Below are 72,089 nucleotides of genomic sequence, written 5' to 3'. Positions count from 1 at the left end.
TCATGTCACTATTGGGGGTTGGGGCCCCCTATGGACCTGGGCCAGCAGTTTCCCGTTAGGATTCTAAGGGCTGTAGTACAGACTGGTAATAGCCTATCTGTAGCTTATAGGACAACCACTTAAATTTCTTCTTTGGAAAATAATTTCTGAATTGGGGATTGAAAACATGAAGAGATGAGGAACAAAGGAAGAGAGAGACATTCATTTTTTTAGCCAACACTCATCAGAAGCCCCAACCCTGGCTAGTGAAAAAGTGTTGTCTTGGTCTGAGAGACTCAGGCTTTAGCAGAACATTTGAATTGGCATACTGTGTAGCTCTTGAATGAAAATGTTCTATATTTGGTTAATTGGCCTGTGCACCCCTTATAATTACATCTAGCCCAAAATAATGGATTGATGCTCTCAGGTGGCCCTTAAAAAAATGTCATTCACCAGAAAGAGGCTTAGAGAGGACTCTACCCCATTATTTTAGTGGTGCTTGAAATAACTGCAAATGGTCACACGTCATGAAGATAGGCACTGAGGAACATTGCTTGAATAAACAGGGAGCCTACTGCTCTGGGATGGTAGGCTCTCTGGAGGGCAATGGAGCCAGGACACTGGTATTAATATGGTGACCCCTAGTGTTTCGTGGTGGTAGCACGACTTGGAATCACACCAGCACCCTGACCTACGTAGGGCTTTTCCACAATCTTCTGATTGAAGGAGTTATTGCCCATCATAATTGTTTACGTCTTTAAAACCATCATGTTAAACAAAACCCTCGTCAACTTTAATGCATTTTCCTGCACAATATCCATTTCTAACCCCTGCTGAAGAGAGTTGTCATGACATTGTTTTTTCTTATAATGTGTGGCCTCCTGTCTGAGCATTTCAAAGATCAAGACATATCAATTCATTACTGCGGTTGCAATGTCATAAACAATGGATAATGGCATCAACGGATGAATTGTTGGAGGGGATGGGTATTGCTATGTCCATGATATGGGAGCATGACTAGCAGGGATTTACTAGGAGTACATCAAGTAGAGGACAGGCAAGCAAAAATGGTTATGGTGATACAAATACTTGTCTACTGTCTGTTGGATTTGTCATCGTGCTACCCTCATCTAGAAGTGGTAGTGTATGATGGATACAAGGAATGCAATTTGATTCTCTATGTTCCTGTAAGGAGAAGGGGAAAGTCAAATTACCAAATAACTCAAGCTACTCAAACCACTTACTCACTATCTGGCTATTTCAGAGAGAAAGTGTTTTTCTGGGACCTGAATCGTACGTATTTCTATTAAATGCGATCTAGGTCTTCATTTCCAATGCTACATAATAAAGGTAGACACAGCCTTAGAATAAAAAATAATAATTAAAACCAGTTCATTACTTACTAGGAAATATACTCGACATATCATAAAAGGGACAGGAATAGGCTGGCAGTTGGCTCACATCTCACTGCTTTTCACTTTATAGTTATTACCCTGTTTTATCAGACATAAAAGATTCTGCTTGTCAGTGGTCAGATATATTTGGGTGTTGGTAAAGGGAAAATAGATAAGTAGAATATTTTATTTGGTGTTTTAAGACTATAGTCACAGTATTATTATCAAGACTACAAGTTTTTTAATTATTCAAACACCAGTGGTTATTTTCTTCTCTTCCATCCTGGTATCTTTTTTTTTTTTTTTTTTTTTTTTTTTTTTTTTTTTTTTTTTTTTTTAAGTTTCAACTCCTGTTGCTGGAGTGACACCAACTGACCCAAATGAGAGCTTAAAGACATTTTCCAGTTTTCATTGGTCTATTGATAAACAAAGGCCAGAGGCTATATGTGTATAAAAAGACAGATAAACAACATGTGTAATCCCATTGTTTCAATCAGTTCTTGGGTGGCATCTTTATGGTTACCTTTTCCTTGATCTATACCTCCAGATTCAACTGATGGCTGGCTGGTCCTTTTCTGTAGATAGTTTCGTTTATATACCTGATGGACATGTAAGGAGTGAAGGACATTATCACCATTGGGAAGGGCAGAGATGAAGGAGACTTGCATCCAGAAGCATAAGAGAAGCAGGTTCTCCCAAACAAATTTGACTGAATTAGACCTCTCTCTCTCTCTTTCTCTCTCCCACCTACTTTTTCTTTTCTTTTTCAAAAAAAATGTTTCATTTATTTTTGAGAGAGCACAAGTCGGGGAGGGGCAGAGAGAGAGGGACAGAGGATCTGAAGCAGGCTGTGTGCTCACAGGGTCAGCGAGCCCAATGTGGGGCTTGAACTCATGAACCACAAGATCATGACCTGAGCCGAAGTTGGATGCTCAACTGACTGAGCCACCCAGGTGCCCCGCACCTACTTTTTCTTATATTCAAATACCCCATGATCTTCTTTTTATAAAAATCAGCTCTACTATCTCAAAACAGACCATCAAGATAAAAACACGGATACATGTCATTTCAAATAATAATGATAATAAAAAAGAAACCAGGAGATTTAAATATCAGTTCAGGGATTCTCAACCATACAAATGTTTCATTCAAAACAAAGCCCTTCAGCTACTAGGCTTAGAAGAGCTTTTCAGCCTCCAGACTGTATCTATCTAGAGCCATCTGTGAATGAGTGGGCAACCACACTATCACGTTCTTGGGGAACATTGCTAATGCAGGATCAGAAACGATGAAAATGATTTATGAAGGCAATATGGATGGTCTCTTGTAGAAGAGAAGAAATGGGGTACACTTGAGTATCCAGGGGACAGAAAACTTGGGACAGAGCAAACATCCAAACTGATGAAGAAAATGCCATATTTATTGCTTTACTAGAATAAAATTCATGGTTGCCTAAATCAAACTGTTGTACCAAGAAGTCCATAGTCCATTGTGTTTTGTGGCACATTGGAATGATTCTCCTGCATTCTATGCCAATAGCGTCTCATTTCCAAGGAAGCCTGTTTTATAGAAACACATCAGAACATCTTCTTTTACCTTTTGACAAAATGAAACTGCATCCTCGGGAGTTTCCCACCCATTGCTCTCTTGGCTACTTCACTCCAGTACTATTTCATTACTTATTGATTTTTCAACACCTCTCTGCATGGCTGTAATTTACACAAGTCCTTCTAGCCCTTAGCGATTCTTAACACCTCAAGGTAAGATCACCAAGTCCACTAGAGAGATACAGTCGGCTACTATCTTTTCTGGAATAATGAAAGATTGGTGAGTCTCATCGCTGAAACAAGTACCTTTGGGAGGTCATAGTAGATGGAAACATAGCCTCACAATAATTCAGATGCTACAATGAGAGGATGAATAATGCTAATTCCAAACTGACTGTTGTTGCCTTCTTGATGAGCCACTGGATTCCATGCAACTTTTATTTCAGAAATGAAATAGTGTTTTGTAGATCGGCAGTACTTAGTTTTTTTTTTTTTTTTTTAAAGGCTTTGGAAATAACCCTAAAGCTGATGAAGCTGGGTTTATTATGATCCTTTAAAAAAAAAAAATCACCACTCTTGTCAATTTGTGAAATATATTTTTGCCTTTTGTTGTGATTGAAGTTCCACATGGGAAAAAATGCAACTAAAAGAAAACATGAGCATGCTGGAAAATATAGAATAAAATGATAAGTATTTTCTGGAGAGTTTTTGTTTGGGTAAAACACACCAGTGTTATAGAGGGGGTAATAAAGTAAAAGTTCTTTTTTTTTTTTTTTTTTTTTTTTCAGGAAAGCATAATTTTGATCCAGAGGAGTAAATCACATCAAATTGACAGAATTTCTAGTCTCAAAGTTGGACTTTATTATTTTGCTTTTAAAAATCTATAATTGGGGCGCCTGGGTGGCGCAGTCGGTTAAGCGTCCGACTTCAGCCAGGTCACGATCTCGCGGTCCGTGAGTTCGAGCCCCGCGTCGGGCTCTGGGCTGATGGCTCGGGAGCCTGGAGCCTGTTTCCAATTCTGTGTCTCCCTCTCTCTCTGCCCCTCCCCCGTTCATGCTCTGTCTCTCTCTGTCCCAAAAATAAATAAACGTTGAAAAAAAAATTAAAAAAAAAAGAAAAAAAAATAAAAATCTATAATTAAAAAATTATTCAACTATATTATTATATATTTCTAGGGAATACTTTCCATTTTACCCATAAAATTCCTTCATGAATTTCTATTTTATGTATTTAGAGTCATGGTGAGAATGTGCTTATCCACTTGAAGGAAATTATATTATTATTTAATAATCATATAAAAATGGCAGTGTCATCCAAATACAGGGCTGAATTCTGCCTTTGCTTCATCTACAAAATTATATTAAATAAAGAATCCCCTGAAGGAGTGTATCATAGATTGGCCTTGTGAGGAAACCACAGCCTGAAAAAACCTGGTGTCAGAATGTTTACACAGTATCATGTAGTTTACCTAACTGTATGACCCAAAAGCCTTCCCTAGATGGTTCCAAAACAGTGAACTAATCAACCTAACCAATTCATAGAATTATGTATTTAAAAAAAAAATTTTTTTTTTCAACGTTTATTTATTTTTGGGACAGAGAGAGACAGAGCATGAACGGGGGAGGAGCAGAGAGAGAGGGAGACACAGAATCGGAAACAGGCTCCAGGCTCTGAGCCATCAACCCAGAGCCTGACGCGCGGCTCGAACTCACAGACCACGAGACCGCGACCTGGCTGAAGTCGGACGCCCAACCGACTGCGCCACCCAGGCGCCCCAATGTATTTTTTTAAACAATTTTAAGTAATCCCTACACCCAAGGTGGGACTCACAATCCTAAGATCAAGAGTCATATGCTCTTCTGAGCCAGCCGCTCCCCCTCCCCGCATTTTTTTTTTTTAACTTAAAGTGCATTTAGGAATCATCTGGGCCACTTGTAGTTTAAATCAGTGGGGATAATACAATCATATAATTAAATAAAAGGTATTTGAAGAAAAACCCCAAATCTTTGAGGACATATTTTCATTTTTAATTGTCTTCACCAATTATGTTGTTGTTGTTGTTATTATTTTTAGATTTAGTTTTATGTCCTTCACCTGACTTTTACCACCTGATTTTCCAATATGCTAGGGTGTACTGAGGTGATTGCTAGGTATACTGAGGGTGTATTGAAGTGGTTACTGCTTGCTCTGTCTCTCTTCCTTTTCTTTTGGAGCATTCACTCTAAATTTCCTTGTTGAGGAGGGACCTTACTCTGCTCTCAGTCTATTTGGTTGGGTAGGACTGACCCATCCCCCTGACTTCAGGCTGACCCAAAGCTGACCTGCTGGATGCCACACCACCCTGTCCATGGGTCAAGGACCCATGCTGAGACAGTGAGAGCCAAAACCAGGACTTTTGCTAGAGCTTTTGCCCTTGGGGTGGTTATATGAGTAGGATGTGAGACTGGAGCTGCAAGGGGCTACCACATTCAAATAGCCCAGTGGGAAATAAGGCAAGCAGAACCAAAGCAGATGTGAATAGAGTGGGGCAGTAAGACAGATGTTACTGGTTGAGCCCTTGAATTCAGCTAAGCCTGAAGCCCCCTATCCCAGTTAGTTTCAACTCAAAGAGCTTGATTAATCAGGGCAATTTTGTCTATGAAAGACCTTCATGTTCCAAAATGGATTTCCTTTTGCTCTGAAATAAACCTGGAATGTTCAGGCAGGTTCACTGAATTCAAAGGAATTTAATGATTTCATTGTCCAGCTGAGAAGAAAATGCTACTAAAGCATCTAGACTTGATCCTGAAACTTGGTCTGGGAAAGGCTCTTCTAGATCAAGAAAAGAGATGTTGAAAGATCCTTAAAAATAATAAAGAAGAGGAAGATTTAATATTTTTGTTTTGTTTTGTTTTGTTTTAGGTAATCCTGAATTATACGAAATCTCGTGCAGGAAAGGCACTGGGTTTCACCGACATCTACAATACCAAACAAAGACCTGGGGGCACAGTATGCATTTACTGGGCTAAATTTATTAGGAAAAAAATTGCCATCAGCTATTAACACTGACTCTATAATAAAAAAAAGGAAAGGCACATAGGGTATACCAGTAGTTTTGAGGAATTCAGTGCAATCTAAAAATGATCAGCCTCTTCTCTACAGATTGACAAAACTCCAAGAAAACACCAAGAACATAAATCAGTGGGAAGAACCTTCTTTTTCTGTGGCTCACATAATCATATTCTAAAAAAAGATATGTGAATGCAAAGATTTACATTCACAATTATTCACTTTACAGCTGCTGCAGCCCAACACCCACTCTTTACCTAAGGATGGTGTGTAAGAATGCCAGCCTTGTTAGAATTCATAGATGTGGCCAAAATCTGGGCTAGACCCAACACTGCTGAGCCCTAGAGATTTTCTAGCATGAACACTATTAAAAGAACACCTTCATTTTGAACCAACTATCTCTTAGGTATTTATTTCCTAACCATTTTTTTCTGATGCTAACTCTTGGCCAAAATGTGAAGCCAATCAAAAGCCACATGGAAAAGAAATCTGAAGCCTGAGAAGAAAATATGAACGGTACCCAGGGCAAATGGCTGAAAGGGTTTCTGTACTAAGGCAGCTCAGCCATATGGCCAGTTTGGCCCAGAATCAAAATCCAACTCATAAAACCATCAGTAAGGCAGGGGAAGATGTTAGAGTTGCCGGAGGCAGAATGGCTATACTGTGTCACTGAGAACTGGGTCGACCAGATGGTGCTGAGGGAGCCAGATAGGAATTCCACAGGAGGAAGATGGACTTTGCCCCATTTTACCTTTCCAGACTCCTCTCTCTTCCAGCCACACTACACCACTTGTTGCCTTTCATGTAACTTGCTCTTACATCTTTGTGCCTTTGATTATGCTGGTCCCTCTGCCTGGAGTGGTTATCTTCTTTGCTCTCCTCTGGCCCCATCAGAGTCCCAGCCATCCCACCTACCTTACTGTGCTTTTATTCCCAACTCTCTTGTGCATTCTGAACTATCTGGGGTGCCATAAAGCTCCATCCTTTTTCTTGCCTCCATGCCTTGACCTAGCCTGTTTTTTTTTTTTCTTTTTCTTTCCCATCTTTTACCCTTTTCTTGATCTCCCCAAGCTATTCCAAATTTGGCTCAAGCATCACCTCCTCCTGAAAGCCTTCTCTGATCTCTCATTCAATTTAGAAGACCCTTCTCTGGGTTCCTATAGGCCCTTTGTAGCTACTTTATGAGCAACTATCCCACTGTCCAGTTGCCACTGACCTATGAGTGGCAACCTTATGCCTAGAATGGCCTTGACATTGGAGATCATATGTGCATTGATCGTGTATTCCTATCACTTAGTGCCTGGCTTTTGGTAGGAAGAGTGGATAGATGGCCGAAAGGAAAGAAGGGTGACTTAATCCCTCAGGGTTCTACTCTCATACTACTTCTTTATATGATCCTTCTCATTCTATTGCACTTTATATACATTATTTGTAAACAATCCCACAGTTTGACTTGCTTTATGAGTAGGCTCCCCACCTCTCCTTCAACAGAATGTAAGCTCTTTGAGGTCAAGATTCACGTCTTCTTCATTTTTCTATCTCTAAAGATGCCTTGCTCATAGTGTGTGCACATGTGTTTCTGTCCCATAAATATCTATGGAAAGGCTTATGGTATCATTAGGCCATAAAAAAGTAAACATCAGTCAAACAAATCTCAAAGTGGATAGGACAATCTTCCTAGCTTTGGATACTAAACAATCTGATCCATCAAACATAATTGATGGGATGGGTTAGGGGTAGGGGAATTCTCACAGTCATAATACTAGCTAACACTAACTGAGCTCTTACTGTAGGACACATGCTGTTCTAAGAGCCTTGTGTGTATAAAACCACCATTCAACACTGCTCCATAGTTATGAGCTTGACTCGCACTGGAGGCAGTGACAACTGTGAGTCTGTAACTGGGGAGAGAGCTGGATATGCTGAGTCTCATGCTTGTATATGAAAGCTGAGATTATATGGATTTGTTCTGAGAGTTACCAGAGTGTTTCATCAATTGCTCTCTGCCCGCACTTGAGTATTTTAAGCCAAAATTATTTTAAATTCCATTAACCTGTGATTTTGCAACTTGAATCAAAAAAATTCCTTTCTGGATTCTAAGATGTTTTCAGTAAATAAACAGCAGGTTTTCAGACAGGAAAGAAAGACAACCAAGGTGGTGTTCTTTACCATATGGTATCCTAACAATAATGAGTATAGATCCTGTATCAGGAGCTCTATACAGAGATACCCCTGCACCCCTTACAAGGCAGCAGTGCAGATTAAACACAGTAGGAAGTATAAATAGCTTAGCCCAGAAACACTTAGACGGGGAGCTGTTATTACTTCAACATTCCCAATAACGCCTACAGGGTAGGCATTGCTTTCCTCATTTTAAGGAAGCCGACAGTGTTGCAAGAGAAGCTAGGCAACCTGCCCAAAGTCACACTATTAGTAAGTGGCTGAGTCAGGATTCGCATCCAGATCTGAGTCTGTGTTCATCATTAACTTACAAGGGAACCTAATCTTACTACTACTAAATTGTTTTATGACCCTGGGAAAGTGATTTTCTCTCTGGGTTGTAGAATTTATTGTGGAGGAAGAAATGAATAAGCAGAAGAATGAGTTTCAGCCTGGCAGAGACTCTGAGTCTTAGGTCTCATGGTTACCCTAAACTATGGTCTGGACCATACTCCTGTCTTGAGGGCTGAGTCTTGAGATGTGGGCATCTAATGCAATTTCAGGGGCCTCTTAAGATAGGTTGTATCTAACCTACCTTGTGATCTCACTGGATTGTTACCAGGAATAACTAATAAAAAAAAGGCTAAGATGTGTCCAAGTGCCACAGTGACAGATGTGACTATACATAAATTAGTCTTGCAGAAAGCTACTTGCCTGGGGTCATCATAAATTTCCAATGGTGCAACACAAGAGGGATTGTATTTACTTTTGCTCTCTGTCGGGTAGAGAAGTGTGATAGGCCAGTAAAACGATTTAGTTGGCTGGTAAATTATCTGCAAGATTGATTAGAAATAGGAAGCATGCAATTGGCAAATTGTCAATGCACAGAAAAGAATACTCAATAACTAGACCCAGAGATTAAATTAATTTAACACAGGGGCATCATTTGAGGAGGCTGTTTCATTGAACTCTTGTGATATTATTTGGACTGAAATTACTGTGTGTGTGTGTGTGTGTGTGTGTGTGTGTGTGTGTGTGTGTGAATGAAGCAGACATGTAACATGGTGCTCATCTTGGCTCTCAATTCAAGATTAGAAAAGCAGTAAAGATAATACACAAGGGACAGCCATCCTTAGTGCTCATCATTCTAGAAGAGATCATTTGGTGGAAATTAGAAAGAAAACATCAGCCATGTAATAAATTACTCTGAGTATCCCAAGAATTGGAAGCTGGCTGCTATTGTTCCCTCTTCCCGTAAATGATGTGCCTAGATTATACCATCACTCTAACGTGATTATGTATGCAAATGATGCAGACAGTTATACAATTTACAATTTGGCTGAAATTGTTAAAGAACTGGCAAATGGACTTTGACAAATTGCAATTTGGGGTTTTAAAAATGGACTTTTATCACAGAGCAAGAAAACAACTGATATTCAGCTGTGCTCATGTAAATTCCTTGAGCAATGTACAATAGAGATGCAATTGATTCGTGCTCAACTCCATCTTGAAAACTAACATCAACTCTTCACTGTTGTGGGGAAATGGATTACTCAAATATTGCTCTGGTTAACTAAAACATTGGGTTAATATGGAATTATCATATACACCACACAGGGATTGCCAATTTTGAATTAGACTACAAAAAATACATTTAATTTAGTAGTTCTTTGGTAAGTCAGAGGTTACTTCAAGATCTTGCTCTGCCCCCGCCCCCTCGCCCCCAGGTTATCATTATGAACCACTATTCATACTGGTCAGGGCTGGGGGATAATTAATAAAGAGATCTGGTCCACAGTACTCAGGAAAACAGGGAATCTTCTGTTTCTAGACATTTATTTTAGGGTGTTTCCCCTTCTATTTTGATTCCTTTATATTCCTAGGGAAGCTTATAGTTCACAATTGCCTTTCCTATCTAGATCATAGTTTGGTTACACCTTAGTAGGATTTCTCAAGGTTTACCATTCAAAAATTCTTACTGGAATCTGAAGTCCTCTCCCATATTATTATGTATTTGGTATTTTTTCTATTAAATATATTTAGAACGATTCTCCCACCTTGCTTTTTTCCGTCTACACATGGCCACCATCTCAATATACAACCAACCAGAATGCTTAGAAAGGATCTATTTGTGCAAAATTGTAAAAAGAGAATTAGACATACTTCTGTCTTGTCACACTTACTACCTCAAAAATGTTGATACACAGATACAGAGAAAGCCAGTTGAGATCATTTAAGAACCTTTAACCTGAAAGAAAGAGATAGGGAGGTATTAGATGATATGCAGACCTTTCTAAACACTTGTTTCCCAGTTAAATAAGGCCAGTTTCAAGTTTATTCTTCTGTTACTGCTCTTTTTTGAAGTATAAGTTATTCACTTTCCTCTTAAATTATAGGGCCCTAAATTAGACTGCAAGGGATATTGACCAGTGTAGGGTATAATGAGAAGGTTACTTGTGGTTTCAACATTTTGTATTTCTAGCCAGGAATATTTCCAACAGTGGCTGGTTAGTTCATTTGGTTAGCAACTAGGTAGTAATGAAGCCAAAAGAATGAGTTCAGTGTCCTGTGGACCAGTTGGCTTCACTCATTTTATAACTATAGACTAGAACTATTAAGGTTTGACTCTGGTGCTAGTTAGCCACCTTGAAAATGAAAGTGACTCACAGTGGAGAGCAAATAATATTTGGAAAACAATTTCTGCATCACTAAAGATCAGAGTCATGCAAACTAAGAGAGCATTTTTTTCCTGTTTATTTCCTTTGGAAGACAGAGGAGAGGGGAGGGGAGAAAAGTAAAGGGGAGGGGATGAGAGGGGTGGGCAGGGGAAAGGGACACAGAGAAAACCTAGTTCTGGCATGACTAAGTAACACAGCCACTCCAACATGGCAGATGGACATGTAAATTGGGACAACTTTTTAGAAAAAAATTTGGCAAGAAAAGAGCCAAATGTATATTCTCGTCTTCTGGCTCAATAGTTCAATTTCTAGGAATCTGTCCCACAGAGTTGGAGAACCTGCCCTTTTTCTCTAGAACACTATCTCCACTATGTCCTGTGCTTTAACACCACCAGTGACATGTTTGTGCGACAGAAACCTCTGAGTTGGGCTGATTCCATTTTTGAGAAACAAAGTGAAAAAGTCTCCAGTAGAAAGAAGATTTATGTCTGCCCAAAAGTGTTCACAGAGGCCTTATTTCTGTTTGTGAAAAAGTGCCAACATTATAAAAAAAAAAGTGGGATAGTTAGTAGATAATGTTACATCATATGATAGAATTTATTCCATAAAGAAACTTTACGACAAGTTTTCTGCTGACACAAAAAAACCATTCATTGTATGAAAAACAGAATATAAAACCATGTAAACAATATGATAGAGTGAAAAACAATATGTGCAAACAGAGAAAAATACACCAAAATCATAAGTGTGATTATTCTGGATGGTGTTACGTAGAATGATTTAATTCCTCACAATTTTCTACGTTTTTCAAAAATGAAAAAGATTAGCATGTTAATTTTTTATAATCAGAAAAAATAATACATTTTTAGTGATGAGATTTAAACTAAACAGGGAATGTCAGTGTAACAGTGTTAAATGATAAACATAGGACTCACGACTGAAAGAATACCACATGCTCTTATTTCAGTGAAACATACCTTGATAACTGAGTGGAAGAAATATATTGGGAAGATAGCTCCCCAGGAAGCTATTTCTGGATGGTGGATTAGGGTTGTCCTTTCCACTACTTTTCTGTACTTTTCCTAAGTCGTATGTTACTTTCATAATGAAAATTTGAAGAAAGTACTTAGAAAAAAAAAAAAACATTAGCTTACAAAAGGAACCTGGATAAAGGTGTGCAGATAAATGTTGCCCAGACAAATCTGCAAAGCCGAAGTGACAATAAAATAAAAATATCCCCTTTTTCTTAGATTTACCAAATGAAATTACCATTTTTTTTTTTTTTGTGAGCATATAATGGTCAAACATTGGTTCAACCTAACACGCAAGGAATAGCACAAACTGTCCACTTGTAAAATTAACTATCAGACTGTAGGGTTATTTTTACTTTTGCTGGCTGGTGTTGCATGGAGAAAGCCCCCAATCTTCAAAAGCAGCGATCCTCAAACTTTTTTGGTCTCAGGCCCTATTTACAATCTTAAAAATTAGTAAGGATGTCAAAGAACTTTTGTTTGCCTGGAATGGATATGTGAAAGATGGAAATGGAAACATTTTTTAAAAATGGACTCATTTTGGGGCTCCTGGGTGGCTTAGTCAGTTAAGCGTCCCACTTTGGCTCAGATCATTATCTTCCCATTCCCGAGTTAGAGTCCCACAACAGACAATTAGAGTCCTACGACAGACAGCTCGGCGGAGGCTGCTTTGGATTCTATGTCTCCCTCTCTCTCTGCCCCTCCCCTGCTCACACTCTGTCTCTCTCAAGAATGATTCACATTAAAAAAATTTGTTTAGGGGCGCCTGGGTGGCGCAGTCGGTTAAGCGTCCGACTTCAGCCAGGTCACGATCTCGCGGTCCGTGAGTTCGAGCCCCGCGTCAGGCTCTGGGCTGATGGCTCAGAGCCTGGAGCCTGTTTCCCATTCTGTGTCTCCCTCTCTCTCTCTGCCCCTCCCCCGTTCATGCTCTGTCTCTCTATCCCAAAAATAAATAAACGTTGAAAAAAAATTTGTTTAAAGTAGACTCATTTAAAAATAAAATAATACACCCATTACATGTTAACACACATCACGTACCGTTATAAAAATAACTATATTTCCCAAACCAAAATAATTTGGTGAGAGGAGTGTCATTGTATCACATTTTGTAAATCTCTAGTGTCTAGTCTTAAGAGAAGACAGCTAGATTCTCAGATCTGCTTCTGAGTTCAATCGGTTGCAATATACTATATGATGGTGATGTAGCTTTTGGAAAGCTCCACTGCACATTTGTGAGAGAATGAGCATGAAAAAGACAAACAATGTCTTTCTATTCATATGTAAATAATTTGACCTCAGAGACCACAGGAAACCCAGGGGTTCTCAGACCACACTTTGAGAATTGCTGCTCTAGAGCAATGACTCATGACCATTTCAGGGTCATGGTTCCTCCAGGACCCATGTGCATGTTCTCCCTTCTCCAAGAAAGGAGTATGCAGACGCACATACATACACACACACTCACACACACACAGGTTTGTAAATAGCTTTGTGAGTTACTAACACCCTGATGTCTATGGACATCCTGGATTAAGAATACTCAGCCTGGAAGGAAGGAAAGAATTGTTCTGGCTACATCTGCTTTTTGAAGTGCCCCAGGTCAAGACCATGCCTGGTTAAGCTGCTTGATAAATACTGGTGCATGAGAAGAAATAAAATTTCCTCAGCAAAATTAGAGAAATATCTAAAATCTCCAAAAGACTAAATGAAATTAAATGGTAAGTAGCTGTTGGATCTGGTTAACTGTGCTCAAACACTGAATCAGCAAAATGCCTCTCTGTGCAAATGGGAAGGAATAAATGCTAACTCCATCTTTCATGTCTCTCCCAAACTTACCCTTTTCAAAGAACCCAACTGGCTGCAGTTTAAAGGCATGTTGAAAAATATATAAATATATATTTTGGGGGTAAAAAATCCATTAAATTTTTTGATTGCATCGAGTTGCTTATCAAGGGTGTGTGAATAATGCCAGGAAAAGATACTTTTCTAAAAATCAATAAGTTGAAAGTGCTGTTTTAGGGTTGCTGTAGTTGTTGGTTGTGTTTCAGAGTTATTCCTATTGACCTGAATTCAAAAACAAGGTATTGATTTATAAAGTACCTTCAGTAAATAAATGCACATTCTTTCAGCTAACCCTAATAACCTGTAGCATACAGAATAAGATTTCAACTCAGCTGAGTAGAGTTGAACTTACTTATAGTGTCACAATTAATCCTTTCTAAGAGTCACGAGGCTACTCTTACTTACATTGAGGAACAACAGAAACGGCACACAATGAAAACCATGGAAAGAGGAAAGAGACAGGACCATCTGGGCTTCTCTTTGGGAAATATTTTATTTCAAATACTATTTTGATTTCCTAAACACTTGTGAGGCAAGGTTAACCAAACTATAGCTCTCCAATGATTGAATGATAACGGACCCAATTCTTACACATTATGGTTCTATTCAACTTTCTTCTTGAGAATGAATAATAAACATAAGCAAAAGTTCTCTCTTTGGTTGACTGTTGGGCCTATTCTAGAGAAACACAAGATGAGGTCATCAGTCCCTGATTTTGATTCAAAGTCTACATCAGGGTAGTGTTGTGGCTCGCTTCTGTTCTGTCGCACCCTGTCATTATTTTCAGCCACAAATATTGGTTGTTGGGAACCATAGTGTATTAAAAAAACAACGGCCTAGTTTTCTTTAAAATAATTTTCCACCAAGTGCAACTGATTTGTCCCTTTGAGAGGCAGGTAAACATCATGAAAGCAAGCTGTGAGAAAATAGAGTCTATGCATTTAAATTTAAGTCCCAAAGAATCTTCTTCTTTTTTAAAATTTTTATTTATTTTTGAGAGAGACTGACAGACAGAGTGCAAGAGGGGGAGGGGTAGAGAGAGAGGGAGACACAGCATTCAAAGCAGGCTCCAGGCTATGAGCTGTCAGCACAGAGCCTGATGCGGGGCTCGAACCCATGAACCGAGGGATCGTGACCTGAGCTGAAGTTGGACGCTCAACTGACTGAGCCACTCAGGTGCCCCAAATAATCCAGTTTTCTATTATTTCTCTCAGTTATTATTTTGATGATTCATATAGACTTATTTCTTCAAAGCACACTTTTTCAGGCTACCATGATTTCCTGGAGCGGTCGAGGGCAGCATTTGGTAGACAAGGCCTGACTGGAAATGGGGCGGTGGGGCAGGGGCAGGGGTAAGTGCGTGGTGGGCTCTAGGCCTCACACCTGGCTTCAATCAGAGAAGCTCTATTTGGTTTGTCTTTTTATATATTGAGGCTAAGAGTAAGATTTTATTGGGCAAAAAATTCTGCCAAAACGACAATGGAAGGTTTAAAATCACTGATCTGGGAGAAACTATGTTTAGACTGAAATGGAACCTACACACTAGTAATTCTTCTGTAGGACTTAGACAGGTGGCTTCTCTTAAAAAACAAACAAACAAACAAAAAAAACCCAAAACTTTCCAGTTATTTGTGTTCATTATGGAAAAAGGATAAATAGATATATAGATACAGATATCTATACATACATATCTACATGTATGTATGTCCTTTCTTAAGACATTAAAATGAGGTCAAACTGTATATACTATTTCATCACTTGATTTTCTTTTTAACATAATGTATTATGAACATCTCCCCAGGCCAGCAAATATACCTCTCTATCAAACTTTACCGAGTCTCCCTAGTACGTGAGCACATGGACTTTGCCCATTTTCATCAGGCACCAAGTCTATAGATGGCCTTGTTGGGAGGCATTTGTCTGCTGCTTTAAATAAGACTGCTCTGAACATTCTACCTAGCTCTGCAGAGCAGAACTTCCTAACTGGTGTGCTGTGGCATATGGGTATAGTGCAAGAGGGTTCCAGTGTGGGATGTGGAACCACTCAGCCCACTCTATATTTGGCCCAACTCTATGCCTGGGGCTGTGAGTGGTCTCCAGCATTTACCTCAATATACTCCATCAAAGGTCTTTTCTATGTGATCCATGACTCAAAAAGTCTTGGAAAGTGCTGATACCGTGTGGGAGTTACAAATATGCCCTCTCCAGCCAAAGTAGCTGGCTCAGTACCACTACTCACCAGCTAGGGGACCTTAGGGAACTGACTTTCCTTTCGTGTCCTTCAATTTCTTCATTTCTTATGTGGAGGTGATGATAATATCTAGCTCATAGTTAATGTGCCATTTAAGTTAGTAAATGTAAGCACTTAGAACAATGCCAAATCCATGAGAAGCAATACAAATGTTAATTATTGTTATCCTGGTATATACATCAGCACACTTTCTGACTTTTTCAGATCCGGGGTGGCTTCTGATCTGAAAGACAGGATGCTACACTTGGAAGCTCTAGTGTCTCTGTTTGGTGTAGGGCATAATTTTCCACACTGTGTTGAGAAAGTGATTCATTTTGCCCTCAGGATGGTATGGCAAAGGCCCGAGGGATCAGAGCTTCTGGGCTGATAGGAACCAGCCTTCGATTAGTTTAGTCTGCTGAGTGGTGAGCAAGGACTTGAGAAAGGTTGGAAAGCGTGGTCATGAGCTTTGTGTTTCATTCAGAATTCTCTTTAGGATACCCCACTGCTGCAAAGTTTGCCTTCCCCGGCTTTCCCCTCTGCTGGAGGCACCAACTATTTGGCAAACAATCACGCTTACCCAGGCTCTTAGCCTGACCTGTGTGTGCAAGGAGAAAGAGATCGGTTTTCAAAGGAGTTTGCTGATGTAACTTCACTAGCATATTGCAATATAATATGATAATTACCACACTTTAGGGAAAGAAAAACAAGTTAATAATCCTTTACCTACATATCATGTGACTCTTTTGCTTTCTAATATGTGGCTAGGCCCTGAAGTCTGGGGATGTCCAAGGGGTAAATGTGTGACACTGAGAATCTTGTATCATTAAAACCTGAAGGTATATTTCAAACATTGGTGACATTTTTGTGAGCAAGAATTTCTCTGTCTTTAATTTTAGTTGCTATTTCTCCTAGTCTTTGGGTTTCAAAGTTGATAGTCTCCTCCTTAATGGGCCTGGGTCCCATTTTTGCTCTAGTTGAGCACAGTTACATGTATCAAATTCTGGCTGAAAATCAGCTGTCTTCTCAGTTTTCAGAAGATGGCTCCCCTATTCCTTCCATAAGCTCCTTTAGTCTTTGTTCTTCGGTCCAATCTGCAAGCCATCTGCACCCTTTATTATTAAGAACATATTTACTGAGATTTCACAACTGTTTAATAGATATGTATCTTATTACATGTTTGATACACCTCATTAAACATACGATTCAATTGGTATTTATTTAACATTCAGTAAACACTGAGACCCCGCAGCCTAGATGGGAGCACGGGCAGGGGGAGGACCCCAGCTCAGCATCAATGCCTCCTTTGTCCTGTAGGAGCTGCTCCTGGTGCGTGTCTACTCCTTCATCTTTAACCCTTCAACACTGTAGCCCAAATGGGCTTGGGCAAAGGATCAAAGTCGGGATCGAAGCCTAAACTGTAGCTTATAGCTCAAGCTACTACGGGGGCTACCATTCTGGATATGGTCCATGCTCCCCAGTGCCATCTCAAGCAACCATGCAAAGTGTGAGCTATGGGGTATCTGGTATTTCCAGATCCATAGTGTGACTGTGATTTTTTTTTAAGTGACTTATGATGTGGCTACCAACACAACTCAAACCTCCCAGGTACTCTCCCAAACCAGATCAGATGTCCTGGGAGCACTATTTAATGAACTCCTGAAGTAGATCAGGATGCTTTCTGAGTCTACCAGGCTGCTCTGTCCCTCACTCACCTAATCTCCGAGACCCTTGGTTCACAGCACAGATTTCTTCTCACAGACCCCAGCTCTTTGAGTTCACTTCCCATAGGCTCAAGGTTCCTTCCTTGTTTCAGAAAAGTAATGATACACCTGAGTACCGCATAGGGCCCGCCAAAGACAGAAAATGAGACCCAACACAAGAGCTTTTCTTTCAATAGAACTTTTCTGGCATGAGTTTCTCAACCCTGCCAGCTTTACTTTCTCCTAAAGCAGAGCTTTAGCGAAACATTACTCCATTTAAACATTTGAGACTTTTTTTTTTTTAATTTCAGGGTTTCCAGGACTCAAATATGAAGAAATGCAAAGAAGCCACAGCAACTTCTCTGTGAGAAAAGTTTTCCTTTAAGGAGGCTGCATGTCTTAGCCAAACAACCGATACCAAACTGTGGGACTGAAATGGTTTCTGAGAGGGGGGCAGGAGGCAATTTAGTTCTTAGTTCTTTGCCATAAATAACGGATTAAAAAGCTTAGCTGATGCTATAAATTAAAAATGTGAAACTAATTATACCAGCCCCATAAAAGCAAAACAATCAATTCATAACCCAAGTATGTGATGTGACAGCATCTCCTGGGTATGACAGCTCAAGAGGAGCAGAGGGGACCCAGTAATCCTGCAAGAATCTGTCCTCCAGTCCAGAACCACAGGCCACTTCCATCCTGCAAAGCAAAACAGTAGTAGCTGTTCTGTTCTCTCTACCCATTTTTCATGACAACAGCTTCATCCTTCTCTTCCCTTTCTCCACCCCTTCCATGCAGGCCCATTCCTCAAAAGAAAGGCTCACCCTTACCAACAAGCACAGCTGCAGTTTTGCCAATTCAAACCAGATGGATCTGGAAGGCAGCTGCTGCCAAGACTATAATTCAACCGGGAATTCCTAAACGTTTCAACCAAGCATTTAATAATGTTCTAGCTAGAGTTTTCTCCCTGTTCTAAATATATGGGTGAGGCCAACTTGGTTGGACTCTGTAGTTTCAGAAAAGTTCTCTGTGTCACTCAGTGAATTGTTTCCTTCTGTTTTACATGGACCATACTCAACATATCATAAGCTGCCTATGGTTCTCCACCCCTAGCTTGTCCTCTTCCTGGTATGGTGGAAGGAATCACTGTTTGCAAGTCTTCCTGACCTCTATGTATGAGAACAGTACATCTACACCCTTTGCCTTGTGACTCTGCAGTTCCTCGCGCTAAAAGTGGAGTATGTTTCCTCACTGAATTGCTGTGAGGCTCAATGATGTGATTTGATTTGGCTACTGGAGTGTGTGTATGTATGTGCGTGGGAGCATGCTAGCTCTGGATTGAGACCTCAAGAGACACTGCGCCTGTCTTTCTGCTCCTGCTCTTAGCTCTGTTAATCTGCACGGGAATAAAGTGCCCTGGATAGGAAGTGGTTGGAGAAGAATAACAAAACACTTGGAGCTGACATGAACCCATCTCACACTCTGGAGCCAAACTCAGCTGACTCCAGACAAGCACAGCAGAGCCAAAGCCAGCCTACACAAGGGAAAAATATAAATTTGCTGTTTTAAGATGCCCTGTTTTGGGAAGGTTTGTTACACAGCAGTGTTGTGGCAATAGCTGACTCCTACAATTGCCACCTGAGCCTTTTGCTTCATGGCTCCTTGATGCTTATAGGGCAAGTCCAAATTCTTTACCATGCCCCTCAAGGCCTCTCCCAATCCAGCTCTACCCTGACGGTCAGTCTCTCTGCAAAACCTTCCTGAACTGATTGGCTCCCCTCCTTTGGGCTTCTAGAGCACGTCCATTGTCTGCTACAATAGCACTTGTTCTACTGGATGTCAGTCGTATTATATCTATTTCCCTGGGAAGACTGAACTCCAGAGTCAAGAGTCATCCCATTCATCTTTGTAGTGCCAGCAATAGCTTCTGGTAAACAAATTGAATTTACTTAGTAATGATTACAACCTGCCTGGTTTTGATAGGAAACATCAATAGACCATTTGCTTACAATGGACTCAGCTGTTGTCTGAACATTTTTAAGAAAGTAACTTAGACTCCTAGTTCAGGAGTCTAGGTTTACACAATGATCTGGGTTTCAGTAGGAGACAGACAATGGTGCAAATATCACTGAAGGTCATAAAGATATGTTCTGAAAGCAAGGCCATGGCCCACTTAAGTTCTCCCTTGGGATTTCAGCCTGATCCTTGCTCTAATGTTGACCCATAGCCATTGCCCAAATAGAGGGAGCTGAAAGCAGGCTGGGGTTTGATTTTCCCAGTTGATTTGGTCACAGTTTTGACCATAATAATGTTGCTGTTTTCCCTGGACTGACTGTTGCAGACGAGTCAGATGGAGCAGGGCTGTAGTCCTGGGATAGATCGATGCTATCGATCCTCAAGGCTCTGTGTCATTTCCAGGGGATTTGCTAAAGAAGCTACTTATGTTCCTTTTTCATTTTCACCAACTCATTACCAGCTGCTGCTGCTTTCATACGTCTCAGCAACACCTGGAGGAGTGGAACATGACCGTCCGGTTGGGGTTCAGACATCTTCCTTCAAAATTAAATACAAGACAACGTGCAACCCACCAAAATCTGAACCACATGAGGAAGTCAGGTCACACTGGCCCACAGGGGTTTGGTATTTTTTGTTTTGTTTTAAAAAGGGCAGCCTGGCCCTACACTAAGCAATTGATCCCCTGGCTTAACTTTTAAATTAAGACCATTGTAAATTTGGGAACTTGAGAGGACATAGAGAGGACACCCATAATACTTTGCAAATGTCAAGTGCCTCTCGATGTTGGTTACTTTTCAAAGGTAGCTAGGTTACAATGTACCGTGGTAATGAAAAAACCCCGTCAGGCCCACTCTACAGGGTTTTAGTCAATATACATAATATTATTGGGCTTTGCAAGGATTAAAGGTTGTTTCTCTCACAGCCTCACAATAGGGCTATTTTTTCTACTGAAGGCACAAAAGAAACCCCCCTGTTTACAGAGGAGCCCAGGACATTTTGGGGCCCCAAGGCAGTCCTGACATCCCTTTGTATACTTCCCCCTGCTGGTGGCTTTGCAGTTAACCTTAAAAAATTCAATTTCTTTTAATCTACAGATGCCAAGATTAAAAAAAAAAAGATTAATTGGTGATTTATATTTTTATTATGGGGTTTATATTGTCCATGAGCCTTTTCCAGCATACAGGAGTGATGGTTTCCTCCAGTTATATTCTGAGATGGAGAGCGTTTATGTCACTCCATCTTTCCCCCCACACCCCAACTCTAACCCTCCTGTTATGCCATATTTACTGCAGTTTTGGAATCACTCACTTTGCACAATGGGGTATCCAGAATGGAATATAATACAGTGTGGTCTGATCTAGATTTATACACATTAGCAGGGCACCTTGGTGCCTCAGTCACTTGAGCATCTAACTTGTGATTTGGCTTAGGTCATGATCCCAGGGTCATGGGATCAAGCCCTGTGTGGGGTTCCATGCTGGGCTTGGAGCCTGCTTGAGATTCTCTCTCTGTCTCTCTCTCTCTCTCCCTCTCCCTTTGGCCCTCTCCCCCATTCATGCTCTCTCTCTCCCCCAAAAAATCTTTATGCACATTAGGAGGCTAGAGATAGCACACTAGAAAATTCTGTAATGTGTCATAACCATGTCATAACCGTAAATAAGAAAAAGGAAACTACTCTGTATGCTTTGGCCTTGCACGATTCAAAAGAATTCCAATCTTAAAATCTTACAATAGAGATGCAGTGATTAACCTATCCAATGAAACTTTAAGGGTGAGGATTATGGAGAATAGTCCTGAATTGGCTCCAGGGAATGACCCAACTAATTCCTTTAAGCATCTTCACAGTATTTTACTGTGGGTAAAACACATAACATAAAATCTATCATCTTAACCATTCTAAATCGGACAACAGAGCAGCATTAGGTCATGCACAAGGTTGTGCCACCATCTCCACCATCCAGTTTCACAACTTTTTCATCATCCCCAAATGGAAGCCCTGAACCTATTAGCAGTCACTTCCCTTTTCCTCATCCCCCTAGCAACCACAAATCCACATTCTGTACGTATGGATTTCCCTTTTCTGGTTACTTAATAAAAAACAGAATCACACATTCTGTGTGATTTGTGTCTGGCTTCTTCTACTTAACATAATAATATCTTCAAGTTTCATCCTTGTTGTAGCATGTATCAGTATTTCATACCTTTTTATAGTTGAATACGATTCCATTGCATGGATATACCGATTTTGTTTTTGCATTCATCTGTTGATGGACATTTGGATTCTCGGATCTGATTTTAGTTTCTTTTCATGATGACAGAAATTCATATAAACAACACACAGCTCTAAAGTTATTGTTGCTGTAGTTTTTAACAAGTCATGTTATTAACATATTTTACTCTTAGTAGTCTGTCAACATGTACTGTACTCATGGCACTAAATCAATATTGCTTGATAAGTTCATGTCCTTGCCTCCAAGGGTTCTGGTTGAGTACACCGGAAATGATGAAAGAGTTATATGAAATAATTAGGGGATAATGTAGGCGGTCTCTGAATGGGTCATACTGTGGAACCAAGAACGAGTTAAGCCTGGGTGAAATCTGCTGACTGGGACAGAACAGGAACCCAAGACATATCCAGTTGACAACTAAGGCCCTGTTGGACCTGTGAGATCATTTGTCTGAGAGATATTACAATTTTCTATCACTGTTTTGACAAATGGTTAGTGATAAGGGAGCCTGAAATAAAGGGAGTGTCCCACAAGACAGAGTAGGAAGTACTGTGATCGCTGCTTCTGGACTGGTCCTATCCAGGAGTCCACGTTGGTGAGAGACTGAAGGCTGCTTTCTCTGGTCAGTAAAGTCTCAGGAAAATGGGTTAAGATTTTCTTTGGAAAATATATTTGGGGGAAAGCTAGGTGAACTGTAAACCATTTGAAAAAAGAGTGGACTTCACTGACAAGTCTGAGAAATGCAGCCAAAGGTTAGGTTAAAAGAAGTTAAATAGGTCTTAGTATACAGATCTTTGAAGAGCCTTTAAATATAACCATGTGCATCCTGAACCTCCAAGAGGCCAGACACACTATATAGTATTTTCCGAAATTTTTTGATTGTGGAATCCCTCAATGCTGCTGTTTATGGTGTAGTGTTTGTGCTACACAAAGGCACCTACCCAAGGGAGCGACTGGGAGCTGAAATGTATGTGCCCTGCGCTCTGCTTGCCAAATAAAGGGACTGTGCACCTGTGTTTCCCCAGAGGGGTTTCATTCTTAGTTTTATTTGTCTGTCTTCTAAGAATTGTCCTCATCTTCTAATTTTTGAAAGGATGCTCTGTAGATAGCAAAGTCCCTGTACCCTTTTTGGTGGAACACTGTGAATGGATGTGCTTGTGTGTGTGAAGGAGGGTGTGTGTATGGAACAAGACTGTCCCAGGGAATTGATGAGCATATTCTATATGGAGCAAGGCTTTAGCCCTAGGAAGGAGCGCTGTTCCAACAGCAAGGTAATTGCTATAGACTAAATGTTTGTGTCTTCCCCAAATTTATATGCTGAAACTTAATCCCCAGTGTGTTGGTTACTGAGCTTTGGGAAGGTGTTAGGTCATGAGGGTAGAACCCTCATGAGTGGCATTAGTGCCTTTATAAAAGAGATCTCAGAGTGAGGACACGGTGAGAAGAGGGCCATCTATGAACCAGGAAGTAGGCCCCAAGCAGACACTGAATCTGCTAGTACTTTGATCTTAGACTTCCCAGTCTCCAGAACTGTGAAAAACAAGCCACTCAGTCTATGGTATTTTTGTTATAGCCACCCAAATGAACTAATACAGGAACTCAAGGGTTGATCCCCACGGCCACTGCACCTTGGAATTTGTTAGGGACAAGGAAGCATAGCAGAACACCATTGTTGTAACTGAGCCACTGTGTCAGAGGTCTTGGACTTGACTTAATTCTGACCTCCCTAGAAGAGTGAGCTTGAGGCTATGCTTTACTTCTTGGTCAGGATATGGGGCCTTGGGGAGTCAAGGATAAGGATTTGGGAGACCAGAAGTAGGCAAGGAGCTGACAGAATACCACAGGATGAGGTATACAATAAAAACCCAAGAACTCAGAGAGAGAGAGAGAGCCATCAGCGTGATGGACAAGCCAGAAAAGTCTTCAGGGAGATGCTGAGTGGGGCACTGAACTGGACACATCTATTAACTCTCACCTCTGTGCTTCCACCGCTTAGAGGTCATTGATGTTTCAAATGAAAAGAATATTGGAGCACTAAGGGATTATGAGATTCCTTCTGAATCAACTCAGAATGATTAAATTATTTTTTATATTGCCTAGTTTCGCCGTATTTATATTTGAATTCTCTGAAAACTGGTACTCCATGTGGGATACTTCTAAGAAGATTTGACTAATCACAACATCCCAACCCATGGCCATGATCATAATGGGAAACAGGGTTTACTAGATAAACATGCTTCTAGGATTACAAAATTTGTGGCATTAAGGCCAAATGCCTCATAAATAAAAGTAATTCTGTATATCAGGTTGCTATCTGGTCTTGCCTAGTAATATATATTTTTATTTATATATCTATATCTCTATCTATGATTTTTTCACATAAAAGATATGTGGCCATCATAGAAAATTTGGAAAATAAAAAAAATATATATAAAATACAAAAAATACGAAAAAATACAAAAAAAATAATACTTCTTTTCATAGTTACAATCTTAAAGTCTATATTTTATACACCTTTATATATAAGTATTTATTTTCTTTTTATAGATTGCTCACATATGAATATACATTTTATACATTTTCATCTTAAGTTGCATCTTTTAATAGATTGAAAAATAAAATTGGGATATCCTATCTATGCTATTTTTTAACTTAAAAATCACGTATTAATGTCTTGTATATATGTTCTATGTCTTTAAATATTACTTCACAACACGGCTGTGCAGTGTATCATTGTATGGATAGACTATATTTTATTTAATATAACCCTTATCATTGGATTTTCAGGTTTTTAAAAAATTTTCTTTATTATACAAAACTCAGTGATAAACCTTTTTCTCCCCTACATGTCTCATTGTTTCCCAGAAGCCTCTCACATCTTTTTCTTATACTTCTCTAACCCTGAAGTCATCACTGATGGTTATAATTATTTTCTAAAGATGAACAGATATTTCCCAGGTGTTAGAATAATCTCGTCTCATATGAATGTCATACACTAAGCTTGACAATGTAAAAAAGCATGTTGAAAATACATGGCTTTAAAGTATTGCTTTCCCTTACCATGTAAGAAAATGCAAAATAAAAAGTAGATTTAGCAGCACAACATGTATATGAAATACTCAGACATTTGTCTTGTTCAAATCAGCCACATATTGAGTTTCGAGGCCGCTTCTCTGTGGTTGTATCAATTTTCTTGACATGGAAATTTCCAAGGACAGACTTGTGGAGAGCAGGTCGACCTCACCTAAGCAAAACAAGTCAACTCAAACAAGCAGTAGTCCTCAAGTGTTGTTTCTAAGTGTGTTGCATTGTATCTCTAGGTGTGGCTTGTGAAGAAAGAAGAGCTTTTGTAGAACTGCAGCCAACAGTCTTATTTGTAAGGAAAAGGACTCCATGCTACAACAGCCACCGAGAATTTTTCACTGAAAAGAGGTCTCTCAGGCGTCTTTAAAATGCAAGCCTGTGCATGGAAGCCCAAATGTGAGGGGCTGAATTGTAGAGTACTTGAACTTAGAGATCTTTCTTAAAGATTAAGATGGCTTTCCTAAACTTCAATTATTGGCCTTGTCACCTTCATGATTCTGTCCTATTCCTGTACCACCTTCATTGTGACTTCATATTTTTCTTTCAGTAGACTTACAATTTTACTTATGTGGATTTAGCCTTATCCTGAGACAATATCCATGAAAACATGAGATTATGTGGTTATATTTTTATATATGCATAAATGCTAAAATTGTTAGTGTACTTCCAAACACGGTCTTTCACATCACTGTGGGTATGCATTCCACATTTGAAGGGAGCATTGATTTAAGGAAAGCTTCTTTTAGGACAAATAGAGAAATATGACTGTTTACAATAGAGAATAAATATATGAGACTTTTTTTGGAATATTCTTACAGGCTATAAATGAAGCTATAAATTTAAGGAGATTTGAATACATGTCTGGAGGTCGGAGACACAGCAAACTATTCAATTATAAGTATTCAAAATCCTAACTTGACTCCCTGATGTCAAATGGACCCATTAACCCTGTGTTATACATCATATAATCCTAGCACAGATTGAATGCTGGCTCAACATGGGTCTTTGTTCTGACCCAGCATTGCATTCTTTGTCTCTGGGCTCACCTTTCTGTTTCAGGAGTAGAAACTCCTGAAGCAATATCCACTTCACTAACTAACTGAACTGACAGTCACTCTCCATTCCCTTTGGAAGCCCCACTGACAGATGCCCACAGCACTCCATGTGGTCCCAGATAATAATCTATTACCTGGAGCATCTGAGCAGTCCTAGCCCCACCAGCTGAATTGTATCCTTCCTAAGAGTCAATTGTGTTTGCCCCCAGCCTCTTTATGGAAGTCATTCTTGCTTATGAAATTCATAATTTAATTAAATAAAATATAAGCCAGAGGTATACGGGTGCAAAAGAGTTGTTTCTATGACAGCTAAACTAACTCTGTGAAAACACACAGGTGAGTTGCTAAAAATTGCCGTGTATGTAGGACAGGTATAACTGATGGATTCTGCACTCTGATGGCCTCTTGGGTGCCTTATATTCTCCCTTCACTTCAAAGACTAGAAAATGTAGAAAAGGAATATGGTGGTGGTTCATGCAAAAAGATGTAGGGCATTTTAAATTTAAAGTTCTTAAAGTATATATATATATATATATATATATATATATATATATATATATATATATATCTGTTTTAGCCCACTTTTACAATTTACCAACAAACTGCTAGTCCATCAGAGCCTTCCTACATGATAATTGTTTTCACAGCTGGGCCAGAAATGCTGTATGTTGTATGTGTCTTGGCCTTGGCCTAGCTCATAAGATGTGAGCTCCCCAAGGACAGGGCTTCTATCTTAACCATCTTTGCTGATTACATGGAGCTAAGGCCTTGCGGCTGCTGATCAATATTCTTAGAACTGAACCAAAACATCTTGTTCTCATTAATTTGACTTCCTTCAAGTTGACTGTACTTCCCACCCTGATCCTGAGTCATTTTTCCTGATAGCCAAATAACTCAGCAGGTCTGGGATAAAGAAATGCCTGTCACTGAGCTGTCCATTCTCTCAGGATTGGCTCGTAAGAGGAAAAGGAGAGGAGGGGACTTCTGGCAGCCTTGACATGACTGAGGTATGGCTTGGCCAATTAAGTACTTCATACTAGAATATTCCACGAATGCTATAGGATGGAGAAGTAATTCATCACATATATTTAAAGTTGAATTTACCGATATTTTATGGTATTGGATATTATTTCTATTAACATTTTATGCTGAAATTACAGAATGATTCGTGAGTACTGAATTTTTGATTGCTTTTACACTTTCTGGGACACTATTAAACTTGATTTACGTTAATAGCACTGTAAGAAGATATTAACAATGAGATTTCCAAAAGCACTTAGCATCTCATAATTGGAGTTAAATGACAAAAAAAAAATGAGGGGATAATAAAGTAAAGAGAAAAAAGGAGAGAGAAAGTTTTGACAATATTCTTTTTAACCTGTGGTTCTTAATAAGATTTTTGCAGGAATTGTTTTAGGTTAGGAAAGAATCAAATCTCCGATCAAGAGAGATGACGCTGATTTATTAGAAGAGTTTTATAATACAGAATAAAGACCTGGCTCCAGGTAGACAGTACGGAATTTACTACTTCCAAGAGAGAAAATTTCCCAATTTCTGGAGTAGGAAGAAAACTTCATTTATCATCTTTTTCTTCTGTCCATGGGGACTAGAAGATAATACAATTTTTTTTAAATAAAAGGAACTGATTTAGTCAGAGTTGCTGGATTACAGAGAGGCGGATAATTAAAGCACAGACATCAAAACCAAAACAATAATAACAGTTATCATAACAAATTTTATTGAGCCCTTATTACGTGCAGGCTCCATGCACAATCTCATTTAATTTTCACAGCATTCCTATGCACTAGGTGATACCGTTGTCTCCATTTCACAGCTAAGGAGAGACTCAAAGAAGTGCATGACTCTAGAGAAAGTGATACCACCAGGATTTGAACCCAGGCAGTCTGGCTCCTGAGCAGGTCCTTAACCGCCACACTAGTTTGAGCACAACTGTTATAAGAAGTCTGGTAAATGTCAAAGCCACATCATGTGTAGCTTTCATTAGCTATTGTGCTTTTGCCTTCCTGGACTCCTTCCTCCCTAAAAAATTATTCAAACTTATGTTTTATGACTGCACTGACATTAATATAAATACATTAACATTAGATATTAAAGCATTTTCTTTGACTGGGGCACCTGGCTGGCTCAGTCAGGAAAGCATGCAACTCTTGATCTCAGGGTTGTGAGTTAAAGCCCCATGTTGGCTGTAGAGATTACTTAAAAATAAAAAATATCTAACCCCCCCACCCCCACATTTTCCTTAACCAAAATTTTTACCATTTTAATGATTTTAAAAGAAATTAAAACACTGTGGGCCCCTGAAAGTGTTGTAGCATGTCTACTGAGACTAATGGAGAAGTCGGCCCTGGTTAGCATGACAAAAAAGCCACGACTCGAACATGATATCATGTAACCTCATTGCTGATTATGACAGGATCCAGAAAGCTATGGCAATGGAATAAATGGAAATAACATGAGAAGAAGAATGAAGGGGTTTTCATCCCCCTCGTTTTTTTGGAGGACACACGGCTTGGAGCCTTGTTTGCTCCCTGAGGAGTGCAACTCCAGAACTGTTGAGGTCTTTATTGACTTTATCTACATTAATACAGTTTAATTTAGTTAAAAAAAAAAAAAAGCAAAACTTGGATACTTAACTGATAATACTGGCAGCAAACTAACAGATTATTATAGATGGCTAGGGTCAGAGACATTGCCCTTAGGATTCTGACCTGGGCAGTTTTTTGGGAAGGGATTCCCTGGAAATACAGAGAAAAGCCCATCAAATGCCTCAGTCCTCACTCACAGCAACAAACTGTAGTTTCTGTCCCAAAGAGAAATGAGATTCATCCATTAATGTTTCTCCCCACCCCAACCCAATAATGCTTCACATGACCCATTATCTTGGATGCTAATAAATGAAGGGTCATTCTGAGATGATGTTGAATCTCAAGTTTTGGCCAAAACCTGAATGTATTCTGAATAAAAGTAATGAGGGAAAAACAATATCTATTTTTAGTTCCCAAATCGCTACTCGACCACCGACCTGGATATAACATAAATCCACACATGTATGACCACATTACCATGTTAGGGTTTAGTATCTGTTTTGCTTTATGATAAAAATAATCTCAAGTTAGCTCTGGTTGAATTAGATCCTTTGCAAGGAGTTCTCTCAGTGTTAGACACAACATCCTGAATGAGATTTATGTGTAACACATTATCTGAAATTTCCCTCTTTTAAAGCCATGGTTTAAAAGGGAGGAGAAATGCATACTTGTATTAAGCAAAGAAAATGCCCCAGGAATCCAGGAAAAAATATTTTCTTTGCAGTTTTTAACTCATTTAAAATCATGCCATTTTATGAACTTCTTTAGCTTATAGGACTTTTAAACCAGAGAACAGATAACCAAGTGTATGGCATTTATAGACTTCATTAGGAAATTGGGCATTATTTACCTGAAAAATGATTGAGAATGTGAGTCTGGGATTCTGTTAAGATCATAGGCAACAAAAGGCACAAAGTAAAAGGCAACTGATAAGCAAATGATAGATGATTGAATGGATAGATACACGAATAGATTAATGAATAGATGGAAAAACAGATGGATAATACAGATGAATGAATTAATAGAGACACAAAGGATAGGCAAGTAGATGACAGATAATAGAAAGATATTCATAGATCAATACCTGGTTAGAAAATGGATAGCTAGATGCACATGGATGAACAGAATGCTGGGAAGCAGAATAAAGAGTTGATATATAAATGAATATAGTTAGGTGAATGGAGAGGTAGATGCTTGAGATTGATGAACGTAAAGATAAATTTGGAATGAAGTCGTAGATAGATAGAAGGGTACAACAATATCACAATTGCACCCAACTGGAATGGAATACCAATGAAGATAATGACATTTCTCTTCATGGAGCTATTTTAAATAATTTAACTGTGTTGGGGGAAGTATAGGCTAGAAGGAAGAAGTGAGTCAGTCTCTAGGAGTCCCAAAGTTTCACAATAAATGTCTTAGTTATAAGGAGAAAACACATGGGTGTGCCATGATGTAGCCACTCCTGCGTAATGCTTGAATCTGGCCCACTCAGCCTCTTTGACACACACTAGAACAGTGAGGGATGCACAGAGTGGCGGGTGCACAGGACAGCCTTCATGCATCCTTGGTGATGCACAAGAAGTCCTGCCTTTTTGCCTCTTTTTCACTTCTGATATTCACATATACCTTCACTGGTCGACCTACTCAGGAAGGTCTGATGTTGTAATTAATCCATGTCATAGGAGGATGTAGTATCCGCAGAATTTATGAGTGGGCTTGAGCTGCCGTGATGAGTAGGGGCACCTCAGCCCGAGTGATATAAATTCCTCTGCTAATTGGATTGCTGGAGCTAATCAGAAGCCAGAAAGGGGATAAAAAAAAAAATCCGTGTTCCTTCTCCTGCTGCTGCTGCTGGCTGATAAAGCGCACAGCTCCTTTCTGGACAGGGGGTGCTGGAATTGAATCCTCTTCGGAGGTCTCACTGTAGATGGCTATCTCAAAGGTGACGCATCCCTTCTGTCACCAGGCCAGCAGAAGACAGAGCAATGGGAGAAAAGAGGAGAACGATCCCAAAGAGATTTTACTACTGAATCAAAAACAAACAAACAAACAAACAAACAAACAAACAAAAAACCGAAAAAACCACCACCAGAGTGAGTGGGGGGACAGATGAAAGAGGACATCAAAGGGGGACATCCAATGGCCTGAGAGAGCTAGAAGCTTTTTCAGCAATGAGGTGTCACTCCCTGGGACACGTGAGCGTGCCTGGCTTCCACGTGGGGGCATAACTTCAGGAGGCCTCATCTCAACAGCCAGGACTGGGCGCAGGCAGGAGAAAGTCACCCAAAGCATATTGTCTAGAGTAAGATGCTCCTGGGCTCACTTTCCTGAAGGTGAGAAAGCCAAGGGGAGGGTGCAAATTCCATTCCGTACTAGGGCAAGTGCAATTCAGGAAGCTCAGGTGAACGACGGAAGGATGGAGTCGTAGGGGAAGGGGTGGATAAAAGCCCAGGGTCCAGAACTGCTCGCCTGCTGAAAACCCAATGGCGCAGAGCGGAGGGAGGGAGGGGACGCTTCCTCTACCCCCACTCTTTCTAGGTTTTGCATGAGGGCAGGAAAAGGCAAGTTTGTGTTCAATGTCCTTCTTACCATTCCCACCGAGAATAAATAGCTGGTTGCAGCTGACAGAGGGAAACCTCCCGACTCCAGGGCACCGGTTAGACCTTGGTGATCTTTCTCTCTTCTTTGCTTGTCTAAGGCTCTAGCCCTTCTCCACAGAGGAAAACGTATCCCTAATATTTGGTTCCACCAAGCTGAGTGGCCTGCAGTTCTCTCTTTAAAGTCCTCTTTTTGTCTCTCCTGCCTTCTTTTCTGTGATTTCCACTTCTTTGGCCGCATTTCTACTGGAGCCCTCTACATACACTAAATCCTTAGCCACGATGAGTAGGCAGCAAGCCCCTCTTGCACACAACAAAGACTTCTATTTTTTTTCCCTATCTTTTGGGCGACACGATAAAAAATAACCCTGTATTTATGCAAATTGCAAAGTAGCGTGTGATAATGAAAACAAAACAGTGCTGGCCCGCAGCCAAGACATGGCACTGACGGGGGCTCCCGACCATTTGGCTCTTGATTCTTTGGGGAAAGCAGCTGTAGAGAAAGGAGAATGCACAACACCCTCGTCACACGCGCACTCACACGCGCACACCCTCGACCGCACGCATTCCGGTACCGTCACCTCGGAGCCGGCAAGACTTGGGATCCAAATGAAGTTCTGCTGCCTACCGCCACGAGCCCTCCAGCGTCGTCCCCCACGAGCCTCCCTGCCCCCTGCTCCTGATTCCCTTTCAGGAATTTACAAACATTTTCCGCAGATCAATATCTGTATTGATTATTCATTGTGAGTGAGTCGTGTGTCTTTGGTGATCCGGCTCGCAGAGGTAGCAGCCAAAGCCTGCTGCAGGGGAAAAAAAAAAAAAAATAACAGAAGGCGAGAGGGACCCAGCTCTTGCTGGGTCTGCGGCTGTCGGCGACACAGAAAGGAAGAGGAAACGAGGAAGGCACTGGGAAATGAAGGAGTGGACAAGGGTGGAAGAGAAAGAGGGAGCAACAGCAAGAAAAACCAAGTGATGATGGGCACCTGGTTCCAGGGATCTCGGTGGCTTGGAGGAAGCCCCCATCGTGGTCTGCTGCTCCGTGCACCGTGCAGCGGACTCCCTCGGCTCTGGGAGTGAGAAGTGACTCACAGTTTTGGTATCTCCTACGTAAGAGCTTTGGGGGGATTCCTTGGCTTGCTGACAAGGACAGGAAGAAAGCAGCAGCAGCGAGGTAAAACACGATTACTTCCAACTGCCTTGTGGAGGATATGCAGTCGCTTGGTTCGACTGGAACAGCTTGCCGCTCTCTGATGGCACGCGGAGGGAGAATAATTAAAAAGGCCAGCATCACTTGCTAAGTGAGTAAACACAAAGCCGTTCCAAACGTGCTCTCCAGCTAATGAGAAGCTGTAATTTCTTATACTTGAAGGCGAAACAAGACAGTGATGGGGCTTAGTGGAGTGTGTGTTTGCCTGGATATGGAGGTGGGGGTGGTGGTGATGGTGGTGGTGGTGGTGGTGGTGGAGGAGATAAATCGACTAATTGTTGGCAATGTTTAACAAAGGGATTACTGGAAAAGACAGTGAAATGATGACAGGAAAACATCTTGGACCAGAGCCAAAAAAAAAAAAAAAAAAAAAAAATCGAGGCAAATCAAGTCTGCAGCTCAGAGGAAACACCCCTTGCTCCTGTCGGAGGCTCGGACAGGAATTGCCTGGTGTTCCTCAGCCAACATGAAATCCTGTGTGGGCACCAGGGGACAGGACCAGGGACCACCAGGGTGTCCAGAGGAAGGAACCACAGCATTCCAGGTTACACAGCTATGTCATACTTTACGAAAACAAAACAGTAAAAACCAACCTGTCCTTTCCTTTTAATTGGAGCTCCTGCATGCTCAAAATTGCTTCGGTTTATTAAAAGCAACCCCGAAATGTGCCTTCTGATAATAGGAGCTGCCGATTCTCTGTTTGTCTCCAGGAAGCTGCTGCAATGTTACAAAAATATCCTGGAAAAAGGAGGTTGAGGAGATTCGGTTTTCCGTAGACTGGGCTTCTGGCGATGGTGCCAGGTGACTGTCTTTTGCCATTTGAACCACCATGGGGGAGCTAGTCTGGGGTTCCTCTTCTGTTGTCACCCAGCTGTGGCATGGTGAGTCCAAAACCAGTCATGAATAGGACTTTTTTTAATACAGGGTTCCAAACACAAATGACAAAGTGGAGACCCCGAGGAATAAAATGAGCTGGATCTTCTTTTATTTCTGGGTGTTCATTTAACTGAACTATCTGGTTCTCTTTCACCTGAATGGAATTGGGGCTTTTTTTATTGAAAGGATTTCTGAGACTGGAAGGTCAATAGATAAGATGTCCTCCTTCTGACTGGGGTTTTATTCTCCATGTCGCTTTTTAAATTCGGACTCCCCCATACATTGCAAGTTTCTTGAGTAGGAGAAATATATCCTGCAGAAGTATGCCTTGGAAACCCAGAGAAGGAGTAATTAAGCCAGTCGTGGATGACTTGGGCACCTTGCGTTGCATTTCTTCAGCATTCATAGAGACCTGTGTCTATACTCTGTGTGTGTGTGTGTGTGTGTGTGTGTGTGAGTGATGGCATTACATGTAGTGTGTGCTTGCATGTGTGTGGCTCTGTGTCTGTCTCTCTCTCGGAGAGGGAGGAAAAGAGAATAAAGTCGGAGCAGACAGTGTTTGGGCATTTATGCAATTCATGCCGAGAATGCTCAATGCTGCAAGGCAGACAGCCACCCATCCCCGGACTCTGCTGCTCTGGAGGGCCTGTACAGACCTGATCTGAATGTTAAATGCAGGAGATGAAATTAGCATACTAACCAAAGATGTCAACCCCTCCTTGCGATCAGTAAATGGCCGTCTACTCTCTTTAAAGCCGGCATCGCCATGCGCGCCAGCCACTTAACCATGTCCTCTGTCAGGTCCTTTTTTGTGTTTGTTTTTTTGTTTTTGTTTTTTGATGAAAGACTGGAAATTCATTAATGAGGAGGGAAGGAAGGGCTTCAAGGGGCTGTAATGAAAACAAATGATCCTCTTTAAACCTCATGACGGCCAAAGCTGGTGTGTGGGGGGGTTTGCTTTCTGCTCTGGGGCTGGAGAATAGGAAATTCCAGACAACAGACCACTTGACGAGAGCCCAAGAACGCAATGCTTGGGAATTTCTTCTATGTGGCAAACACCAGCCACGGCCAGTACATCTGTATGAATAAAACTTAGGAATGAGCTTTCTCTTCCTAACTCTAAAGTGTGGTCTACCAGATGTCTTTCCACTTCATCACAGGTTATCAAATTTTCTTGACCTTTTGAGGGTTGGAAGAGCCTCTTGGGATCTTTTGGCGAAATGTCTCAGCTTCTGAAGTAATACGAATTTTTCTCTTGGGCTACGCATTAGACTTATCCCAAAGGAAGTAGTTGCTTTTATTTTAATCTCTAGCTAATTTAATCTCTGACTAATTTCTAGTCAGAAAAACTCACAAGGAAGATTTGACTTATACTTCTGCAGAGCCCCATGGTAAAGTAGATGGGATGCTGTTTAAGAGCTAAGAGTCAGGCACTCCCCACCAAGTATCTGGGATGGGAAAAGTTTGTTTCCTTTTTCCATCTTTTAGCCACTTTATCCTTGGACAAACATCTTCTCTTCCATTGTAGTGTACCAGTGGTCTGACATATAACAGGGGTCATACTGTCTGACATACTTCAGGCTGACCCGTGGGCCCCAGCCCGAGGAGGCAAGAAGGAGGAGTGGAACTTGGGATGAACTGGAGACAGAGCCGCTCACTTCTATTTAGGGCTATAAAAGCCACGCTTTGTGTTGCCTAATCTTCCGATGTTCTAAGAGGTGGTAGATATTGGGATGTTTAAATATAACTATATTGATTTTGAAACACTGGTTCCAGTTGTGTGTGTGTCTTAAACAATCCATGGGTCAAACAAAAAATATTTTTGAGGATGGTCTTGGTCCACAGCATGCCACTTTACAATATTTGCTTTAGTTTAAAATACCTAGCACCTATGTATTTTTGTTTTATTTTATTTTACATTATATTTTCCTAATGCCCAGGCTTTCTGTAAAATACTTTATTTTATTTCATTTATAATATATATACATATTAGCAACTATATGGCACACATCAGTAGGAGGGTATATTCTGTTGGACCAAGAGGGAACTGCTAATTTAAAACAATAAAGAGGGGAAGGAAATGGATGTGTGCCTGGCTTACTTGCCTTGTGGTCCCTGGCATCTTAGCAGTCATGGTATAATGCTATCCTTTTCTAAGGTAGTGATCTCCACAAAGATTTTTTTTCTTACAAAGGTCATGGCTGGGAAGATTAAATACCTAGAAAGAAATATGTTTGCATATTTTCATATTTATCTCCACCTGTTGTTACCATTAGTGATTAGTGAGTGCTATGTTAACGTTTAAAAACAATTAATTTTTTTTCCTCTTATTCATCCACAGAACTCTACATCTCAAGTGGGTAAGAAAAAAAAAAAAGATAGAAATCCCCAGAAGAGAGATCCTGCACGTAGTTTGGAAGAAATTTTTCCCATGGCACCTGATATAACTTCAGCAGGAAAAGGCATCTCAGCAGATGGTAACGGGCAGCAAGGAGGCCCCCCTCTCACACAAGTACAATAGGGCCTTCCAATTTCCAAGGTGTTCTTCATGCGTATTATCCTGTTTAATTCTCACTACAACCCAGCAAGGCAGATTGTTTTTAGCTTGTTTTGCATGTGAGGATATGCAGGCTCTGGGAGATGACGAAACTGCATCAAGTTGGAAGCTGGTAAGAGGCATTCACGGATTCTGAGTCTTAGCCTCATGCTGTTTCATTATTCTTCATAGATTCTTCTAGAAATATCCTCTTCAGAACCCCTTACCCAAGGCTTCCTCTATTCTTGATCCTCTCTCATCCTCCCCACCCTTACTCCCTCACTATCAGGTTCTCATTTTGTAATCTGTGTAATTTGTAGTCACGTGCAATTTGAAAATGCTCCTTATACCCTGCCAGCAGTTAAGAACCAGGGCTAAGTTCCAACTGGCAATGGCAGAAACCTTCTTTAACTTTTCACTTTTCTCTTATCTGCCCCCCCACCCCCTTGTTCCCTTGAAAGTCAGGTTTATCCACAGCCAGTCTACATTTGCCCTGTTTTTAGCTCTTTGCTTTCTTTTGCATCTCTAACAAAGCACTCTGCTTCCATTTCTACTCCCCATTAAAACTACCTCAGGTCATTAATGACCAATTCAATTGTACTTTCCTTCCCCATAGTTACAGTCTCTTGACCACTCCCTCCTCCATGACACTCTTGTCTTCTTTCCTATCTGATACGATGCTATGCTAGATTTCCTCCTTTATTTATGGCTGCTTCATCTCAGACTTATTCTTCCTTTTTAATCCCTTTAATATTAGTGTTCCCCCAAGTGGTTTCTGTGGTTCTCCTCTATTCTCAACTGCCTTGTGTAAATGTAAACCCTTGATTTCAATAGTCATCTCTAAACTAATCATCAAATTCTCATCTCCAGCCCAAACCACTCTCCTGAACTCAGCTCTGGATATCTGGCTGCCTGCTGACATCTCCTCAGGCACTCCTAACTCAATACCCTCTAAACTTACCATCATCCCCAAACCTTCTCCTTCTGGATCCCTTTTCCTTCACCCCTCTCACTGCCAACTGCTCTTTGAGTTCTTTCAATACTACTTTCTTAATTTCTCTCTAACCACTCATTTTCACTAAATTCTGACTGCTCCTCTCTTGGTTTATTTTCCCAGTGGCTTTCTAACAGCCCAGCTGTTCTCTTCATTCTCAGACAAGCCCAGCCCACAATGCATTCTCTGTACTACTTCTAACTCATCTATAGAACATGCAAATATGACCATTTTGCTTGCCTCTGTGAACCTTCAGTGGACTCTTTCTAACTTGGTCTTCAAGGCTCCTCATGATCAGGGCCTTGCATCTTCCCAGCCTTCTTTCTTAAAATTCTTCCATTTCTCACCCTATATTATAGGTCACAGAATACTCATAGCTCTTTTATGCCTCTAGGGTTTCATAAAATGTTCCTGCCTCATGGGATGTTCACCTCTACTTTTTTTCATTTGGCCAATTCCTTCACCTTCATGGTTCTGTTCCAGCAAGAAGCAATACACCCCCCCCCACCCCACCCAAGACTCCTACTACAGATTATATGCTGCCACAAGCCCTATACCCCTGCCCGCTGTCCCACAGCATTTACCCCACTGGCATAGTAATCAGGTTCTCCTATTTGACTGTGAGACACTTAAAGGTAGAGACTGTGACTTTTATCCCTGTGTTCCCAGAACCCAGCACAGGTTCTGGTGTATACTGGATGCTTAATATATTAACATTACTGTTTTTATTCTGAGTATCATAAATGCTGTTTTTTTTGAGCTGTCAAATTACAGGTCCCCCAAATAATCAAACTGAGGGAAATACAGCAACCATTTCTCATGGTGGAAAAAAGATTTCCTATGGTGCAGTTCTCACTTACATCAGTTTTTTGACTTCTGTCAGGTGAGAAATGAATGCTGGGGTGGTCTTGAGGTGTGTGCTGATGTGGTAGAAACTTTGGAGTTAATTAGCAGCTTTGGCTAAAGCTGAACTTCCTTTGTGGAGTTCCTGGAGGAAACACTAAATTAACAGTTCAAGGTTACTATTAGAAAAATAGCCTGTTTCCCTTAGGTTATGCCTCAGGGAGCTCGTTGTTCTCCCTGCCATTTCTAAGATGTGTCTACCTTCCTTTGGACCTGGCTACATCTGCCACTTTAAGCCTAGTCTTTCTAACAAAGGTGAAATCCCTTGAGGTCAAGACTGCTGAATGCTTCTTTTGCATATCTTCTAATAGCAGTATATTCTAGTACATTCAGTTAATACTGGTTGAATGGAACAGCAGGAAAAACTGTCTACCATAGAAGGAATAATCAGGATGGCTTTTTAAGTGTCCATCTTCCACGAAGCAGAAAATGGCATGAAATTGTTAGTACCATAGTACCTTGACAGTCCCATGAAATAGCTCATGACATCATTAGGAATCCCTACATTTGCAAATACAGCCAATTCTCATTATTTATGGTAGTTATATTCTATAAAGTCAACAAAGACTTTGAATTAGCAAATGCTGAACTATTGCTCCTAGGAGAAATATAAGGTTATGTTCCTTTGAGCCTCTGGTCATCATATTTTTGTCAAGTGATCAATACATAACCTTGTTTTAAGTGTGTTTTTGTTTAAAGACGTCTTATTTAATATATATTGCTGATCCATTAGTATTGAATTCATGGCCAATATCATTATAACTCTTTGCCTGATTGAAACTTATCTAATACATGTGTTCTGTCTGTAAGTCACAGCATAGCCTGCTCATACTTAATAACACCAGACCACATTTTTGCATTATTGGGAGCCATTTTAAACAGTGAACCAAAAGTACAAAATGTGAAAGATGTAGCACTAAATAAACAGGGAATAAAACACCTGTCTACAGTATGAGAATTGAAACAAGAAGGCAGAGTATTGCTTCATTCAAACTCGGCTGGGAATGTGCCTATTGAAGTACTTATTCTATATTTTTGCCCCTCTGTACATGTCCACAAATGACCATCAAAACACTGTAAGTACTGCTGCATTACAAATAACTTGGGGTAGGTGAATTTTTAAGTACAGAGTCTATGAATGAAGATTCATTGTATTACCAGAATATATGGATAAAACATTAGAGCTTTTGCTTATTTCCAAGTAGAGACGATGATGACCTTGTTCACAGTGCAATTCTGACTTTGGAGTTCATTCTTTAATTTGTACAAAACTTCATTCTGGAAAAGGATCACCTTCACTTTCTTGGAACTCTTCACATAAATAATTGCCACTCACTAGAAGTTGATTGTTGGGGGTGGGATGGTGCATTTTACTCAAAGAAAAAAAACTGGTTTGTTGCAATAAGATGCAAAGGCTGGGCAATCATTTAGACTCCATCTCCAACTAGGTGAAGTCTCCCACTGTCACCTTTACCCGCTTAATGTTTATGATTTAAAGGTGGCCTCAGCAAAATTACAATTGACTCATGTTAGGCTTCTTTGCCTACATGAAGAGGATTTTATATGACTGTCTTAAAAAGCTATTCTTGGGGCGCCTGGATGGCACAGTCGGTTAAGCGTCCGACTTCAGCCCGGTCACGATCTCGCGGTTCGTGAGTTCGAGCCCCGCATCAGGCTCTGGGCTGATGGCTCAGGGCCTCGAGCCTGTTTCCGATTCTGTGTCTCCCTCTCTCTCTGCCCCTCCCCCGTTCATGCTCTGTCTCTCTCTGTCCCAAAAATAAAAATAAAAAACGTTGAAAAAAAAATTAAAAAAAAAAAAAGATATTCTTTGGAGCTAAATCGTGCCCTCTTTGGGTCATATCTTCACTTATATTTCATTTTGCAAACAGCTGCTCAGAAGTTCATTTTTTGCTGTTTTCTTATTGATTTCCATCTGGTTGCAAAGAATGGATGAAGCATTCTAAACACTATGTTACCCTTTCACACAAGCCAGAGGCACAGACACACATGCGTTTTAGAAGTCAGGAAAAGGGGTAAATCAGGAATTTACAGTGTAAAGCATAGCAGGATTTCAGATAACTGGAGTGATGACAAGAGCCTCTGGAACTTCTTACTATGTCTCGCTACAAGTGAGCTTGGAGTTGATTCCAGCAGGATTGGAATCTCTGCTCTGTTATATATGCTTGCTGCCATCCTAATGGAATTGGATAACTGCCTTGAGAGCTGTTCCCTCTTCTGGGAAATGGGGACCATGATACCAACCTCCAGGAATGACTGTGAGGATTAAATGAGATAAATGTATGTAAAGTGCTCAGATTGAAGTCAGGCAGAAAGGTACTATGAAAATGGGAATTGGGAATTGTTGCTTTTGTTATAATTTTGTAGATTCCTAATTAGTCATCTGCCCTGACTTCTAGGTAATACACATTCATGGAAACATGGAAGACTGGAGTTGAAAGAGCTGCTCTAGGGCAACTTCCACAATGCACAGAGGAGAATATTGGCCGAACAGGATTAACTAGTGTAGCATTCCACAGCTAGTTAGGGCAGAATCAAAAGGAAAATGCAGCTCTCTGAAGTCTGGTTCACAACTATTCAGTAAAGTCCTCTATACCCACATTTCCCTTATAGAACCTACTACAACTATCTGTCTGCCACCCCTTCTTCCTTAACCACTAGCCTGATAACCATTGCTCTGTGGACTGGTATCTTCTTTGGCAGAAACACTTGGAGCTAATAGCAACAGCCAAGTAGAGTTTTTAGAACAGGAATCATTGAGCATGATTTCTTCATATTTTTGACTATATCTATATCTATATACACATACACACACATATATATATGTGTATGTATATATATATATATACACATACACACACATATCTATATGTGTATGTATATATATATATATAAAGAAATCATGTATACATGAAGAAATCATATATGTATGTGAAGAAAACATATATATACACATATATCTATGAACAGATAATATTCACAGTATATTAATGTAATACAAAGCAAAAATGATTATAGAATCTACAGAGGGAATGCTCTTTTAAAAAAGCGATCAATTATTTTGTAGTTCTCTGCAGTAATTTGCAAGATGCTCCTTTGGAAGAGCCCCCAGGGAAATGCCACCTGATATTAAAACCCCAAAGCTTATAAATTGTCATGCAATGAAGGGATGAGAGAACTTGGCTGGGCAAACTGGATGGGGCTGGTTAATTTCCACCAAGCCTGTCTTATTGAGTACAAGCATTAAGTGGGATATTCTAGGAGCCAGCAACTTTTTCATTGGTGTGGAGGTGTAGGGTGGGAGATGAGAAAAGGTAGTCCTAGAAACTGTCCACAGTCCACAGTCCAACTGTCCACAGTCCAGAAACTGGGTGGTGCCATGGAATGATGGATTATGTGGCATTCAAGTAAGAAGTTATATCCAGCAGGATGTGGTAATGGTAAAACAAGGCATGATGTGCCCATGAGTCCTGGAGGTGAAGATGAGGTCAGAGTCTGAAGTGTTTGACACAAGAGAGGGGTCTACTATTGTGGAGTTTCAGCTAAGGGAGCTAGGTGCCTCACATGGCTGCAGAAACACCAAGGTACAGCCAGCATCACAAGACAGGGTGGTCCCAACCTCTACTTAGATGAGTTGGGTTATACAAGTAGGTATCAAAATTTGGAAGTAGTTAGGCAGGCCTGGAAAGATTGGGGTATCCTCACCTACTTTATCACATGAGAGATTAATCTTTGCTATGAATTATTCATAATTATCCTTGAGCAAATAACAATATTTCTTAATGGGTATTGGAAGGTTTGCAGGGCAAGATCCTCCTATTTCTCCATGGCTGTGTCCCATTCGTTCTTATTCCTTACTAATTTTGGTCCTCATTCTACTCATATGGAACAGTCTCAAAAGCTTGTATAAGATGTAACTTCATCAGAATATCCTTCTTGCAAAAGGTCTGGAACTGTATTTAATCTGCCAACGTAATAGGTTTAAGTGAAACACAGCTGACTTAACCAGCCTACTAAGCTATTATATTTGCATTTTATATTGAACATGCCCCTAATATTCTCTTTGTTAGATGAAATTGACATTTCCGTATGACAGTAAATGCTAAACTGTGAATTGCTTTCATGAGGGTTTTGCTTCATCATTTCCGTCATTCTATAGGCATAGAAAAAGATCGCAATGAATACATGTAAGCATCCAATACAATGCTTTTTGCGGTATAATCTGTTCAGTGGCTTAATTTGGATTTATGCAACATCTCACTTATCCAGAATTCAACCATTCAGCAGCTACCTTACTTGTCTAGACTTAATTGAAAATAAAAGCCCTATGAAAGACAGGAGAGTTGTTGCTGAAGTGACATGTATGGAAGTCCCTTGAACATTCAGTCTCAGTTGGATGTGAGGTTCCCTCCAAGTACCAAATTTGAATGGTACACTGATGGCCAGGAGTTCTCTCAGGTAATGGCATCATGTAAGGCTGCCCTCCCTTGAAAGGAATAGTTGTGCAAACAGAAGTTCTGTGCAAGCAGAAGCTGAGCTCTTAGATCTTTTTTAGCATGGGATACTCTTGAAGGTATGTTGGCCCCTGTGAGGAACGGGAAATGGCATCAGTGGTCCAATAGAAGTTGGTGCTTCTAGTCTGAAATTCTTGGTTTCTAGGACATCTCTTTAATTCAGCTGCCACTTCTTTAGAGGGTACATGACAATATCTCAATTGAGAAGTGGAAAACAGAGAGCTCCAGGACTTTGCCAGGCAACAGTGCCTGTAATTTAGTAGCAGCCTCCACAGAAATTTCCATACTCCTGGGTGTGGCTAGAGAACTATGGAAAGATCTGTTGGGAGCATACTTAAGTGGCAGATGAAGAAATCTTCTAGAAAAGTATTTGTCTTGAGGAGAAAGTCAGGCATATAAACTTGATTCCAGAAGAAAGACAGGGTAATCAACAGAGTGGTTGGATTTGGGGCACAGGATATCCTCCACTGTGAAGATGATCCCTCACTCCTCCTTGTTCCAGGCCAAAGCCCAGGACACAGGGCTGAGTCTCAGTGACAAGTAAAAAGCTCATGAACTAATTTCACACAGAGCCTTTTTGAGTGGTGGGACATGGGAGCCAGGAGCACGTGGGGATCAAGGCAACTGAGTGCAGAACAAAAGTCAGAAATTTCAACCTGAAGTAGACATGGGTGCTCATGCCTTACCAGTCCCAGCTTCAGCAGATTCCCCTTAGTGACTGGCATAGTGATGTGGGATATCCCCAGCTTTTGCAGTAAGGAAAAGCTGGCAGAAAGCAATGCCACCAGCTGTGGGAATAACTGGAGGAAGTGCTTTTGCCTGGATAGCAGCCATATACCCTCATAGCAGCTGTGACAGTGGCAGCATGAGGCACACTCACAAAGCCTGAAATGCAGCAGAGGACTCAGATCAGGAGGGACAGAGAGGACTTAGGTAAGCACACATGACACCCCCTCCCCACTGGATTACCTCCTAGAACACCTGAGGGAGATTTCGAGTGAAATTAGAGGTTCTACAGTTACAGGTGGATGTTAAAGCCACACACATCAACATGGCCCTAGTTCCACATTGGCATGACCTGAAATTGGCTATCTCAGCAACCTAAGCTTGGAAACTCTGTGAATAAAGGATGGATATCAGAAACATGACATCAGAGGTGGTCAGACTCTATTCTCTTGCACATGAGAACTGATTTAGAAGCTTCTGTCTCCATTTCCCCCAAAGCTAATAGCAGTTACTACATTGTTCTTTAAGTATTGAGTTACTCATCTCTGTCTTCCAGTGAGCTGTAAGCTCATTGAGGGAAGGGACTATATTTTATTCATCTATAGATTCCCACTACTTAACACTGTGTCAAGCAAATAGCAGACACTTAATCAACGTTTTTTGGATGAACAGGTAAATATGTAATAAATCAAGAGATGTCACAAATGAGATGGCTATCTGTGATAAGATTATGTAAATAAATAAGGATCACATCCCACGACATTGTGTGGAAAGAAGTGGAAGACCCCATCCAGAGCTGTCCAAGGCTGAAGTGAGTTCAGGGGAATATGTATAGTCCAAAGCTGGCTACTATATGGGCTCTTTCAGAACCTCCTGGAACCTCAGTAGATTGTAGTCTCTAGTTGTGATCTAAGTGTTCCAAAACAGGTCAACACAACTCTGCAATGATCATACAGGGTGTCAGTTCCATACACAATAATTGAGGGTCTTGATAAAGAAGTAAAAGAGTAAAAAAAGTAAGCGTCCTACAAGATGAGAAGGAATGGCAGATGAACTTGTGCCACCTCTAGATCCATAAACTTCAAAAGGGCTGGGTCCTTGGCCTTGGACCATGATTGGATATGCTCCAGTGGGATATGCACCTCAGGCAACTGTGGGTTGTGGACAGAGCACAAGACCACTCCCCTGCGCTCTTCCCTGAGAATGTAGTGAGAAGATCCACTCCTCTGTGAACAATCCTAGGCTTCTTAGCTAAGGTTTTGTGGTAATGGTTCTGTCTCTTGATTCCAAGCCCTGGAGTCGTGACATTCTAGGAGGGAGCTGATCCACACTGGTCCATGGAGGTCCCAGAAGTTAAGTGTCCTGAATACCAGGGCCTGATGGTGATCACTGGGCTCTGGCTTCTTCCTCACAGCCAGGGGCTTGGAGGAAGGAAGCTTAACCAAAGAAGGACTCTTAAGTCATAGATTTAGGAGTCTGTATTTCCAAGCAGGATTTCTCTACAGCTACATTTGGAGCTGTGAGCACAGGGCTCAGGAGTCTGGAGGCAAATGGATTAGGAATACAGAAATCAGGCTGACTGGCTCCTTAAGTAGCCAGCTGGGTCACTACCACCCATTGAGCCCTGAGATGCTGTGGGTGGTGGAAGGCTTTAGCAGCTTGATTATGCTTCCAACAGCAGGGTGGGGAGGGTGTTTCCTTGCTATACAGATCTCTTGATTAATCTATACTTACTGTTAATTCTACCTTATTTATTTAAGAGAGAGAGCCAGAGAGCAAGAGAGCCATAACAACACATTTTCCTTTTAAATGCTTGTATTTTTATAAGTGCATTTATTTATGTATTTATGTATTTATTTATTTGTAATCTCTATGCTCATCATGGGGCTGGAACTCATGACCTCTAAGTCGACCAGGAGTCCCTAAATGCTTGTATTTTAAAACAAATCTATATACTCTTTAGGTATGACATTCTTAAAATAAGTATCATGAGGTATACTTTTCCACTCTTAGAACTTGCAATGCCTTCAGTTCCTGGAAATTAGGATTTACACAAACCAGTAATTTTAAAATGGTTCCTTTGTTCTTGACTGGTTAAGAAACTGATGGTTATACACATTTTCATAATATAATATTTAACATTTTCAGAACGGAAAAATCCCTCTATACTAAATTGACATATATGCATATTTGCTTCAAGTTTTCCATTCACAAAGTGTGAGTGTGTGTGTGCATGTATATATTTGTATTTAATAGTCTGTGTATATATGTACATGTGTGTTTGTGTGTGTGCACACATATGTATGTATACTGTGTATATGATGTGTCTGTGTGTATATTTATATGTGGAGTATGTGTGTGTGTGTGTGTTGTGGGTCAAGGGAGGCTATAATAGGCATCTTCTCCATGTGGAGTATACACTAGAATGAAGTGTCTGCTTTTTTGGATCATTTAAGGGCAGAAATCTTGCATTTCATCCTTACATTGAAACGAAGTTTTTAAAAAAAAAAAAAAACTGAAAACTACATTTTTATTCCAAAAGATTGAGTAGAATAGTACTTTAAAAATAATTTTAGTGATTTAAATTGAAGGCCCTGAAAAAATTCCCATCCATGGTTCGAATCTATTTTCTGGCCCAGAGCCCAAAGCGTTTCATTAGATTGAGAATTGGATACAATTTCATTTACTTTAAACTTTTGCTGCTCAGGATTTTGTTCTTCAGAGATGAGCTAACAAGTGTCGATGGCCATGTTGGCCTCAATAATAGATCTCCTTTTCTTGAATGATATATTTTAGTTGCATTATTATCATTTCAAGATGGCCTTGTGCTTACAGACACATTCTCAGTGAACATAACAAGAATGCTGATATTTCCTCTATGTGGTTTGCCTCTTCAGTTAGTAACTTTGTTTGGAGAAAACATCCTCAACTTATTTTCCACAAAGCCATTTGCAAAAGAGAGGTTATCTAAAGAATTCTCTTCCATATTTTATTCTTGTTATTACTAAAGAAGATTTTGTCCTATAAACCATACTGAGATTTTTAAAACCGTTTTAAGCAGTAATTAATGAAAATTTTGTTGTCTTTTCAACAAACAGAACTGACATATCAGTAAGAAATAGATAACCCACAGAAAAATGGGCAGATGACTGGAATAGTGACTTCACACACAAAAGGAAATCCAAATGGCCAATCAGTGCTCAGATTCACTGGAATTAAGGAAACGCAAAATAAACTACAATGAGAGACACCTCCTACACCCCCCTGGCTTGGCAAACATTGAAGTCTGACAATAACAAGTGTTGGCATGGGTGCAAAGAACAACGGATACTCATGCATTGCTGGTGGGATTGTAAAGACACTAGTATGGAAAATAGTTTTGCGTTAATTAGTAAAGCTGAAGAGATGCACTCCCCCTGACATCCCCCTAAAATCTCTTCCAATAACTTTAAAAAGTGGCTCCCAAAGTACGGTCCCTATTCTCAGCTGGTAGCATCAGCATCACCTGGGAACTTCTTAGAAATATAAACTCTCAAATGTAACCCCAGTTCCACTGAATCAGACACCTGAGGGTGGAGCCTTGTCATTTGTGAACCATCTGGGTGATGATCATGAGCTTTCAAGTAGAAGAAGCACCACCTGAGAGAAATTTGTGAGCATGGGTACAGGATACATGATAAAAATGTTCACAGTAGCAACCACGTATCCATCAACAGGAACACGGTCCCTTCTATTTACACAATGGAATATTACACTAAAATACATGCATTAAAAATGAATGCATTCCATGGATAAAACTTATGGTCAGTCATTATATTCAAGAAAAGAAGCAAAACACAAATGAAAAAAAAAAAACCCTGAAGAGAAGAAAGGAATTGATTACCATAAAATCCAGGAAAATGCTTATCAGTATTGGAGAAGGAAGGAAGTATGATCAAGAAGGAGCTTGCAGTGGAGCTGGAGTTTATGAGCGGCTGACAATATTCCCTGTTTTGACCTGGTAGGTGATTACATCTTCCTTGACTTTATGATTATACTATAAACTGTATATATGTGCTTTTCCAAACATATATTGCCTTTTACAGTGGAAATAAATTTTTGTGTCTATCAAAGCTTTCAACGTTGCTACCAAAATCAAATTTAACCAAATTATAACCTGCCTACCTTTGTAAGTCTGCTTGATTCTCCTTCCCATTATAAGAAGCTCCTCCATAACATTACTACTTCTGTTCTTTTTTTTTTTTTTATGTCTTCTTGCAGGGGAAAGAGAGTTGGGGACAGACTCGAAGATGACTATCAGCCAGAGTCATTATCCCTTCTTCTCCCTAAATGTGTAGACGAGTTGAAAAGCAACCAGGCTTCTCAGTAAGCGAGGTTAATATCACCCACGTGATCCAAGGTTCTGCTCCCACTTTTGACTTTGTTGTTTATTTGCAAACTTCTTTAGTGATTGCTGTTAGACTGGATTCATGCACAGTTAGAAGGGAAGAAATAACACATTAGTTCTTCCAAATATAATAGTGATGGTACAGACGCTGGTTGGATCATACTTGAATTGTCTGAGTTTAAAGCAGAAGGTACTTCTCAAACAATTTTAAAGTCAGGTCCTTATTTTTCTTTTGTTTCAATTAAGACAGGTGTACCTTGGCCACAGGTCTACGGTGATTGAATTGATAGCTATTTATCCTACATGGATAATATCATTCTTTTGTCAATAGTAATGATCATGTGAGTATGAACACATAAAAAATATAGCTATATATTATGATACAACATACCAAGCACAGTGTTTGTACAGAGTAGGTGCTCAGTGAACACTCAACTGATATAAGCAGATCTGTCATATAAATATATGTCTAAAATACAAGTATTATTATAAATTGTTATATAATTTAGCTAATTTTTCTGGTGTGTGTATTTACTTTATTATTATGTGAATATTTGTATATGGCATAAAATTAGCCATTTTTGGTGTGCATTTCAGTGGCATTAATTATATTCACAATGCAACCATCTAGCCACCCGGTTTTCACCCTCATTTTAATGCCTTTGTTAGAATCGACTTTGGTATTTCAAATTGCTTTCTTAAAACTTCCTCTAATACAGCCGCTCCCTCTTCCTACACTTTATCTTTTGCCATCTTGTGCCAGGTCCTTGGTCTCTTTTACAGCCTGAATCATGTGTGTTATCTCATATGTGGGGGACCAGATTTCTGTGTCAAGAGGACTTTCTTTCCTTCTTCAGCTCAGCTTACAGTTGTCCAATAGTAGAAGCTGTTACATTAAACTATGGAGAATTAAAACAAAAAAAATCCATTCTTACTAGGAAAAATGTAGACTCTTGGTTTCAGAATCCTTTGGGACCCATCATGGGTTATCTAAAGTACCAAAAATTATTAGCCTGATGTCTTAGTGGAAGTACTCAGGATATTAATTCACCAGTTGTATATAATTCCCAAGTTAGTCTCTCGTGCCAAACAGTGACTAATTAAGCTGTGGATAATGTCATGCTGCAAGAGTGATAAAACAATAATGATGGTGATAATAACAATAGCTAACACTGAGTGCTGTTAGGTGCCAAGCATGGTTCTAAGGCTGTTATGTGCATTACTTTAGGTAGTCATCATAATAATCCTATGGCATATATGCAGTTGTTAGCCTATTTTATAGATGAAGAAACCAAGACTCAGAGAGGCAAATTATATGTACAAAGGTTATAGGATCTGAACCCAAGCAGATGGATCTCAGAGCCTTGCTCTTAGTCACCGTACTGTGACCCCTATTTAAGAGTAGAACCCAAGAGAATGCTTAATTCTCATGTCCCTTGTAGGAGGCTAGTTACTGCAGGTGAAAACATACAAAAATAGATTAGGAACAAGAATAACACACACAGACACACACAGACACACACACACACACACACACACACACACACACACTCCTTTATTTCTTTGGGGGGTCAGTGAGAGGTGGAGCACAGAGCTGGGAGAATTAGCCTGTTAGTAATCAGCTAATAATAAGTGCTAAAAGAAAGGCATTTGGAGAAAAATATCATGGCAGTTTAGTTGGGAGGAGATTATTTTTAGCTACTACGCAGGAAGGAGTTGAGTATACAATGTAGAGCCATCAAAGATTTTTCGGCACAAAAGGAATATAATGAAAGCTATGCTTTTAGGAAAATAAAACTGCCATCAGTGACTATTATGGCCTGGAAGGAGAAAAGACTCAAGGTGGAAAGGCCAATTTAGAGGTGTCTATAGGAACCCACAGGACAGGTAGGGAGGGCTGGAATGAGGGCAGTGACCATAGACATGGAGAGGTGGGGAAAGGCTCTACAGAGGAAGGCCAGAGCAATGGATATGAAGGGTCAAGTTGACTACAAGATTCCAATCAGGATGAGTGACAGAATGGGGTCTCTTTAAGAGAAACAGAAAAGATGGGAGAAGAGCACCTGGGAGGAAAGTGCAGGTACAGAATTTGAAGCTCTGGTAAGATGCATAGGGACACTGTTGAGGAATTTAACTTTGAGAGGGAAGTTGGAGTGGGGACCTAGAGTTACTGCAGAGCCTGGAGACTGAAAATCATGGAAATGGAGGAGAATGTCAAGGGAAAATATAGAGTCAAATCAAGAGTGTTAAAGACAGAATCTTCGGGAACATTTACATTTAGAGGCAATAAGTAGTCAGAAAAGATAAAGTTAGACAGATAGGAAAAGTTGAGAGCAGCAAAGCCAAGGGAGGAGAACATGTGGAGAGCGAGGGGGTAAGAGACAAGATGAAAGGTCATGGAAGGCACAACAAAAGATGAGGCATTGGGTTTGGCAATAGAGACTTGCAAGGAAGCAGCTTCACTTGAGTGGTGGGGGAGAGGGGGGTTTAGGGGATGAGTGTCTGGTGAGAAAGGGGAGGGTGCAGCAAGTGTAGACACACCTCCCAAGAGGTTTGTTGATGAGGCAGACATGAGTATAGTTCAAAGGAGTAGAAGGATCAGGGGAAAGTTTGGTTTAGGAAAAAAGAGCCAAGGTTCAGGGACTAAGTGGAAGAATCCCAGTGGAGCAGAGAGAAAGAAAATGTGTGAGAGGGGGCAGGGAGAGAGAGAGAGAGAGAGAGAGAGAGAGATAACTGACACAACCAGAGTAGGCAGGCAGAAAGCAAGTGAGAGCCCAAAGAGAGGGAGGCATTGGGCAGGAGAAGGGCCTTTCTTCGTCCAACACTTAAAGAAAGGAGGGGAAGATGAAGAAAGCTGTTGATGTGAGATATGAGAGGGAGAGCACTTTGGGAGCTCATGGAGGAAGGCCAACCAGAAAAAAGTGAGAGCGTGGGCAGCATAGAAGTACTTGATCAAAGTGCAACAGGGTTGCAATAAACACAGAGAGAAGTATGGCATGTAGTCAACAGAGGAAGGACAGTGAAAGATACTGGGGAATGAGGGCCACCTGATGTTGGATAACACGTATGGTGGAGCAACTACATCAGTTCTATGACTTTTTAAAAACTGGATTGTTTAGGCAGGGAGCAGATATGTAGGAGCAGCAGATGGTGGAATTCACTCTGGCTTGGGAGTTAGAATAGGAGTCCAACCGAGGCACAAAGGGTCAAAGTCACTAAGGAGTAGACAGAAAGGCTAGAGGACTGAGAGAAAAACATTGCCTGGTATGGTGGCACTGGAGGATCAGCTCCCCTTTGAAGATAACATGCTCTGGAAGCACAGCTGACTGACAGCCTCCAGTAGTCTCAGCACTTGTGGATTCACTCAGTATTCATCCCAGGCCAGGCTGCTTCCAGGCTGCACCAGTAAGGACTAAAGCCAGAGAAGGGACTAAATTTGGCCATCTTTCCCCATGTGGGACTCCTCTCATAATTAAGTGTGCTCAGGGACTCCGTTGGCTTGGTTGAGATTTTTCTCTGACTTTTTTCTGGAGTCTGAAGCTCTTCCTACCCAAACCCTCCTGCCCTCTCTCCTTCTTAGTTATTAGAACTGCCTGCCAATTTGAAGACTCTCCCAACCTGAATCCCTCTCACTTTTTGCCTCCCAAGCATTTCCCCCAATAAATCTCTCACATGTATAATTCTATTTTTGCTTCTGCTGTTTTGGAAGTCCTGAAGGGACACACTTGGGCTTGCTATTATTAGTGGAGGACCTAGTGATTGGAAGATGTAGGCAATGAGGTGATTGCAAAGATGTGAAGATTTTGTTTACGCAATTCCTTTTTGAATTATAGACTCACAGGAAGATGCAAAAATAGTACAGAGATTTCCCCTATACCCTTCACTCTGCTTTCTCCAGTGGTAACATCTTATATAATTAAAACCAAGAAATTGATATTGATATAATATTGTTAACAAGTTCATATGATTTGGGGTAATCTGTTTCTCATTATGTTCCTGTCCACATCATAAATATATTGATCTCATCTTCTTTGCAAAAGGCCACTTAAATAACAGTTCCCTCCAAGTCAACCAGCTCTATAACCGCAAGGTTTGTAAGATGCATAAATAAAGCCATTAGGTGGAGGGAAAAATAGAAAATGACATATGTCTATTGAGGAGAGGGCTCCCCATCCACCCAAACATCCATCCATCCATCCATCCATCCATCCATCCATCCATCCATCCTTCCATCCATGTTTGCTAAGCTTTTCCTAAGTATCAGGACCTATATTGTGCATCTACTGCATTAGAATACTGATATCAAAATGGTAGAAGCAGCTACCACACCTGTGCTTGAATTAAGATGCAGTGAGGAACCCAGATATATAGTTGTTTTGTGGGCAAAGGATATCCAGATTGGCCCTGTGATCATTTTTACCTAGGCAGTAATTCAACTGGTAGCAACCGTATGCTCAACAGCCAGGATCATGCCTTTTTATGAGTCACTGTAAAGCACCAAGTGCATTGACATATACTTCATAAATGCTAAATAATAACAAGTCAGTGAACCTAGAAGTATTGGATTCAGTATTCGAGACATTAAATCCAAGTTATTCTGTTCTAGAAGCAAGGCAAACAAATAAATCAGCCCCAAATCAAATAAAGCCCACATCCATCCCCGGCCAGCAGTGGGTGTTGTCTGGAATGCACTTTAGGGGCGAGTGGCTCTCTCATGAAGGGGCACTTGTTAATACTTTACCTGACATATCATATACAGTGCCTTGCCTGTGATTTGGGAGGAGAGTTTAATATCTGACCCACAGAAGACAATAGCAACACTATGTTCTTAAAGCTCCACTCCCCTTTATTTGATACCAGAAAATACTATCTGCTGAAGCTCTTGAGAAGAGCAACAGTCACCCACTGAGCAATTAGACTGATCCTGGTGGGAAGTCTCTGTAGGCAGTACTGGGAGACTCTGTATGTATTTCAAAGCCAGGATTTAGTTTTCCTTTAAGATAGAAGTCTCTTCATGGCTGCCTGTGACTCCTTGAGGGTTTAGGCACACACTATAGAAAGCATGAAATGCTATGGATGCTATACTGGCAACCGAACTAGCCTACAGCACAGTTGAATGCTTTTCTGATTCACAGGCCAGAGCCTTGAGCAGCGTCTGGTTCTGTCTGATTTGGGATCTCTGGACACAGGCCCTTCTGTCTAGAAGTCTGCCATCTTGGTTCCACATGCAAACATGATTTACCTCCATCCACATCCCTTTAGTCATTTCATAGTGATGACATCCTTGGGAGCAAAGCCCAACCTTCCACAGCAAAAGATTGACGGCAAAGCCATTGTAAAATGAAGAGGTAATAACTATGACATCTCCAGGAGTGATACACACCAATGAGATCACATTTTGAATGGAGTCTAGAGGAGATTCTATCCTTTAACAGTCATTTCCAAAAGGATTTTACTCTCATTCAATTGCAGCCAAGGGGAAGGGAGCCAAAGACACCTAGATTTAGCCAACAAAGTGTTGAGGGGAGGAATGAGCCAAAGGGGAAGGTACAGAGCCAAGAAACAAAAAGTAAAAAAAAAAACCCATCAGAAGCCGACTTTGTTAATTCTTATATGAATACAAGTGATTTCAGCCAGTTGCTGTTTGGCCCAGACCTAACTCATCATATCTCACAGAACTAAATGTACACGTAGATAAAATGATGCTTACAGTGGTTAGAACAGTGGTTCTCAAATGTTACTGTGCATCCAGTTTACCTGGGGAGTTTGTTAAAAAGGCAGATTTCTGTTCTTCAGCCTCAGAGATTCTGACTTGGTAGGTCTGGGACGGGACTTGAAAAATGTACATTTTTAGCATGTACTCCAGTGATAGAAGCAGATGTATTGCCCATAATATATTAGAAGTCATTGCTTTAAATCACTGCCTTTCAATCTTTCTGAAGATGTGATATTAAGAAGTTTATAGAAATATTTTCCAAGTAATCCAGCCCAAACCTTTCATTTTGCAGATGAAGAAATTGAAGGCTTTGGTAACCTTCTCAAGGTCGCTAACCCAGTTAAAGGTGGAAAGTCGGGACTAGAAGCAAAGTCTAGTCACTGTGCCTTTTGCATTTACTATACTGTTTGGTTTGCATTTACTATACCTTCTCTCCTTCAAGTCCTGTTGGATATACATGCACATAAGTAGAAATGAGAATGTGTGGATTAGTTTTTAAATTGTTATATTCTTTGAAGCAATTGGTGAGAACTTCAGTGTTGCCAAAGCAAACATTCAGAAGGAAATGGTACTTACCCTCTCCTATATCAATGGTGAAAAAGACGATAGAAGGAACTCAAAGTTGTCCTCTGAACAATCACAGTGTCTGGGTCCCCCCAGCTCAGTGCCTGGGATAAAACAAAAAAGTAAACAGTTGCAAGAAATTGTATTTATTTCTGATGCTGCATTAAAATAACAAGTACTTTGCATAAGCTTTATTAGAATCAAATCAGATTTAAGTGTCATAATTATGCTCTTCATCTTTAGGTTAATTTCTCACTTTACTTTGTGAGGCCATGGTCAATTTAAGCTGAAGGGTTTTGTGTCTCAGCAAATTCCAGAGCTGTCTTGACAAGGATCACTGGAAGACTAGTCCATAGTAGTTAGAGGACCCTCTGATATGGACTACAGGGCTCTGAGAACTTCACACTCACTTGTTTTCTGGTTCTTCTCTTTATATATGAAGGTGAAAACTGAGTACATCCTCATTTCAAATGAATGGGGAATCAGAGAAGTTATTCCAAGAACAGTGACTAGATCTTCACAATTTAAGAGGGTGCCCTCATTCATGGGCTCATTCATTCATTCATTCAATATTTATGAAGACCTTTTATATCCCAGGCAGTTGTTCTGCTCAGTAGCTTATTGACTAGAAGGAGGGCAATGTGAAGCCTACTGACTAGAAGGTGGGTAAATATTGATTACCTACCAGTTACTCAAGTCATTTTTAAAAAAATGTTTATTTATTTATTTTGAGAGAGAGAAAGCACAAGCATGAGTGGGGGGAGGAGCAGAAATGGAGAGAGAGAATCCCAAGCAGGCTCCACACTGTCAGCACAGACCCCAACTAAGGAACTGTGAGATCATGACCCGAGCCAAAATTGAGAGTTGAACGCTTAATGGATTGAGCCACCCAGGTGCCCTCATCATTTAATAGAAAGGTCATGTGTTGTGGAAGCAAGAGCACTCAACTGGGAGTCAAAAGATCCAGTTCAAATTTGGGGCCATTTTGACAACAGCAGAGTTTCTAAACTTCAACAATGCTGATACTGGGAGCCAAATAATTCCTTGCTGTGGGGAGAGCTATCCTGAACATGATAGGATGTACCTTGTAGGATGTCATTAAGTGACTCCTACTTGTGGCAATCAGACATGTCTCTAGATATTGACATTGCCAAATGTCCCCTTTGGGGGAGGCAAAATTGTCCCCAGTTGAGAATCACTGGTTATAGTAATAGCGACTAGTTTTGAGCACCTATTAGGGCATTGTGGTAGGGCTTTATATACACCACATTCAGTCTTGAAACTAGCATTTCAAAGTAAGCAATACTATCCCCACTTTACACGTGGTGAAATTGAAGTCCACAGATGTTAAGGAAACTGCACAATATTATACAACATGTAAGTGTTAGAGATGTGAACCCAGAACTTTGAACCTTAAGGTTCATGTTCATTGTTCCCTACTTTTTTCTTTTAAACCATTTTACCCATTCAAAAAAGTAAAGAGAATAATCTAATAAATATCTATGTACTTAGTACTCTGAATTTAACAAATGCTATTATTTTTTGTCATAGTTGCTTTATATCTTTTTTTGGCAATAAAGCGTTACAAAGATGAATCTCCCTTTTAGACTTTTTCACTCCTGTTCTTCTCACTTCCTTTCCCAAAATAACAATTCTATTGAACCATAGCCTCCCTGGGAAAGACTATACTCCTTTTCCATGGATGTGTGTTCACAAGCCACATACAACACTCCAAAAAATGCACAGAAAGGGTACACCTTCTTCTGCAATTTGCTTTCTTTACTCAACATTATGTTTTATGGTTCTAATAATTTTATTTAATAACAGTATTAGAGGGAATAGGCCACTATGTTTTCAACCATTTGCCCCTTGGTGGGCATTTAGATTGTCTCCCACTGTTTGCTATTCCAAGTTGCACGGCCTGGAGCCCAAGTGTGTGTGTGTGTGTGTGTGTGTGTGTGTGTGTGTGTGTGTGTGAGTTTCTTCAGGATGCACATCTCAAAATGGGATTGCTGGGTCGCAGGCTGTGCACATCTTCAACTTTATTAAATATTGCCAAATCGTTTTACAAAATGATTGCACTAAATTACACCCCCTCCAACAGACTGTAAGAGTTTTCATTTCTTTACATCCCTGCCAATGCTCAGTATTTTCAAACTTTATGTTTGCCAGCCTGATTAGGGCGAAATAGCATATAATTATTATTTCAAAACCTTGTGTTCTTAACCACTCCTCTTACTGTCTACGCTGCTGGAAGCTTCAGTTATGTAAAATGGAGAAAATACCTTTGCCTATTTGTACGAGTAGTAATGAGTTCTTCTGGTGCAGTGTGCGAATGTGGTTTTTTTTTAAGTATCAAGTGCCATTTTTGTACATTGCTGGTGGTAGGAGAGAATATTTGTAGTTTCTCTAGCAGACAGTTTGACATAATGTATCAAAATTTCAAACGCACATATATTTTCTTTTAACTTAAAAAAAACCTAAAAATTTCACAAAAATAGTGAGAATATCATAGAATTCCTGTGACCCAGATTGTCAAAATGTTAATGTTTTATAATATTTGCATTATAGTTCTCAATCTCTTTCTCCCTGTCATCTCTCCTCCTTCTTTCTTTCTTTCTTTCTATATATATATCTATACACATCTATTTGTAAATGCACACACACATATATTTTATTTCCAAGAGTTTACTTCTGAAAATTTTCTACAAAGACATTCCATTATTTAACCATTGAAAAGTTGTCAAAATCTGAAAATGAACAGCAACATAATACTATTATATAACCCACATATCTTATTCAAATTTTATGTACACTCCAACAAATGTCCTTCATAGTAAAAAATTTTCTTCCTCTTCCAGGATCCAATGTAAAGTCATTTGTTATACTTAGTTGTCATGTCTCTTTAGGCTCACTGGAGATGGACTAATTCTTTGGTCTTTTTTATTTTCAGGATATTTTTGAAAAGTATTGATCAGTTGTTTTGTAGAATACCCCTCATTTTTGGTTTATCTAATGTTTTCTCATAATTAGATAGAGGGTATGCATTTTTGGGAAAAATACCACAGAAGTAATGTTGTATCCTTCCTCAGTGTATCACAGAAGTACTCAATTGCAGTCAGTTTGCCCAATTACTGGTGATGTTATTTTGATCACTTGGTTATGGTGGTACCTGCCAAGTTACTGTTTTTTCCTTTAAATTTTGTTTAATGTTTATTTATTTTTACTCCCATGTGAGTTGGGGAGGGGCAAAGAGAGGGGGAGACACAGAATCCAAGGCAGGCCTCAGCCTCCAAGCTGTTAGCAAAGAGCCCAATGTGGGGCTCCAACCCATGAACTGTTGAGATCACAACCTGAGCTAAAGTCAGACGCTCAACTTACTGAGCCACCCAGGCACCCCGCTGTTTTTCCCTTTGTAATTATCTTTTGGGGAGATATTTTGTGACTATGAATATATTCAATTTCTATCAGGATGGACTCCTAGATTTAATAAGTTGATTTGGGTTACTAACCTTATTGTGATGACCAAAGTATTTCATGCTTGGTCAGCGAACACTCATTCAAGCCTACTTCTGTGTTCTTTTGATACATCCCCATTATTCTTTGGCACTTCGCCACTTTCTGTCACTGTAAGATGCCCCACGTTCATCTCATGCCCACCCAGATCTTGTCCTGGAACTGACCATTTTCTAAGGAGTCCTGGTTCCTTTGAGTGGAGAATGGTATTTAGAAACCAAGATATGGGTGCTAGGTGTGTTCTTTGTTATGGGTGCACTTAACTTTGAACCTAGTGATTTCTCCTTCAGAAATTTTTGCTACAGGTATAAAATCATTAATTGCAGCATTATACAGAATAGCAAAAGGCTAGATATGACCTAGAGGTTCATCAATAGGGTTAAATAAACTATTTAAGTCCATATAATTGAATACTATGCATCCATAAAAGATTGAGAAATTATTTCCAACATAGATTAAATTAAAAAAATCAATTTATAGAACTATGTATCCAGTATGTTACTATTTATGTACCAAAAGGGGAATATATATACACGTACACACATATATTATATATGTATATGTGCTTGCTGATAAATACATAAAATAGCTCTGGAAAAGCTTACAAAATCCAAAAACATTGACTGTGGATAAAAGAACTGAGCATTTGGGTAATAGAGGGAAAAAGACTTTCATTATAAACTTTCTCGTACCATTCAAATTTGGGACCATATGAAGCATTAAAAATACTATAAAATATAAAACAATGCGTCACTTTAATGCAAAGTATTTATTCCTGTCTCAAATATCAAAAGAGGAAATCTGTTTTCTGGGACAATAGTCTAGCTAAAAACACAAGTGCAACTGGATAATTATCTCTCAGTATCAATAAAAACAGTCGTATACTTTTATGATTTAACTTCTCCATCTGTGATATGGGTGTAATATTTTTATCCTAGAAGCCAGACCAAAGGCAGGTGAAGCAAGAGTGAAAACAAAGTGCCAAGCTACTAGGACGGCTAGTCATCACATATTCTCACATTTACGGGATTTTAAGAAACATTTGTTGAATAAAAGAATGGATGGATAAAGTTATAAGAGAAGGAAGGCGGGAGGAGAATTATATTTCACCACTTGAGTTTCAGGAAAAGAACTTTTAAAAGCACAGGAATACATTAAGGAGCAGTCCTAAGGTAGATAATCTTTAATGCATTGTTGTTACTCACTACTTTAGTGATGCCCCAGGCAGGCCACACAGCCCACCAGTCAGGGAGTCAGGGAGCTGTGTCCATAGTCTGGCTCTGCCACACTAGCCCTGTGACCTGGGGCAACTTATTTAACCAATTTGTGCCCTGTTTCCTATCCTGTAAAATGGGACTTCTAGGGTAGCTGTGAGGATTACATGAGTTATTACATGTAAAGCATTTAAAACTGTGCTGACTCATGGTAATCACTCAAAAAATGTAAGCTATAATTTGTTTTTATCTTTATTTTATTATGGTAATACCACTTAATATGAGATCTACTCTCTTGGCAAAATTTTACATGTACAATACAGTACTGTTAGCTAGAGTCACAAAGTGGTACGGCAGATCTCTAAAACTTATTCATCTTTTTTTTTAAATTTTTATTTGTTTTTGAGAGAGACAGAGACAGAGACAGAGAGAGAAAGAGCACAAGTGGGGGAAGGGCAGAGAGAGAGGGAGACAAAGAACCTGAAGCAGGCTCTGGGCTCTGAACTGTCAGCATAGAGCCTGACGCAGAAGCCCAAACTCACAAGCTGTGAGATCATGACCTGAGTTGAAGTTGGATGCTTAACCGACTGAGCCCCTAGAATTTATCCATCTTGTATGAGTGAAACTTTACATCTGCTGACATGCAAGTCCTTGTGGCAACTCCCTTTGTATTTTCTGCTCTTATGAGTGTGATTATCTTAGATATCTCATATAAGTGGCATCATGCAGTATGTGTGCTTCTGTGACTGGCTTATTTCACTTAGCATAATGTCTTCTAGATTCATCCATGCTGCTGCATGTTGCAGAATTTCATTTTTAAGGCTAAATGATGTTCCACTGTGTGTATGAACCACATTTTTTTCACTCATCCATAAAAGGACATTTAGTTTGTTTCCATATCTTGCCAATTGTGAATAGTGCTGCAATGAACACAGGGGTGCTGATATATTTTCAGGATCCTGATTTCAATTCTTTGGAGTAAATATCCAGAAGGACTGCTAGGTCAAATGGCACCTATTTTTAATTTTTTGGAGAAACCAGTCTGCTGTTTTTCCATAAGGGCTGCAACATTTTACATTCCCACCAACAGCACACAGCTTTTCCAGTTTCTCTACATCTTCCCCGGCACTTATGGCTCAAGTTATAATTCTTAGCATCATGAAACTTTAGAAAGAGAAGAGTCCTCAGAGTATCTAATTCATGTCTCTTATTTTATAGGTTATGAAATACATAAAAATGGGGCTCAAGGAGAAAAAGTGGTGGTCCAAGTTTGCATAATTAACCAGAGCAGATTCAACCCTAGAACATCAGTGGTGGGATTGTCAGCTGTGTTAGACTGTAAATAACCACAGATTCCTCATAGCCCCTCCCATCAAGGGGACAGGCCTATTTCCCCACTCCTTGAATGTAGTGTGAGATCTGAGCCTCAGCCTCAAGTGGTCCTGCAGTTTCTGATCTGACTCTCTTGGACACTGCTACTCGGTGACAAGGCTTGGGCTAGCCTGTGGGAAGATGAGAGACCACATGGAGTGCAGACAAGAAGTCCCAGTGGAGGCTGTCCTAGACCACCAACCAGCTGGCCAACTGCCAGGCACATGAGTGAGATGCCCCCTCCCCAGATCATCCAACTCCAGCCAAGCCACCAGCAGACCACAAAAATCAATTGAGTTGGTCTAGACCAACAGAGCTGCCCTAGCTGTCCAGCCATCCTAACCATCCCATGGAACTGTGAGCTAAATAATAAATATTTGATGTTTTAAGCCACTAACTTTTGGAGTGGTGCTTTATACAGCAAAAACTGATAATGAACCCAGGCCTCTCTTCAATAACACCACATTTATAATTCATCTCTAGGATGTATGGATGACCAACTATGCACCAAGATTAACTATCTCTCCCACCCGTGTGTTGCCTGGTCCATGTCCCTTTATTCTCAGGAACACCCCTGGCCTCTGGGTGGGATCCTACCAAGGGCCCGGGGGTGGGGGGAAGATCCATGTCTCCCAGGGTCATAGACCATAATTCTCCAGCAGCAGCAAGAGGGATTGGCACAGGACCCAGGGAAGTGCTGTCTGTAGAGCCTCCTTACCCTACTTCTTCCTTTGCAGTCTCTAGACTGCTGTGCAAATATGTTGGTAAGTTATTCCTGTATGAATAAAAGGGAGGGGGCTTAGCTAGTACTGGCTGGGAGGTGCTTGGCAAACAGAGGAGAACATCCTATAAAAATGAAAGCCAGAGAGTGATTTTCTGGAGTCATAGGATTCCAAACTTTCATTTTTCACCCTCCTTTTCTCCCTTTTACTTGGCTTTCACTAACAGTACACCCTCCCCCACCTCCCCAGCCCCTCAAGGTGCCTATTTCCATTTCCAGAAATCAACTAAGGGTTTCCTGGTTCCCATTAAATTTCATGCCTATATCCTTCACCCATTCTCTGTCTCTCCAACTTTAGGCATTTTTTTTCATTTTTCTCCTTTAAGACTTTCATCCTAACTGCTCTCATAGTTGAAAAAACACTAGACTTCTGATTAAAGTCCCAAGATTCTTCTAATCACAATCTTACAAAGTTCCAACTCCTCGATTACTAGGAGGCCAAGTGGCAAAGAAGAACCTGGCTTAGGAGTCAAGAGTGAAATCAGTTGGGGGCCTGGAAATCATGAGGGGCAGAGAGACTGATGAGAAAGAGTGAGCTAGGGTCAGATTGGCTGCTATTCCCTTCTCACCAGGGCTCATTCCCTCGCTCCTTGCTTGGTCCTAGACACAGAGCTCATAATTCTACCATCTTTGAACTGCACGATGGTTTTCTGTGAATGGCAAGATTCTCACTTGCCATTCGTGGACTGTTGGAATACACTGAGGTAGTTTTGACCACTCTTATCAGCCTGTGGGGTATTTGGTACTTTTGAGAGGTGATTAGAGGAGGGATGAGGAAATCTCTGTGTTGTCACCCTGGAAACTCTGGTTCGTGACCTTATCAGCCCTTCTGGAATTTCCCTGGTTGGTTTTCTGTGCCAAATGGAGAACTCCCACTTTAATTAAAATTTCTGGGCATGTGTAATAGAAATGGTTGCAGTGATATGACAGGAGGCATCAGAAGGTAGTTCAGGTTTTAGTCTTCAAGGGAGTTGAGGTCTGCCAGCCAAAGCGCAAATGCCCCTGAAGGGGAAAAACAAGATATCCCAAGGACAGTGATATAAATGTAAACAGCCTCTGGGCGTGGGCGTCACATGAGCTCCTTCATCTTTCAGCAGGAATTTCCCAAACCTGACCACATTCCCAAGTGCTAACAGAGAATGGAGGAAACATGGCAATCAGAGCAGTCAGTATGGAAAATAAACTGCTTACTCTTTACAGCAAGGGGACTGAAGTTTTTCAAGAGAAAGATCTAGCTGCTCTTCAATTTATCAAAACATGACAGGGCAGTGATTACAAATGCAAATATAACCTTTAGGGGCTACAAGTAAAACAACACTCACAGCTAAGCTTGTTTCCCTGTTGCCAACCTGCACGCAGTAGGCAGTTCAATCTGGATTCCTTTCTGAATGCCAGCGTTTTTGTAACCCTATCATCACAAATCCTGCTTCTGTTTGTTTGTTTGGAGAGGGATGTAACTACTACCCACTTTAAAGGATGACTATATACTTCCCTTTCTGTAGCAAACTTAAATATGAGATAATATCTTCACTTTCCCCCTTGAGATCCAAGAAATATATGAAAAACTATGAGGTGCTAGCTACCGCGAGAGGCATTATTGCCTAGAATTTTCACAAGGCTTTTGTGAAGGAGGGTTATCTGTTAACGTGTCCCCACTTCACAGATGCCAAGACAGACTCCAAGTGCTTAAGGGGTTTGGCCAGGATTAATTACTTGGTTATTACTGAGAAACAGAAAAGAGATCTGAACCCAGGTATCCTGAGTCCAATACCAGTATACTTCCAGAATACCCCTGCAGTTGAGTGCTTGGTGATGAAAAAGCAAAAACATATTTGCAGCTTGACTGTATTTTTGTGGGAGCATGGTGAAGTTGAAGAGGGAAAAAATATCTATAGCACAGGAACTTGATTGGCAATAGAAGAGAGGCAAGAAGAAAGGGGTTCTGATCTATTTTCAATAGCATCAAGCAAAAACTTTAATTAACCATCTCTCCCTTAGGTTTCTTTACAGTATACCCATTTCTTGTGTGACACTATTCGCTTGTGCCTATAGGTGGGGAATGTCCTCCTTGGTCCAGGGTTTTTTTGGGGGGTCATCTTGTTTCATCAGGACACACATGATTTCAATGTGATCACCCCAAACTGTGGTGGGCAGCTAGGTTTTAGTGCCAAGGTTTGGGAGAAGTAGAGTTTGGGCATACAAAGTAGTCCTTGCCGATTACTAATCAGGCTCAGATCTGTATTTATCTTGTTAAATAATGAAAATTCAAACAAGTACACTTTAAAGATCTAATTGACGTTATTAAACAATTCAAGAATGGGCAGCATCCCACCTAGCAACCCCTATCTAGAGGGTGCTCTGAGGAGGAGCCTAGGAAAGTCCTAAATGGAAGGTTTGTGTAGAAGGAAGGTGGGGCAAGAAAGTTTTTGGCAAAAGGGAAGGACTGTTGTGGGCAAGGTGGCTTTCCCTTAAGGGGAAAAGCAAAGGGTCTTGTCATGCAGATTATCTCATTTTTTGCTGGGGTCGAGGGATGGGGGTATGGATGGAAAAAGCCCAAGTCACAAACTCATTGGTGCTGACTGAAAAATTCCCGACTGACTGGTTAAGACTAGATTTCTAGGGGAGGTAGAAACTGCAGTTAGATTATGTTTTAACCCTGCTTTGGGAATTAGATATAAGTTGGCCTTTGGTTCTTTTGTTCTGTTTTGTTTTTTAATTTTTTAAATGTTTATTTATTTTTGAGAGAGAGAGAGAGAGAGAGACAGAGTATGAGAGGGGGAGGTGCTGCAGAGAGAGAGGGAGACACAGAATCCAAAGCAGGCTCCAGGCTCTGAGCTGTCAACACAGAGCCCGACGCAGGGCTCGAACCCACAAACCATAAGATCATGACCTGAGCTGAAGTCGGACGCTTAACCAACTGAGCCACCCAGGTACCCCTGGGCCTATGGCTTTTGTTTTAATAACGTAGACTCCCCTCCCTGAAAATGGGACATTCACTAAAATATGGAGCTTCCTCATACAAAGGATCATACAGACACATTTCCTTCTTTGAGCCATGACCACCTGTCACAACACCTTTGGTTCGGCATCCTTTCTGCCTGACAAAGGCCTCCATCAGCAGGCTTGGTCCAGCCTGTGGTAGCCTTAAGGGGCAGCTGGACTAGACTCTTGGGAGCAGACCCAGTTGACTCCAGTAGAATCTGAAAGACTCAGCACTGCTCCTTCCATTCACCTTTAAGATGACAAGCTAAGCTTCATTAAGTGAATTTTTCCCTCACTTTATTTTTTCCAGAGTTTTATTTTTAACTTTTCTGGGAAAAGTGTTTAAGAACCACAAGGAAGGGTATTTATTTTTTCAATTCATGAAGTTTCCTTATCACCACCTTCTGGGTATATCTGTTGATAAAAATGGACAGTGATATTAGCTCTATTATTGGCCTCCATTACTACACTTGGAAGATTTCAGAAGATTTGGTTTACTAGATATTTCTATCTCCATATATCAATGGTGATTTGGGGGAAGACAACAAAAAAACATGAAGAAATGGGATGTGTACAAATTTTTTTCCACAATAAATGACACTAAAGTCTGTCATTTTTCCTACACTTGAGTTTTTGAAGAAGTTTGGTAGATGAGTTAAACTTGGCTCTCAGCTGGCTTTGCTTGAGAATGATCAGTCCCTTCTGGAGGAAATTCCATATACTGGTGAATTTGGGGGGAAGATGCGTTAGAATGTGCACATTATTTCCCTAACTCTACATGAGTACAAAGAACACAACTGCTGACTGTATCAGAGGGGAGAATGGAGGGTGTGTGGTTGCCCAGTTACCCAACCAGAATCATGTTGGATTCCAGCCTCGCTTCCCCACACCCTCCCACAGGAGACTGACATTTAGACAAACGTGTTCTCAGTCACCGGCGCTGCGCCCGATGCAGGGTATGGCTCTGAATGGCTCTGGCATCTGTTTTGTCTTGCCTCATGCCCACATACTGGGGCTGCTTGTTTTCATCCAATAGCAATTAGCACCGTGGTAAATGCCTTGTGCCCTGTGCTAATTCAGAAGAATAAGCATGTCACACTCTGCCAAGAATTACAGCTAATCACAGAGGGCTCCGGGCACACCTGCCCTTTCATTAGGCTTTTGTTTTAAAATGAGGGGTTGGTGCAACCTGAAACATTACATTCTCCTCTTGGTTAGGGATAACCATGGAGACCCAGGGGAGGCCAGGAGTGCGGGCAGGAGTGCCAGTCCCAAAGACTTGTTTCCTTTGAATGAGAACAGACAGCAGCAGGGAACTCAGGCTACTATTTCTAGTGGGGCGACTGCTAACAGGGTGGGCCCGGGGAATGTTCCATGAATAGGCAGAAGCATTGCTTTGCAGTGCCTGATGCTAGAAACTGTTCAGCAACCATGGTAGGTGTAATATACAGGAATAAAGACTGGAACCGAAGCCACTTACGGGGTAAAAGGCTCTTTAGTTATTGTTTCCTTTTAGTCTCATCATCTAACCTGGCAACTGTCCTTTTTCTAAGAATGCACTGTTTATCCCAATCAATATTTATCACTCATTTTAGTTTTTGAAAAGTCAGGGTAATTAAGGGATAATTTACCTTCAGGGAAATTCACCCTTTTAAAGTGCACAGTTCTAGGAGTTTTGACGAATGTGAACAGTCACGTAACCATTACCACAATCAAGATCTAGAAAATTCCGCTGCTCCTAAAAATTCCTTCTTGCTCCTTTTTCTGTCACTCCTCCTTTCCAGCCCCCAGACCATGTAATCACTGATCTTATGTCCCTATTTTTGTTTTTTATTCCAAAAAGTCATATAAATGAGATAATTAAGCAGTTTCTTGTTAGTGGCTTCTCTTACTTAGCATAATGCTTTTGAGATTCTCCCATGTTGTCGTGTGTGTCAGTAGCTTGTTTCTTTTTATTGTTGAGTGGTATTGGGTGAATCACAGTTCATTCTCCAGCATTTGCATATTTTGGTTGTTTCCGCTTTTTGGCTCTGTGAACAACGCTGCCATGAACATTTGTGTATAAGTCTTTGTGTGGGTTTACATTTTATTTACTCTTGGGTACATAGGAATGGAATTCGTTGGTTCTTGCTTATACATTTAACTTTACAAGAAATTGCCCAAATATTTTGCAGAGTGGATATATACCATTTTGCATTCCCATCAGTAATGTATGCCAGTTCTCCACATCTTGGTTAGCACTTTATATTAGTCATTCTAATAGGTATCTACAAGTATCTTAGTGTGATTTTAAACTACATTTTCCTAATAACTAATGATTCTAACATTCTTTTCATGCTATCATTTATTTTAAAAAATCACCTCAAATCCACTCTGTCCAAAATTCTTGTTGAAGCAAGTTCCCATGTACCTCATTTTAGTAGAGATTTGTCAAATCCCTCCCAAGTGCCTAAAAAAAGTGCATCCCAGGAAAGGCCAAACATAGCAATGACCCAGCAATGTGGTCACTGACAACAACACCACTCTAAGTTAACTTTCCCTACATGTTGAGCTCACCTCAGGGCAGGGACTGGGTCTTTTCATCCCCCTCCCACCCCACAGCATCCAGCTCAGGGTCAAGCACGCGGCGGGTACAATAAATATCTGATGATTGACAGAGGCAAGATGGTGGCTCACATTCCCAGGGGACATGACTAGGATGTGTGCATGTGTTCTGGGAGATGTTAAAGCCACAGAGGGTGGATTGGCCACTTAGTAAGAGGTTTTTCTGTCCTGTGGAGGGCATTAATGCTATACAGAGAGTAGAGGTCCTTTATCAGGCTGCTCTATAGAATCAGGGAGGGAATTTTTTAAAGAGATGCTTAGGACCAGGCACAGATTTTGCATGAAGCTAGTGCAGGCCTCTCATTTGCAGTACCTGTGAGTGCTGGAACTTACTGAGAATTATAGAGTGTTCCGGAAGGGAAGGGAAGAATCCAGGTGGCAATAGGGACACTCAAAGACATCTTGGAAGCAAGGGACCTGAATCTCAGTAATCTGCATGATTTCTGCACTCATTTTACAGAAATACTAAGCACTGGATATTGCTGTTGATGGTGGTGATGATTTTGTGTTCTTTTTTCAAGAAGTTTCCTGAAACCTCATCTTTCCCACTGGGCTTCAGTCCAGAGGCTGATATTTAATTTTTCTGGGTGTGGCCAAGGCACGGGCATTTTTTTAGAGCTTGGAATATGGTGGAATGTGCCTCAGGGTTGAGCCGTGAAGTTACACATTGTCCACTAATGACCAAGTCTAGGCTCTAAGCGATGAGGGAAGATTCTGGGCACATAAGTGCTCATTTTAGGCACCAGCCACTTCAACAAAATGGGTCCTCTTTGTTTCCCTCTAAAGCAGTCTTTTTGCATTTAGTCCTCTGTCTTATTTTATCTGACATGCTGTCTTCCCAGGCCACCCCCATGAGTAGGTCATAGCCCTGCTCACTTTCTCCTCTGAGGCCTTTCCTGGACTCCCGGCTAAAGTCTACACTGCTCCGTAGGGGCAGCATGGCAATGTCAAGAGCACAGAGCAGATGCCTGAGTCCACACTGCAGCCCAGCTTTCAAGTGGGAAAAAACTGGATCAGAATCCCACCTCTCACACTGACCACCTTTGTGACTTTGCTCCTCAGTTTCATCATCTGGAAAAAAATGACAATAGGAACAGCCACAAAACTTTTGAATGAGGATGAAATGAGATGATTGAAAAGCACCTGATACAGACCTGGGGCATGGTGAGTGCCAGATAAAGGTTAGCATTCCATCGTGGCTGACTCAGACCTGGTGTCTTCTGGTCCACGCACCCCACACCTTCCCCTATTCCACTGCACTGCCTCCCTCCTCTGACAACACCTGGATGCCTCTCATCATCCATATCGCCTATTGGGCACTTTCTTACCACCTGCTTCTTTTCCCAGTTAGATGCTGAGTTCTTGGCAGACACAAGGTCTTCTATTTCCTCTTAGTCTCTGTTCCAAGACAATACCATCAACCACAGTGACACTAATTGCTGACATCTACTGAATGCTTACTGTATGCCTGGCTCTGGTAGGTAGTGTATGTGCATTACCTCATTTAGTCCCCATAATAACCCTAGAGCCAGGGCCTCTTATTGCCCTGTTTTACAGACAAGCAACTTGAACCTCAGGAAGGCCAGGTAATCAACCAAGGTCACACAGGGCATGGGATAACATTCAACCCTGACAGAGTTTTCACCAATTAGAGGTGGAAATGAGATGAAAGGAGCACTAACTATAGTTAAAGAACTGGGTTTATTCTGAGATTATAGGCTCCAATTCTTTCTTCCTTCCTTCTCTCCTCCCTTCCCCCCTCCTTCTCCTTCCCTTTCTAAGTTAAATGCCTTTTCATTAATGGCACAGTTGTGATAGTAGATTGTAGTAGATGTTTTTAAATGACTTTACATTGCAAAATGAAATACCGGTATCCTATATTTGTCTCTCACAATTGTTTGTGCAAAATGTTACTGGTCTGTGAAGTGAAGAAGTCTGAGATCTGTAACTCTAAACAATAGCTATGTTTAAAAAGATGCACGATATACATTTGTTATATCAATGAATATGACATTTATCTTCCAGTGAAAACATGTTGCCAATAGAAGAAAGGAAGAGAAAGTCTTTCAGTTTCTCATTTAATTTCTTTCATCAATAGTTACTGAGCATCTGATTTGTGCTAAGCACTGTGCTGAAGTCTGAGGAAGGACATAAAAGAAAAATGGAATAGTCACTGCCCTCAGTAAGCTCAATGCCATTTCCAACAGTCAGTTTGGGCAAAGTAAGAAGAAATGCGTCTGTTAGAAATACCAACAGTATCAGTATTATTGGTATATTGCCAAAATATTCAGGAAATATTTGTTACTCTTTTTACCCCCGGGGGGAAAAATCCCCTTTGACAGAACACAATCCTGTTCCTGTTCTGTATCAGTCCAACAGCCCAGGGTGTCCTAACTCTCCTTTGGTCATATTCTTAAAGTTCATGCGCTACAAGGAGGTAGTGCAGAGAGCAATGACTATAAGGGTTATGGATGAATTAAAAAACACCGAAAATAAGAAGAATATAAATGGTCTATAAAACTACTATCTGAGTAAGTCCTATTGGATATGAAAATTGAAAGTATTTTATCCACATGGTTAGAAAATTCAACTTAAAACTAGGAAGACATAAACAAAATAAGTCCTCAGTCTCCCAACAGGCCATTTCCATGTATCCGTTCAGAAACATTTTCCATGTGTATATAGTCAAAATTTATTCATAGGGTATACATAATATATATAATCCATTGATTTTGGGTTTTTTTACTCAAAGGACTCCTACTAACCCACATTCCTCTGCACTGTGTAGTTTTCACTTGATGTTACATCTTAGGAATGTCTCTGTATTAGTCCATTCAGATCTGTCTCCTCTTTTTCAAGGCCATATAGTATTCCATCAAAGGTTATACCTACCACACAGCTTTTAACGAGTCCCCCATTTGCCAGATATTTCATATTCCCCCCCCCCATTTGAAAATAATGCTTCAATGAGTGTCTCTGTGTAGATATTTTGGTGTACTTCAGAGGCATATCACAAATATGTGGAGTGTTGTACAAAGTAATATATATTTAATTTTTTATAGTTATTACCAAATTGCCTTCCAGATAGTTGCACAGATTTATATTCCTAGAAAGAATGGGTGGCATATTCCCCTGCCAGGAAATGGTATTCCCAAATTTCTTCGTTTTTGCCATGTGATAGTTGACTTTTAACATCATATTGACATTTCTACCTTGCTTATTTTTGCATTGGGTTGTTCAGCCTTCCTTTTTGGTTTCTGTAGCCAAATGTATCACTCTTTTCCTTGATGGTTTCTAGTTTTTATCTTCTTAGAAAGTGTTCCCATTTCAGGATACTAAGAGCACCTAGACTGTATTCTATAACTTTGAGGCTTATTTGTTTCTTTAAAGGCTTTGGTCAATTTGGAATTTACTGGGTTTATTGATGTCACTTCATTTCTCCGTGAATGATTACCCAGATATTCCACACTATTTATTAATAATCTTTCTGTTCTTTACTGACTTGATATACTATCTTTATTTCATACTTAGGTATATTTCTGGATTCCATCCATTTCTTCAGCAACATCAAATTGCCTTAATTATTGTTGCTTCTTAATCTGTTATGATAATCTGATAGTGATAAATCACTCCATCACTCTTTCCTACCTACTCCCTGAAATATCCTGGCCAGTGTATGCATATGTATATATGTACATATATATGTGTGTGTGTATATATACTCATAATAATTACCAGCCAGTATATGTGTGTAGTATATATGTATATTTTTCAAAATAATTACCATCATTTTAAAAATGTTCTCTACATTCCCCAAACATAGTGATGTGAATGCAAACAATATTAAGTATGATGTTTGCTGCATATTTTTGATAGATAGCCTTTACTGAGTTAAAAAACTTTCTTATGGCCAGGTTTCTAAGATTTTTTATATTGAACATAAATTTATTTAATTGGATTTTTCTCTATCAGTTGAAATGATCATATGAATTTACTCCTTTCATTTATTCATATGGTGGCTTGCATAATTTGATTTTCTGAGTGTGAAACATTTTGTACTCCTGAAATTAACTCTTCTCCATTAACATGAATTTTTGTATTTTTATACACTGCTAAATTCAATTTGCTAGTTTTTTGTTTATTTGCTTGCTTATTTCGGAGACTTGCATCTAGGCTCACAAGTGAGTGTGGTTTCTAATTTTCTTTTCTTGTTTTCATTTTACCAGATTTGGGGATTATACTAGCCTTGTAATATAAATTGGGCAACATTCTTCTTTTTAAAAAAGTTTTCTGAAATAGATTGTTACGGATTTTTCAGTTTCTTAAAGTTTGGTAAAAATTTGTAAATCTTTATGAATTTAGTGTCTTCCTTGGTGGGAAATTTCATTTTATATTCAATTTTTAAATTGTTTATTTCTGTTCCCCCTGGAGATGATGCACTTTACATTTTCTCTTGAAAGGTTTAAGTTTTGTTTTATTTTTACTTTCAAATTCATTGACATAAAATTAAAATTATCAAAAATTTTAATCTGTATGTACTTTTCCATTTTCCATTCCTAATATTTGGGGTTTTTTGAGATTTATTTATTTTCTTTATAAAATCAGTAAGCAAAAGAGAGAGAGAGAGAGAACAAAGAGGAGAAAATAAGTAAAATATGTTAATAAATTAAACTTCCCATTAGCTCAGCAATATAGTGAGACTTTTGGAGAACTCAACCTACAGGTAGCATCTTTTATTCCACCCTAAAGTCAGTAGCAATAGAGAGTGATGGGGAGGGACAGAGAAGGATAGTATTGGGGACTTATGAGATGATGATACTTTATGTATCTGCCTAACATGGCAGATTGTAGAATGCAGACTCTCTCTCTGTTGGTTGGTTGTGTTGTCTAATGTGGGAAGCTGATTAGGCACTGGAGTGGTCATTGTTTTTTAATGGCTGTATTTCTTAACAGTATTATTACTTGCATGGTATATAGGTTTGCATAAGACTGAAATTCATAAAATATAAGGAAATTATACCCCTTCCTTATTTCTTTGGTTCTTAAATATGAAACCATCTTGTCATGTTTCTGTTGTGGTTATTTATTTTTTTTCAAAAGTAGAAAACACTAGTCTCACAGGAACCACTTAAACCGAATTTTCCAGGAATGAGGGACATTTTTGTTTCCATGGGGAGAAAGCACGTTTTGCGGCTAGCACAAACATTCCATCGTATGAGCTAAATCCAAGGCTACTCAGAAAATGAGAAGTCAGTCCTTTCCATCTTCCAAGGTTTGGGAGGAACTTCTGATGATTAGAATAGGTCAAATATGTACAAAATACTGAGTTTCCTACAGGAAAGATTTTGTAGAAACTGAGAAACTGGTGACATTACATATATGCATTTTTGGGTGTCCTGAATTGTTTTCTTTAAACATAAGCTTGATCCTTAAGTGACCATGTCTCATGCTTTTTTTTTTTTTTTTTTTTTTCTCCTTCTGAAGAACTTGCTAAGGGCTTGACACACACTTGTAAAGGTGACTTAGAAGCACTGTGAGTACAAATGCAGCATTTTAATCATGCTAAATCTCAGGGCTAACAAACTGCATGTTGATGTCCTTGTTTTCCATCTAATGAAAATATTTAATTTTCAGAATGAACTGAAAGTCATCCCAGATTTACTTAATACCAACCCTGCCTAAGATGATGAATCATTCTCAAGGGCAGCGCTGTGGCTCCAGAGTTCAAGAGCAAGGCCATTCTCTGTGGCTTTGAGCTCTAGGTGGCATCCTATTTGTCATTCTTACTGGGTACATGAAATCTTTATCAAAATCCAAAAGTTCGGTAGCATTTTCTTTAGGGCCCACCATTCATAGAGGAGAATAATTCCCAAAACTGTTAGAAGGAATTAAATTTTCATGGCTTTATTCACCCTGTGGTTGTCACCCAATGACAGCATTTCTGTTTGTAGGAGACCAATGTGCCCGATAAAAGCTGAGAGA

At 40.2% G+C, this 72,089-nt stretch overlaps 2 long non-coding RNA genes across 3 annotated transcripts; both read left to right on the top strand.

The window, feature by feature from the left end:
* The first annotated feature begins 32,263 nt into the window (after window positions 1–32,263).
* LOC121009731 (uncharacterized) lies at window positions 32,264–58,836 on the top strand. 2 transcript variants are annotated; one of them, XR_005780804.1, is made up of 4 exons: window positions 32,264–32,496; window positions 33,116–33,286; window positions 35,623–37,694; window positions 58,797–58,836. It is a non-coding gene; the product is annotated as an uncharacterized LOC121009731 (long non-coding RNA). The 2 variants fall into 2 exon arrangements; XR_005780805.1 differs by lacking the exon at window positions 58,797–58,836 and having other exon boundaries at window positions 35,623–35,758; window positions 37,572–38,243.
* LOC121009732 (uncharacterized) lies at window positions 46,049–52,958 on the top strand. The gene is made up of 2 exons (XR_005780806.1): window positions 46,049–46,972; window positions 47,233–52,958. It is a non-coding gene; the product is annotated as an uncharacterized LOC121009732 (long non-coding RNA).
* Window positions 58,837–72,089: the final 13,253 nt, after the last annotated feature.

Source organism: Herpailurus yagouaroundi, unplaced genomic scaffold (assembly GCF_014898765.1).
Source record: "Herpailurus yagouaroundi ecotype Mexico unplaced genomic scaffold, PumYag 190, whole genome shotgun sequence".
In the NCBI taxonomy this organism is placed as follows: Eukaryota; Metazoa; Chordata; class Mammalia; order Carnivora; family Felidae; genus Herpailurus; species Herpailurus yagouaroundi.
This window is presented reverse-complemented; position numbering and strand designations above follow the sequence as displayed.